The sequence below is a fragment of the Adiantum capillus-veneris genome, chromosome 21, assembly GCF_014529385.1.
Source record: "Adiantum capillus-veneris isolate H3 chromosome 21, ASM1452938v2, whole genome shotgun sequence".
NCBI lineage: Eukaryota > Viridiplantae > Streptophyta > Polypodiopsida > Polypodiales > Pteridaceae > Adiantum > Adiantum capillus-veneris.
Window position 1 is genome coordinate 148,131,114 of NC_140951.1, and position 72,089 is coordinate 148,203,202.

At 41.7% G+C, this 72,089-nt stretch overlaps 1 protein-coding gene and 3 pseudogenes across 1 annotated transcript; 3 read left to right on the forward strand and 1 right to left on the reverse strand.

Moving 5' to 3' along the window:
* Positions 1-5,991: 5,991 nt before the first annotated feature.
* Positions 5,992-8,585, reverse strand: LOC147431932 (pentatricopeptide repeat-containing protein At2g13600-like; annotated as a pseudogene).
* An 8,518-nt stretch (positions 8,586-17,103) lies between these two features.
* On the forward strand, positions 17,104-19,069 carry LOC147431933 (uncharacterized; annotated as a pseudogene).
* Positions 19,070-19,074: 5 nt separating this feature from the next.
* Positions 19,075-26,390, forward strand: LOC147431934 (uncharacterized; annotated as a pseudogene).
* Positions 26,391-67,101: 40,711 nt separating this feature from the next.
* On the forward strand, positions 67,102-68,060 carry LOC147431935 (small ribosomal subunit protein cS23-like). The gene is made up of 2 exons (XM_086494380.1): positions 67,102-67,340; positions 67,646-68,060. The coding sequence occupies exons 1-2, from the start codon at positions 67,179-67,181 to the stop codon at positions 67,910-67,912; spliced, it is 429 nt and encodes a 142-aa protein (XP_086350506.1). The 5' UTR covers positions 67,102-67,178; the 3' UTR covers positions 67,913-68,060.
* The last annotated feature ends 4,029 nt before the right edge of the window (positions 68,061-72,089 follow it).

The following is a 72,089-nucleotide window of genomic DNA, read 5'->3' on the forward strand; positions in this document are numbered from 1 at the left end:
CTTCAAGTTGGAGATTGTTAGGGTTCAAGCCAGCTAGTTGGACATCCATGTTATTGATTGTACTAACTTTGTCTCTCTTCATTGGTAAAGATCAACAAAAATTAGTGAGGGATTCCAATCCTCACACTGAGCTCCGCCCAAAACTCTATGCATTCTCCTTCCTCTCACAACACGTTAGGCATGCACACATCTGCACATGCACTCTTCACAATGGAATGTATGTAGAAGAGACGTATAGTCTTCTAGCAGGTTAGTCCATGATCTTCCTAATCTGTGTGAAAGCCTCAGTGCCACATGAGATTAGAAAAGTTGAGATGAGTGGCTCTTGCTAGATCAGTGTCTTTCATTCATAGCATATGAGAGCTACCACACAATAGATATGTACAACTAGCACTTGAGTCATTGAAACAACTATCATTGAGGGTGATACATCATGTTGGTTTGCAAGAATATCGTCTTGGTTTGAGCTACATGAATTTAGTATGGACAAGTTGCCCCCTTTTCAGTATTCCATGCGTCAAGTGCAACGGAATCGAAATGGAGACAGGATCTAGACTTTACACTTCCACAAATCTTTACTTATTTCCTTGCTTAAATGTGTGCTACTTAGCACAAATGATGGTTTCTTTTATTTCCTTGTAGAGAGAGAATGAGATAGATAGAGATGTGTAGAGAGAGAGAGAAGGAGAATGACACCCGATGACCCTCTCAAGGCCCCCCACATTGTTGCCAACATGGTATTTGCTTTTGATTGTACAAATGGAATGTACACACATGCAATAACTCAATGCAGACTCAACTAACTCAATGGGGAATGTCGCTACTGTAACTCTTCAAAATGAAGTACGTCCGGAGCTTATTTGATGCATCTTTGGATCCGTCTAGATGAGGGGCTGCTCATGGCCACCAAGGGGTAGATTTGGGGCTGATTTGTGCTCCCAATGTGAGAGGAATCAAAGGCTAAAATCTGACTGCAAAAACACAGGTCTGGCATGCAAAATGTAGCATATCCGCCATGAAAAGCAAGGCTGAAAACGTAGATGATGATGATGATGTTGTTTATGGACAACGGGAGCACTCAATGCAGCAAGGGAATGGCCGAGAAGAGGCTCAATGGGCTGGCAAAGTACCGAGCTGTAGCGTGGGGATTAGCGTTAGTGTGGATTCACTACACTTTTGGTGAGGAAATGGGCTGAATTCTAAAAACACTGGGCTAATTGGATGCTCCAGGGTGATGGCTTACAAAGGAAGCAAAAATGGCAGGTCACTGGTTTGCAAAAATGCTAGGCTGATCTTTGGCGCTGGCTCATGTGATCCAAAATGAGGGCTCCCTTGCTCTCTTTTTAGGCTAGGATACTGGTAAAGAAATTTTTAAGGCTTATGTAGGGAAAATTTGGAAGAAAAAGTTAGAAAAATAAATCATTAAAATGATTAATCAATAAAATTGACTTCAACAAAAATTTTGGGTGAAATTGTCGCACGTTGGCTCATTGGAGAATCCGATTGACACAGGGAATGGCTCGTTGGATTCCTCTAACCTAAAACTACATGCATGTCATGCCAAATACCCACTGTAGTGTAACAACATCTATCAAAACGTTTGTACAATCCATTTATACAAGAGGATTCCAAAATTGGAAAACCTAATTTAATGAACTTGTCCATACATATAGGTCCTATGAATAGGCTCACAAAATTTCCTCCTAGGATTCTAGACACTCCTATCTAGGGACAGGTGCAAAATTGGCTCTAGAAGTTGATGAAGCATGTCCACATGGCATACAAATCCATGTACATGTGACACCCTAGATGCACAATCTCTCACCCTCACACATTCAGAGAATAGCAACATTATCATACATGAGCTCATTCAGCTGGATACTAGGAGGACTTGCCTGTCTTCGTCACATGAGTTGGGGACAAAGATGTCTTTTTATCAAGACCATCTTCTCAGCTAGATACTAGAAGGACTTGGCTATCTCCATCACATGATTTGGGTATGAAGATGGATTTTTATCGAGACAATCTTCTTCGGACGACAAATGATGGGTTTATCTCATACCCCAAGTATGGACACCCACCTACCTCTTGGCATTAGACCATCTTCTCTGGACGAGAAATTATGGGTTTATCTCATGCCCCAAGTATATGGACACCTACCTCATGGCATTAGACCATCTTCTCCGGACGAGAGATTATGGGTTTATCTCATGCCCCAAGTATATGGACACCCACCTATCTCATGGCATTAAATGTGTTATTGGTCATCTACGCACCTCATCTTACCAGTTGGGGATAGAGACTGGTCGATATAGAGGTACACCCCCAAAGGAGAGATTACGCAAGGTTTTCCAAAGAGAGCCAGAGACAGAGAAGCACTATATCTGCCAATGCACAACATACTATGATATCCACGGGCATTTTCATTGCTTTTCAAAGAGGTCTACATCGGAGACTACAGAGCATCATTGCGACATCAAGCATGCCCCCCCCCCCGGAGAGCTAACCACCATAAGGGACATTGAGGCCATACTGCAGAGACCAATGAGAGAGCTCATGGGATGATCACCATTGTCCACTTTCCCCATTGTGCACCTCATTAGCCCTCATGTGATTGTACCCCTCCCCATATGTTTTGAGTTGATCTATTATGTGATGAGGATGTTGATGATGATGAGGATCTAGGTCAGGCCTACATACCTACCCACTCTAGGTACCCTCATTTATTTTGATCTTTACGTTCCCCTCACATTGTACTATAGTCACACATGGATGTAAGCTTTTGGTCTCATAGGTCATTTTGGCCTTTTGAAGACGTTAATATAACATTTCATTTCATTTTCTCTCTCTCTCTCTCTCTCTCTCTCTCTCTCTCTCTCTCTCTCTCTCTCTCTCTCTCTCTCTCTCTCTCTCTATGTGTGTGTGTGTGTGTGTGTGTGTGTGTGTGTGTGTGTGCGCGCGCGCATGCATGCGCCTTCACTATTGATATCTCTTTCATAGGTGGCAATATGATGCCTTTGTGTGTGCTATGAGGATTGATTATACTTTATGCCTTTCAGATCATGCTTCCATATATCTAACTTTACGTTTTGGCCCGTCACTAGATGTGCTTCTTTGCCCAAGAAACCGCTTTTGCATGTCAATAATGATGAAGTTTTCCGTGATATGATTATAGATATAATCCCGTCCTTGATCTCCAAGATGCATATTGATATGGATGTTGTGTGGTTATGCTTTGTTATGTGTGTTCAATGTGTTGTTAGTGATTATGGCATGTACTATATGTCTCAGCTGTGGGACAATGTTTAGCAAGTAAAGAATACATGTCAATGATTACTGCATATTGCTAATTCTTTCTCACTTTCAGAGGCTAAACTTAATGCATTACTTTTATCTCGCACTATTCTATGACATACAACATGCCTTTGCTGATTAAAGTTGTGCCTCCAAACAGTTCTTTAAGCATTTGCATCATTCTCGTCAATCGCAAGGCATAAAAAGAGTTGAATTTCCCTCCATGGGAGTGGACATCTTCGATACATGAGTTAACAGAGGCTTTAGTTGCTCACTATGGGAAGATCTTCGAAGCCTCGCCCCCTCTTACGCACAAAACCAGACACACATACAATCATTTTAAATCGCATGTTGCTCCAATGATTTTCGTACAGAAGGGACAAAATTTGGAAGTTTCTTTCATTGAGGTAGAGTTGCATGCAAGTTTGCTAGACTTGGGCAGATGGAAATCTCCTGGTTGGGATGGGCTTAATTTCAAATTCTTCTTGTCTTTTTGGGAACACCTTAAGCAACCATTACTAGTAATGATGAATACAGCCTAGGAGAAGCAAGATGTCCCCCTTTCTTTTAGAAGGAAGGGTTGCTCAAGCTATTGCCAAAGTAAGCTTTCTTTGAGCAGTTTTCTCATTGGCAACCCTTCACTCTTATGCCCGTGGTCTACAAATTGATGGCCAAAATGATAGTCTATCATATCAAAGATTACCTGCATCAGGGACTTCATCAATCCCAGTATGGTTTCATACCTCATTGGCAAATCATTGACAACCTGGGGAATGTTATCATTGGCATGGAATATGCAAAATACACTCAACAATATGTATTGGTCATGAAAGTTGACATTGAGAAGGTCTTTGATGATGTGTCTTGGGATTACATTGTAGAAACAAAGCAAAGGCTAGGAGCACCTCTCCATGCTTGTTGGGTGGGTCTCTCACAAGCCCTTGGGCTCTAGGATGTTCAATCAGACAAGGGTGTTCCCTTAGTGATTTACTTTACACAATTGCTTCTCTCCCCCTTGATGTTGCATCTTGAGGCCCTCACTTTCGTTGGCCGTTTGTATGGTCTAGCTCTCCCTTTTGGGAAACAATTCATCGGACAAGCCTATGCTAATGACTGTCTATTCATGCCCAAGAATTGTAAGAAAGATGTACATCAGATTATGCATGTTCTGCATTTATTTGGTTTGGCAGCTAGACTATAGGTCAACTTTCGCAAATCCAAGTTACTATCTCTGATTAAATTTGATTGGCACAAGCTTCTATGGCCAAGGGAGAGTGTTTCTCTTCAGCTCATAATGCATCATCTAGGATATCTGATCGGCTAGAATGTGTCCACGGCATAGAAACTTCTCTGAAGGTTGCAATTAAAGCTAAGCTATTGGAAATTCTCAACCTAGCCATCGCATGCACGACTTAGAATTGTCCAACACATTATGTTGGCTTATGTACAATTTTATTTACCGCTTCTATTGTGGCCTCAACGGTGCCTGGGGTCGGTGCCTGGGGTCTCTTATTTCTTGTATACTAGAGTATTTTTGGCGCACCTCTTCTCAGCAAGAAGGAGCTAAGGTTTTTAGCCATGGATAAGTTATGCACACCCAAGAGATTGGGAGGGATTAATATTTTGGATTTGCATTGCCATATTATGGCCAAGAAAGCCATGCTCCTGCCTATTTTGGTGGAACAACAATTGCCCTAGACACTCACGGTTTCAATTTATGTGGTGGTATTGTCACACCTTTTGGTCATTGGTGCCCCTCATATTGGGATGTCATCTTTGGGCAGCTTGATGGCCATATTCCAGGCTGTCCCTTCGTTTTGTCCCTTGTCGCTCATTGGAAGGCCGTTACCTCGCATTTGTCTTGTCCCTTGTTGTTGATTGGAAGGTTATTACCTCGCATTTGTATTGGCATGGTCACCACTCCTCTCAACGTAACTCCCTCCTGTTGGAGAGCATTCACTGGAGTAAAGCATTTTCTCACGTTGGTTCAACGCTCTCCTTGACAATTATACTTTCTTTCACAAAAAGGGGTATGCCAGGTTGATCAATGGTGGATGAATCAAGGCAGGTTCTCTCCTTTCTTACCATCGCTCTTCGTTATGAGTTGGGCCTCATTATTGACATTTGTGGCAGCAAATTCAGTATTTGCTTGCTGGTGCTTCCTAGTGCCTCCATTACTCTTGTGAATTCATGGCTTTAGGTTGGACTGCATATCAACTAGGTCAATTTATGCTTCCCTACAATCTGATGCATGGACTGTGTCTCACGGAAATCAATTGTGGTCACTCTCCAAGTCATAGTTGTGGTGGCTAAGAACGTTGTCTCGCATTTGGAAAAATCATCTACCTCTCAAAGAGTGCATTTTCTTATTGCAATGTATGGTGGGTGTTTTACCAATTTGGTACTTTGCTGCATGTGCTACGCATCGCCTCCACTCGAGGTGTCTGATGTCATGGGACTAACGTGACTGTGACACGTTTGCTTTGGGATTGCCGCTACTCCAGGTCCTCCATTAGGCAAGCTCCTCTGCTTTGCGCCTTTGTTACCCCTCTCGAATCTTTCACAAACAATTCTGGATTTTTGGAGTCCTCTAGCCGCCGCAGTCTTCATTTGAGGTCTTTTTCAAACGGTCAGGTTTTGGATTATGTGGATCATATTGCAACAATGTCACTCTCAAATGTTTCATGCCATAGAAATTGACCCTTTCCCTTACTTCAAATTTTCACTTGGACAAGCGCTACACTTTTCTCATGATGTGGGAGATATCTTTTAGGGTTTACTTAGATTGTTTCTAGTTTTTGGAGCCTTATGGTGCTTCATCTTTTGTACCTCTTATTTATTGTGGGTTTTCCTCGGTTTGAGGTTTCCCACTTGTAAATTCAATCAAGATTTACAAAAAAAAAATGTGTGTGTGTGTGTGTGTGTGTGTGTGTGTGTGTGTGTGAAATCTAACCATTAATACCGTGATATGCTTCCATTTGGTGACAGTTTTGACATTACCCTCCTTGCCTTCCTTCTGAAGCTGCCTTACAAACTGAATGGATGCCACTTTCATAAACACGTTTACAGAAGTTGAAAGGGCTTACTGCTGAAAAGGCTTACTGCAAGTTATATTTTCCTCCTCTTCAGATAGTTGGCGCCAATTATATGTGTTGGCAGGCCAGCCAGATTAGGTTCCTTTCTAGAAACCTTAGAAAGAGATAAGAGTGTATCGCTTACTTGCAACGATTGTCCAAACACATGTTTACCAAGCTCTGGGATCACCCCAATTCTGACATGCACCTAGCATTGTATGCCACATCACGGTACAAGTATGGAAAGGTGATTTGTTTGCCACTGCTGCAGCTTCTTCGTGTTGTCCAGTCTGCCCATGGAGATCTAGCATACATGAATGGTGCCACAGGGTCGGAGCGATGCCATAGACTTCGCTCATAGCCTCAAAATAAGTCTGGCCCTTCTCCACTAAGCCAGAATGACTGCATGCATTGAGCACCGTGATAAATGTAACAGGATCTGGCTGAGTACCTTCGCTTCTCATTCTCTCAAATAAACAAATCACATCATCCACCTTTCCTAGCTGGGCGTAGCCTGCAATTAATGTGGTCCAAGACACCACATCGCGAGTTGGAATGCTGTTGAATGCCTCTTTGGCTTTTGAAAGCAACCCACACTTAGCATACATGCCAACTAGCGCATTGCCAATGGCAGCATCTCTTTTTGACAGCCCCTTTGCTGCAATCTTTGCATGTATTTCTTTGCCTATATCGGATGTGCCCATGCTACTGCATGCCTTTAAGCTACAAATTAGGGTGACCGAGTCTGGGAAGAAACCTTCGACCTGCATTTGATTGAAACACTTGAGAGCCTCTTCAGAAGATGTGGACCCCTCATATCCAACAATCAAGGCAGTCCAAATAACAACATCTCGAATTGGAAGCCTGTCAAACACTTCCCGTGCCTTCTCTGGCATACCACATTTGGCATACATGTTCACCAATGCAGTGCCAAGGACAAGGTCACTCTCCAGAAAACCATTCTTCTCTATCTCAGCATGGAACTCTCTACCCTCGATGATGGCGTTGATCCTACTGCAAGCACTCAGTATGCAAGTAAATGAGATTGCATTGGGATAAAAGCCCTCTGATTGCATTTGTTTGAAGCAACTCAATGCTTCCTCACCTTGCCCTTCCACGATATAACTTGCCACTAAAGAAGTCCATGTTACAACATCACGAATTGGATTATTCTTGAAAACATCATGTGCTTTGACTCGCATGCCGCACTTAACATACATATCCAGTAGCGCATTGCAGATGTAAGGGTTTGATCTTATGCAGTCCATTTCCTCAATAGCACTATGTAACCTGATTCCTGCATTAATTTCTTTGGTACTAGCACAAGCTTTGAGAGCACAAGAAAAAGTGTACGCATTAGGGCATACCCCATCCAATAGCATTTTTTCGTAGCATGCAAGTGCTTCCTCTCCACACCCATGTTGTACATAGCCCGCAATCAATGCAGTCCAGGTGACCACATCTCTGATGCAAAGCATGTCAAAAACCTCCTGTGCTTTTGCCAAGGCACCACATTTTGCATATATATCGACAAGCACATTGCCAACATACACATTACTTTTCAAGAGCCCTGTTTGAGCAGCCTGAGCATGTAGAAGTTGAACTTTCCCAGTGTCTTTCAGCTTTGCGCAAGCCTTGATCTGAGCCACAATAGTAGACAGAGTTGGATGCATCAATTCTGTTTGGAGTCTCTCAAACAACAAGAGAACATGGCTAAATGGTCGAGGTTCATTTTCTTAAGGTTGCAGAGCCCTTCTAGAGCCTTCTCGACCTTCAAAAAAAGGCAGGCAAAAAGCTCGGGCATGCCCCATCGATGCTAATGGTAGGTGTAACATACTTTTATCAACGGCTCTGCATTTTGTCTCTGTGTTCTATCCTTGTGATGGGCGGGGTGTGTAAAGCAGGGCATGGCCCAGGACAACCGGTTTAAGGACGGTAGTGGGTGGTAATTCTTGCGGCATGAGTGGTGGTTGATGCCCACGATGAGCATCACCTGAAGGTTCGCACACTGCATGTAGGTTGTTGCAAAGCTACCTTCATTTTAGCAGAAGAGGATAGCGGGCAAGGGGAGGGGTATGGTTCCGTTAAGGGCGATACTTTGCAGTGGGGTGACACTCCAGTGGCCAGCGGCTGCTGCAGCCCAGACTCAAAAGTACATGTGAAGGTCGTGTCTGTGCTAAAATTTCAAGGTGCTACCTTCTTACCTTGGTTGTTCGAGAGCGATCTGACCAAGGTTAGCCATGCCACTTGGCAAAGTGTCATTAACTTGTAGCATGTGAGCCGACACCCTTCCAAGCGGGTATGGCATTTCGTAGGGGAAAAATGTCGAGTTACAAGTGCAGTTTAGTGAGGTGAGCGATAAGTTACCTGGAGGAGGCAACTCCAAAGGGAAGACCGAAGCAAGTCCCTCAGTACCTGAGCCTCTGAACAGAGGTACTTGGTCGATGTCACGCCCATAACAAGTTAGCGAAATGGGTCTCTCAAGGGCATGGCTCTAAGAGTGTAGATAAGTCTGGCCTCTCGCAGTCCAGAGGAAACTAGTGACAAAAGCGTCTGCCCTAGGATTCTGGGTGCATAGTCCTGGTCGTTCTTCTTGTGCACTTTTTTGGTGTATGAGGAGAGCGGTGGGGAGTGCCCTATCCGACTCCTAAAACAAAACAAAACAAAAATTTAACTTGTAGCAGCATCACTGAAAAAGCTGATAGAATGGGGGGAGCGACCCAGAGTGACTCTGTGTGTGCATGAGGGGTGAACATGTTGGAGGCTTTAGGACGTTATGTGGGGGTGGCTATCGAAGGTGTTGTGGGTGGAGGAGATAGGGTAGCGGTTGGCTGCTACATAGGAGAGGGTACTTGCGAGGTTGTAGCCATGAGTATCAAGGCAACAAGGTTGCTAGATGATGTTCCAAGCGAATGCTTCCATACCTCATTCTGCCCGTTGTTTTTCATAGCGTAGGAATGAAGATGAAGAAGATGGCAAGCATTGCTTTGAAGCATGACTCTTGGTTGGATTTGCATTCCATAGCCAAGAGGTGTTTGGTGTAGGCTCTCTACTTCTCAAGCTTGGAGAAGGAGATCAAGTTCTTGCTCATCACACAATGAAAGTGTATGTGAGAGAGTCTATGCCTCAAGCAAGCCCCTTCCTAGCTTTGGGCGACCCCTCTTCCTAGCTCGCTTGAACTTCATTGGCTCTTCCCAAGCCCAGCCAATCACAAGCTTAGGTCTTAACTAGCAATAGAGGTAGCATTTAGACAAGTGTCCTCGTTTCCTCTTTGAGAGAGAGGGCTTGAATAATGCTTGAATAATTAATTAATCAAACTTAATTCTAATTGGACCTTTTTCAAGGCCATCCAATAGGCTTTAGGCACACTATGAGGGCAACCTTGCTAAAAGCTTGACATGTGTCCTATATGCCTCTTGTGGAAAGGGCTTTTCTTGTGTGTGTGTGTGTGTGTGTGTGTGTGTGTGTGTGTGTGTGTGTTTTCTCTCTCATGCCCCTACCTTTAGGGATCGCCCCCTCCTTTGTAGGGATCATGGTTGACTTGCACACCACAAGAATATTGGCCTTCAAGCATGACAAGCACCTCAAGCACCTTAGTCAACTCAAGCACCTCAAGCACATGCCTAGCTTACCCTAAGGTCTAAGGACTTTTAACACTAACCTTTGGAGGACTTTAATGAAGCTAACCCTAAGGTCTTTTAAGCTCCATTATTTGCACGTTGTTCTTCAGTAGACCATCTCCTTTTGAGCCCCTGTCGAGATGTAACCATCTCCTTTTTGGCCCCATCCTGAGTTACGTCCAACAACACATATCCATGTTCTAGATCTTGTTCCCCTTTTGCCTTTCCATATTAAATGATCAGTTTAATATGAGAAAATCATTTGGGTAAAGCTAGATATTAGAATTATGACAGACTATGACACCACACATACACACACACACACACACACAAAGCATAGACTTGATAGTGAAAAATTGTAAGGGGAAGATGATGTAGACAAGATTAGAGAGTACGCATCGTAGCATAACATAGCATAGGGGGGGGAGAGAGAGAGAGAGGGAGGAATCTTGCAAATCAATGGCTTAAAGATTGTAGTCCCAAACTCCACAACACCTCTTTTGGAGTTTGGTCTTTAATATTTGATATTGCTTATTGGTGCCAAAAATTAGAGACCCCTCTTTTACATTTAGTTTTACTTTAGTTTATAAGTGGAGCATATGACTTATTGCATGACCCTCTTAGGGTGAGTTCTCACTAACTATTTACAAGCGAGCCATAGTAGATTATTGAAAAAATAAACTTTAACACTATGCAATTTTTTTTTATCAAAAACTATTTATTACGGACATCTTCTCTTCAACTCCCAAAATTCCTACACAGCATCAACTCACCATTAGTCAAAATAGAAAGACAAAACAGTAATTAATCATTACATGTCAGTTATCCCAATTGAAGATAACCACATATAATAGGAGGGTGCCCAACCGTGTAACATCTCTCCCTCCAGGGACAGCAACTGTCCTCAGTTACTCAATAGAGAATCAATTGGACCGTGAATGATGAAATGTGTGGAGAAGATTTGGGAAGTTTAGAAAAAAAAATCAAGCATCCACTTAACATCTTCTCTAGGGTAGCTTTTAAAAGTCAAAAGATAACGATTATAAACTATGTCAGTGCATGTAGTGGTGGTTTCATGATCAATTATTTGGTCAGGGATGAGTTGCTCTTCTTGATCTACAAGTGTAGGTGGTTCCTCATATATATGATGTGTAGGTAGGGGCCCTTGAAGGGATTGTATTAAACTAATGTGAAATGCATTGTGAATGTGCCAATGTAAAGGTAATTCTAAGCGAAATGAAACATCATTTATTAGAAATTTTGAATGGGCCATAAAAATGGAGAAATCCCAAAATACGAGAAAATATCTGCGAGCAATCTATTTTTCGAGCAAGCTCAACCAAAAATCATTTCTAAACAATTTGACATATTAAATGAGCTAACTTAGGCAATGGTGAATGGTGAGCAATTTCACTTCTTTGATCACCCGAAAACATAAAAAACAAGGAATTGCTCGAAACCAACAATAATTTGAGCTTCCCCAGACAAAAATATTGATGGATAATTTTCACTATGTTCTGTTGATATAATATGAAATAAGTTGACTAAGGCAACTCTGAGCACATTGACATATAAAGGTGCCCCTAAACACCAAAAGTATGGAAGCAACACCCTCAGATAAATTTATTTACAATGAATTTAACTACATTCTGTTATTATTGTACTAAATGTCTTGAGCCAGGCAATGTTGAGCACATTTACATATATGATCACCCCAAAATGTTGAAAGAGAGAAACCACCTCAAATCAGCAATAATTTGGTCCATCTTACAAGAAAATATTAATGAAAATTTGATAGAGTTGACTCAAAACATTGAAAAGAAGATATAACACAAAACCAACCATTCGGTACATAGTATTACCTCGTGATCCCTTGACAAAAATAACAACTATTAAAAGTATCATAAAATAGCTTGCACTAACAAACATCAAAATTGCAGCACCCTTTTTATTCCTTAGTCTTGGATATTTACTCGTGTACCCCTCAAAGCGTAAAAGAGTTCCATTTTGGTCAAAGCTTCCTGATGGATAAACTCATGGGCCATTGCATCTAACCACAACACCTGAAGAAACACATAATATATATGCTTGCATGATATATATCCAAGCTTCTTACTGTCTCGCTTATGAAAATCCTCACATGTGCATAGTGGGAAATCAGACACATGATAGAATAAGACACCCCTTTAGCCAATGACCCATCCGTATTGATGTAGAATACGTGTGACTCATTACAAACAATTATTGCTTCTCTGACTAGTTCTGCTGACATGGTCCTTCTGAGGTCAATCCTGCATTGGAACTCTTTAGTCAACTTGGACCTCCACTTAACAACCTTGCCCTCTCTGTATTTTGGGTGAAAAGCACTTGGTATGTGCCCTAGAGCTCGAGCGCACTTGTCATCTTTTACGCCCTCTGTAGTGTCATGAAGCACAAATCCACAGGCCATACTCCGGGAGCTCCAAGAGGTCCCACAACCATCTCATGAACATTCCATGTGTGCACATTACTGGTATTGCAAAAAACCAAATATATCCTTCTCTAATTCCACCTGCATTTGAGTTGGAGCCGGGGTATTGTCGTTGTCCCCAAAAGCAAGGGTTTGGTGTTCCATTTTTAATATTAAAAGAATCCTTGTTTATGAATCAACCGCATCGATAACTTTGTCCACCAACCACTCCAAAGCATGTGACCTTGGACCTTTGCTCTGTTCGTCTGATTGCCCACGTACTCTTGGCAATTGTCATCTCAGGCCAAGTGGTCACATCACGAGCTCCATCTCTTTTTTGACGAGAACCACCAATGTCAATGGTTTCTGTGACAAATTCTGGCATGTGGCTATCCTCATCAAGTTGCAACTCTGCATCAACAAAGATAGGTCTTTTTTTTCTAATGCTCTTTTCTCTTGTGGGAATTCTATTCATTTCAGGACTATTGAAACCCATTTCCTCCATAACCATTAGCATGCATAATCAGCTAGTTTTTTTGTGGTTGATACACCAGAAGTACGATGCATGAAGCACTCCGCCAAGTTTTCCAAGCCTAAACCCACAAAGGTACGAACACCTTTAAGATATGCATTATACTTTACACTTTGTAGCACTGCCATGGCCATGTCCGCACCAGCTGCCTCATACAAGTTTAGATTTTCCTTCTATCCTCGCATGCTTGAATGCTATGTCTCTGAAAGATTTGAATTAGGCACAAACATATCGGAATCATCTTGGGACACAAATCTGCCACTCCAATGAAAAACTCTAACATCCCACCAAGCCAGCCATGTTTCTAAACAAGGAATCTCATCATGAATCGCATGACCAGCGGTCCAAAATCAACGTAGTTCCCCTTTACAAACGTCAGCTTGATTCTTTGAAGGGGCATTTCTCCACTTGCGGCATAATATTTTGTGCTCTTCTTGAGAAGAAGGACGTATACACTTGGTTGTGTGTCGTATCATGGACTGCTCCCAGTGAAAAGCATAAGATTTTTCTTTACCGGTGTGACTTTTTTTGCACCTCCAAAATACACTGTACGAACTGCAATCCAGTTAGCATTTGCTTCATCAGCCATAAAGCCTCTAAACTCTGGCTTGTCAACGCCTCCATCCTCAACAACCTTATTAAGCATTTTTTAGAATTCAATTTGAGAAAACTTATTCTCTACAATAAATTCATAAGTAGAAATGGTCATTAATTCACAAACAAATGGGTCGTACACATGTGCAGACATTGTTGGCCATCCATTTACATGATGAACGTGATCAAAATGGACCCACATATTGTCAAGGTTTCCACCTGGTCTCATTCGATTAACCAAGTCCACCCTACTTCCAGGACCTTTCATTAACATCTTGAAAACATGTGGCTGTTGATCTTTCTCAAGTTGTCCTGGAAATAGTACACTTTGAATGTAAGGATACCTACTTTTACTCTTAAGCTCAAAGAATAGCCTCCAAACCTTTTGCAGTAATGTTCTTTGAATTTTTTGCAATCTCCAATGTTCTTTCAGTCCTTCGTTTATTGGATAATGGAGTAATTGTATCCAAGAAGGAAGCAAACTCATCATCACCCATGGCATCTGAGACAAGGTCACCTCCACAACTAATTTATTCATAATAATGTCATGTTGTCATGCACTCTAATTGCTTTGCAATTGTGAATGGTTCAATAGTAGCACATTTCTTCATTAGTGCATTAATTTCAATCATTGAAGCTCTACATTTCCCTTCTCTACAAGGATGTTTGTGTTACCCTAAATGAAGAACACACCTTGTGGAATTTAATCTATCTCTTGGCAAGCAGTATAGTAGATCACGGCAGGACAAATAGCAACAGACTCTGGTACCTGAGAGCAATGCATACAACTCAAAGTGCCATATTCTTGGGATACTAGTCCACATGGTGGAGATTTTAATAATCGGCCTTTCCAATGAACTTCATTACTTATCTTGAATCATGTATAGTACGGGTAGTCCACATTAACACATCTGAGATGTCCAGAACATCTGCTGAATCGCACAACACCCATAAATGAATCGAACTACAAGTGACGAACTCTGTCCACATATGACTATCGTGTCATTGTTCCATCCCTGTCATTCCAGAAGAGTCACCTATAGCTGGAAGCTCAAATGCCACATATCCATCATAATAAGTAGGCAACTCATTTACTTTGACAATGTCTCTGATCTGATCAAGGGAATGAAACAATTGACTCTATATAGGTAGTGCTCGGATAATTTCTATTACACTTGTGATAGGTTTTGAGGGTTCATCTAGATCTGAATCTAAGGGGATAGGAGCCTCAGAGCTACCGGCACCAAGAACTTTGTAGAACTGACAGTATTCATGATCAAGCAAATACCCTTCTTCGCCAGTGCTGGTTGCAATCACCTCTAACTTCACCTGCTCACCAGATAGGGTCAATGAATGAAGGCTAAACATTAATGTATCCAATGCAAAATGACTTCTAATATTAGCAGTGGAAAGTTCAATATGTCTTTTATGAGATATAATGGCAAGCTTCTGTGATTTAGAAGGGCCAAAAACAGTAATATGCCTAGACATTGTGAAGAATACTCTTAAAAAAACAGTCCTTAGGACAATGCTTCACTAAACAAAATCATACTATTTCAAAAACCTTTATCCTTTTTGGCTCATTAATGCATCGCATTGAAGAGTCGAATTTCTCGAAATGATGAGTAAAGAAAGTTTTTTCAATTTTGAGAGCAGAATATCTTCTGAAGAGGATTCTCTTATTATTGAGGTTTTATTATATTATCTTTTTTGATTGCCGAAATAAGATCTTCTAGTATAGCTTGAGATTTTAAAAATTCTAATATACACTTCTATGCAGCTTAGGAAACATTTTTTGTGGACCCGACTTTGGAACCTTTTTACACGCATATGAGCTGGCTAACTCTAAATTTGAGAGGGATAATCACACTAGGAATTTCATATTATAACTAAAAATTCCATAATTTGAACCGGCTTGAGAACCTTCTTGGCCAAATTTGAGCCGGCCATTTTTAGGAAACATCTGCAAGAAATACCGAAAGAAAATGAAATTAAAGTTGGAGCCTAGCAATAAGCTAGGTCCAAGTAAGTTTTGATTTTGAGTTTTGCCACTCAAAATGAATAACAAGTTAGTTTTGATTTTGAGTGTTGCCACTGATCGGTGGAGTAGAGCTGGTGCCAACGACTGTGGAAAGATCAAGGTTCCCATCGAGGGTAGCATCAAAGGCACAACCCAAAGAGGTGATGCTCACCATCCTCTTTGAGGAGCCAGGGCCTGCGCAAGCTGGAATCTTGCGCCAACATTTGTTTTGTAATCATAGAGATACGTGGAAGTCCCCACCAGCAGAAGTACCTAACTTATATTTTGCTAATGCAAAAAGTCCTCCTGCATCGCCAGGTGTTGGTGTCAAAAGTGGCCCCCTCTAGGGTAAAGGGGCCATTAAAAAACCGGGGCCCAATAATGGGACATTTTTTTGAGACTCATAAGGGCCAATAATAAATCTCTTTTAAACCAAGAGTGGATGACTTTTACAACGTGGGCAGTGGAAAGGAGGAAAGTACATATTGTCTCATTATAGAAGCCTTTCCAGAACATTAAAAGTGAAAAATAATTCTCTAGCTGACACACGATGGCACTCGAATCTGGCCGGCCCATGGAAATGACTAGCGCCAACTCTTTTCCTTATATGTCTTGGATCTGCATCATCATAATCGCACACCTGCACATTAAAGACCTTCATCAGCAATTATGATTTCGTAAGAAACAACGAGGAAGAAAAGAGAGCCAGAGCCAAAGACGTTCCAAGCTCTTCAAGACCCATCAGTAGCCAACACTTCTTCCCCAATACTCACAATAAGCAACACAATCTTCCCCACAATTTATAGCCAGTTACACTTCTTTCCCACAACCCACAACACGCAGAGCAGCAACTACAATCACCATATCTTCCCCACAACCCTCACAGGCTGTTAGCAACAACAACAACCCGCATTTCTTCCTCCAAAGGCTTTACTAAAGAAATGCAAACCAGAACAAAATGGCCTCAACTGCTCCATGCGAATGCAAGGCATGTTTGATTGACAGATATCCACAACTTGAAGGTCTTTTATGTACTTCTCTTTTGTTGCACAAGAACGGGGGGAGAGTTTGCTGGTGCGGAAGAGTACACGTTCTGCCAGTTTTTATGTGCAGACTCCCTCGGAAAAGGGCTCCTTTCATATCCCCCAAACTTTCAGCAACATCTCCTAAACGAGAGGAGAAACACAGTCCCAAAACGACTCCCCCTAAACCCCCTCCCAAAAGAAAATTTTCCATTAAGGAGTATTCTTACCTTTTAGAAAACATATCGGATTGATCTGCTTCGAATCTCTCAAGTAAGTACTTAGTTTTGTCATTACGAGATTACATGACTGGTTTATAGTCACAACATGGTTATGCTTAAGTTAATTATTGTTTGTTTAGCATCTGCCATTCTATAAAATGATCACTTCTTTTCATTGGCTGAATATGATCAGAATTTTGCAATACACAAGAATGTTATTATTCAGTTTCAATCATGCTAGTGAGTTATCTCTTCTGTTGTCATTTCATTGATAGGTATGGCGAAAAGAAAAGAATGTGTTGAGGCTACACCAACAGCAAAAAAAGGCATAGATCCACATATGACACGTCTCAAACAAATATCAGTAGCTGCATCTCCTCAAAGGTGTAAAAAGAGAGTGCGATTTACACCAACACAACGAAGTAATGTCAATGTTCAATCTTCATTAAGGGATGGAAGGAATCCAAGGAAGGGTCAAGTCAACGTTCAACCGCCCTCAAAGGAGCATGGAAAAAGCAACCACAATAAGAGGCTTTTCTCAACAGCCAAACATTCCACAAGGCAAACACTACCTTCACGCAAACGACCACCACTAATAAAACAAGCAAAGCCCAAGTTTCCAATACAGGTATCTACCTCCACTCCAACCAAAGCTTCTTTAGAAACCTCAAGTCAATTGCCCCTAGAAGATGAAGAAGGCACACCAATGCCTATTCGAAAGAACAAAAGACGAGCAGTTCTCACATGGACAGAACATGATATGGAAAAAGCGCTTCAAGCACGAGAAGAGGGCCTTTCATTGCGCAAATGCTCTCTACAGTTTGGTATAAGCATATCAGCTATTACAAATTGGGAAGAAGGCAGGACCCAAAAGAAGAAGAAAGGTCCACCAACACAACTCAGCGATGTAGAGGAAGAAGCCCTCTTACAATGGATATTTTTTAAGTGCGAGGCTGGTCATGGTGTATCATTTCTTGATGTCAAACTAAAGGTTGCTGAAATATGTCAAACAAGGCATACTATATTCTAAAATGGAATCCCTGGGAAAAGCTGGTGGGAGGGTTTTCGGAGAAGACATCCTAACTTAGTTTTTCGAGTGTCTGAAGGCTTAGACCAGTCAAGAGCTAGCAGGTTCCGACCAGAGATAGTGAAGACACTTCACGAAAACCTTCAAAAGTTATATGCAAAGCATCACTATCCACCTACTAACATATGGAATGCCGATGAAACCGGCTTTCAAGGGTCTAGGGACAAGGGTATGAAAGTATTGGCGAAGAAAGGAGCAAAGGCGGTGTACGAGATCACATGCGATTCACGCGAGTGGATGACCGTGCTGTGTTGTGTTAATGCTGTAGGCCAAGCTATACCCTCCTATTACATTTTCAAGGGCAGCCGCATCACCATGAATTACATTTAGCATTGCAAACCAGGAGCAGCCATGGCTATGCAAAAAAAGGCTTGGATGACAGGAGAGCTTTTCCAAGCATGGTTGGAGCATTTTGACAATGCCATAACTCAAACAATGGGCAAAGGCAAAAGACATCTTCTCATTCTCGATGGGCATGGTAGTCATGTTTCACTAGATGTGGTTGCAAAAGCTCATAATGCAGGAATAGACATAATCACTTTACCTGCCCACACTTCACATAAGCTTCAGCCTTTGGATGTGAGTGTTTTTAAATCATTGAAAGTTCAGTTTCGGAAAGAAAGAGATATTTGGCAGCAACAATCAGCTTCTAGGCAAGCTACAAAGACAGAACTTGCATCACTAGTCGCCAAGGCTATTCAGTCTAGTTTCATAGAATCTAACATCAAAGCCGGCTTTCGTGCAACAGGAATATGGCCATTGAATGCAATGGCTGTTCGCTTTGAAGGCATGCCTAGCAATTATATCATCTTGATTGAGGATACAACAACAGCAGTGGGATCAGATGATGAAGATGTAACAACCCGGTTAAGGTCAGAGGTTCTACCTTCAAACTGTGACGAGAATGTTTCCCAAGTGCCAAGCACACCAATGTATACAAACAGAGAAGATGAGGCAATTTTCGCCTTACATAATATGGCTGCCCAAGTAGAGGAGGACATTTTAAAAGAACATGTTCAACCAGAGCAAGTCATAACCTTTACACAGCTTATGGAAGGGGAAGATGTTTCCAAATTCCAAGATGGGCCACATGATCTACAAGTGCCAAGCACACCAATGTATGCAAACAGTGAAGATGAGGCAATTTTCGCCTTAAATAATATGGCTGCCCAAGTAGAGGAGGACATCTTAAAAGAACATGTGCAAACAGAGCAAGTAATAACCTTTACACAGCTTATGGAAGGGGAAGATGTTTCCAGATTCCAAGATGGGCCACATAAGATCATCTATACCCCCTCTAATGCACACACAGTCAATGAGGATCAGCCCATTCTTACTTCATTGGTTACTCTAGCAGGCAACAATGTTTCAGGGTCAGATTTTAGAAGGCAGTCCATGCACAAAGATAGTATGGATCAGTCAAGTATTCCTTCAATAGTTACTCTATCAGGCAACAATGATTCAAGGTCAGTTTCTAGAAGCCAACCCATGCACACATTGAATGTGAATAAATCAAATATTCCTTTGTTAGGTTCTCAAGCAACCTGGAATGGTCCAAGGTCAGATTCCAGGAGCCATCCCATACACACAATGAATGTGAATCAAACAAATATTCCTTCATTAGGTGCTTATGCAACCCACAATGGTCCAAGTTCAGATTTCAGGAGCCAGTCCGCGACACAAATTGGAGATGAAAATGCCAACCCTGCTCTCCCAAATCAAGAAAAGCCACTGAATCAAAATAGACACATCATTAATCTCTTGCGCATACCATCAACAGACATTTGTGTGAGACAAGTAAATCGAGAAGCCTTTGTTGACTACACCAACAGCTTAATTCTCACTTCTACTCAATACATGGAAAGTATGAGGGCTAAGACAACGAAAAAGGAAGAGATTGCCATGGTGAAGGAAACAAAGCGCTTGGAGAGGGAGAAGAAAAAAGCACAAGCAATAGCAGATAAAGAGACAGCAAGGCAAAGACGACTACAAGCACAAGCTGCCAAACAGTCACACAAGAATTGGGAGGAGCAACAACAAGCTTTCGAGACACGTCTACACTCTGTTTTATGGGAAGGTGGATCTTCACAAGGTTTATTCCTAAGGCCACTTCATGTAGATCAGTTCTATCATGCATTGGCGCGTAGACAAAGAATGGAAAAATTACGTCACGCACGACAACGTCAGCTATCTTCTGTTTGAGCCCACACATTTCCACCTTTTTGCTCGATAGTTAATTTCACTTATTTTCGGATTGATATGTTATAGCCAGATTTACTTTTTTGCTACAAAGATAATCCTCACTAGCTACTTTTTGGACTCTTTATGAATACTTTCCCAACATATGCTCCTGATATATGCATCACTTACCCAAATATCCAATCATCATCTTCCCAAACAATTCCCAGTGTAAAGATTTCATCTTTTTTGGGTTTGACGTATGCTTTTGGGAATGTCATGCTTTATCATTGTAAGTCCTACTCTTACCAAAAATTTAAACGGTCAACTTCCCCTAAAATACCCATTGTTTCATTGGTTCTTTTTTACATAACTTCACAATTGCTGAGTGGGACACTTACACACTCTGACAATGGTCTCTGAAGAATGCAAAGGTTTCTATAAACACATAGAAAATATAAAGACATTCAGCTACCTTAAAAAATACCCCAATACTTCATAGTCATAGGAAAAGCAGCAGAAAACCATATAATCAGTTCACATTTAGGAGACATTAGATTCACAATTGCTGAGTGAGTGGATACTCACAAACTCTGACTTCACATTTTTAACATAGCAAGTTCTCATACACCCCGTTTTGATTTGTGTAGCGTGGCTCGTAAATTCTTATTTGCTGTCGCATGTTTCCTTGCTCAAAGGGATGCGCGTGCACACACTAACAACCAATTTCAAGTCATTTCCCTGCAAAAATAAAAAGCCAGATATGTTGACAGTTTGCAGCAAAATAAAAAGCATGCATGCAAACACACCAGGAATCAAACACAGATAATATGAAGAAGCCATTGGTGGAAAGAAAAACAGAAAAAAAGTACCGTCGAGGATAATAGAAGGCGCAGGAGTGAAGGAGCCGTTGCCAAGAGAGAAATACCAGAGTGCTGTCGGGGGTACTCGCCTCGGCCAGGGGACGGGATTTGTTGAGAGAGAACCTCCAAGAACGGAAGAAATGGAGAGCTGCACAGATAATGGAGAGTCTTTGATAATGCAAAAAGACTCAATGTCGCAAACATTGACTAACATGCTAATGCCAACATAACACAAATAATGGAGAATACGTTGAGGTCTAGAACCGGATGTGGGGACTGCCAAGCTGGTGGGCGATAAAGGAGTGGGAGACTCTTGGGCGCAACATTTCTGAGGAGACGAGCTAATCTGGCACAGCTTATAAGGCTTGGCGGAGATGGCTATGCACAGAGATAGCGAAGTTACGGAGGCAGCGCATGCAAGTAGAAGCACTGCGAAGCTAGGGAGGCGATGAAGTTCAAAGCCTTTGCAAGCCCTGCACGCGAGGGTCTGACTCTGGCTTGTGAGTGAAGTGGCTATGGAGTCCTCACGCGTTGCATGTGATCCTGTTTAATCGGAGCCACACCGGCTGAGAGGTAGATTGCTTTCGGACAGGTGTTCGCAACTGAGTGGCTCATTAAGCAAGCGTGATAGGGCACATGCATGGTCATTGGCCGTCCTTTTCACGGGTGGCTAGCACACCAAGGTTGCACTGACCAAGCACATCTACAAGGGGAGCCAAGCCTTCCCTTTCACTCCCATTTTTATTACAAAGAGATTTTAGTTTTCAATTTTCACCTCATCTTCCTTATCTGCCAACACTTGGACCCTATCCCCTCCTGTGAAATGATACTTGGAGCAACTCATCAAAATTTTAAATTTTCAAAAATGCTAATTTTTTGATGCTTAAACCACCCCAAGCCCTTAGGTGGCCTAAACCTGGCCCCTTTACCCTACTTGCATCCACTCGTAGGTGTCAAATTCAAGCCAAAAAACGTGGACGTATAATGTGGTGGTGGCCCTGGCAGTTACTGTGACTGTGGCTATGGCAGTGTGAGAGAGAGTGAGAGAGTGTTGCAGAAGTGGAGAATCTATGGCAGATCGCTCCCAAGCTCCTCTTGGTCCTCACCCCGTCTTCCAGCCTCGTCCCGTCGTCCACCTCCTCACATGGCAGGTACACCGCTCACAACCATGCCTTTCTCATGGCGCTCTTATGCAGTGTGCACACAGTCCAAGGGATCTGCGTCGACGCGGATCCCTTCGGATTGCTTCTGTGTAAGGCTTAATATTCTTCTTCCGGTTGCTTTAATGTTAAGCCTTAATGAACAACTTGCTATGTCGACTTCAATGCCATTTCATGGGGTTCTTATTGAGTTGGCGCACGAGAGAAAGAACCGACACAGCTCCGGTGGGGGGCACGAGAGAAAGAACGCTCGACGCTGTGACAGCTCCCATTGCGACCGGTTTCTCTTCTTGAGTTCCAACTGCACTCACGAGTCCCCCCTTTCCCCTTGACCCCAATTATCATGGACTGCATGATGACGTCAACAAGGAGACTGCGTCAAGAGATCTGCAATAGTCCAAGGGAACGCAGATCCCCTCACACTGCATTAATGATTGTCACGTTTTAAACCGGATTAGTGTAGGGGTCCAAAAAAATCAATGGAACACACACTTTCGACTTCTCATTTTCCTCTCCCCTCCCTCTCTCTCTTACGCACACAGTCAAACACGCATCCAATCTCTACCTTGTTTGCATCTAGAGCTGAAATATTTAAGAAGAGTGTCACCACAGCAGCTTGCACCTCTTGCGTGCATACTCTGCAACAACACAACCATCCTCTGCAAAACCTTTTCCTTCACAATTGCTGCCTTATATTTGAAGCACCCACACCACATATGAGCTCCGATTCAAACTCCATCGGGCAATAGATTAAATGTAACAATTGCCCCCCAATACATTTGAAATATCTTATTGATGGTGCCCAAGGATCTGTGTCAACGCAGATCCCTTCGGATTGCATCATACAATTGGGGACATGCAGAGGAAATGCTTTCTAGTTGCAAGTCATCTACTAGGTAGGATAGTTTTTGGACACAATGATAGACTTGTGCTGACTGGGGCCACGTGGTTATTTGTTGCCATTTGCCACACTTGTGAAAATTGCATTGTGAGGATGCACTTACTTAAGGATTTAGATTCGCCATGAAGCTTTGTTATAAAGTAGCTCAAGTGATCTGCGTCAACACAGACCCCTTATTTCATTGTGTATTTCATGGTGAGTTTGATTGTGCAGGTACAATTTTTGGAAGTAGCAAGCATTGAATGGCTTTCTGTTTGCAGTGTTATTTTAATTTCTTTTCTAAATGTTTTAAATCCTTAAGTGAGGTGAATCCTAACGATCCTTATGTACTATTGGAAATTTTGTCCAATATACAAAGGAGACCATGTCCAAATTTTTTATTATTTTAGCTCACTAGAAGTTATGTCAATGTTGGTTTTCTAAACTCTTTTGTGTCCTTATGCATTGTTGCAATCCAAGATCTAGAGGTCGTTCTAGCAAGAGGGTACTTGTACCTTGCCAATTGGAGCATATGATTCTACAAACCAAATCAGCTCTGTGTCGAGCACGGAAATGGGAACCAGTTAGGGTTTGCTTGAGGACAATGTGATGTCATCGGAGATGGGACAAGGTTCATTACATGAGGTAGATCCCATCTTAGCGGTTGAAGAAAGTAATTTTCAGATAGTTCCTTGGGAGATAAGAGATGAGGTTACTGCAGCTAGTGAGCCAAAAGATGAATCCAATGCATTTACGCATAAAGGTGCATATATTTTGGCTTCCACTAAACTCTTTAGCTGCTTTGAGTCCCCCACTATCCATATGCAAGAGTTTGAGGTTTAAGAGACGATTTGAGTGGTTTGAAGTCAACTTTTGCTAAAGAAGGCTACATGCAAGAAAAGGGGTTCTTCATTGTTTCCTTGTGGACATGTCAAAAAGAAGAAAAAAAGGTCACAGGTGAGAATTATTTTTCAGTTTTACTTTGCAATCTACTTGGAATTTTTTTTTGCTATACATTTGAACAATAAATCTTATGTAGATGAGGTTATGAAGAAGTGGGATCCACTGTGGAATGAGGTCAATGAGGAGTTCAAAATGGAGTTGCAAAATAACCAAAGTTGTCAGATTTTATCGGTCACATGTTTTTTGTTTGGGAGGGAAATCATCGAGGAACAGTGGCATGGACTCAAGCCATTAAAGAAAAATTTTCCACGTCAAAAGATAAGCATTGCAGAGTTCTTTGTACTATCATCGATCCTACCAGAGTGCCAAAGATTGCCTTGCTCAGCAGTCTACAAAGAATGAACTTGTAAGTTCTCTTTGTTGTTTTTGTGAGAACTTGAGTTTTAACCTTGTCTTTTAAATAAATATGAAATTTTGAATGATTTTTTTTGTGTGTGAATAGCATGAATTCCCATTCTCTTGTCACTACTCATCTTCGGGATGAGATTGTGAATTTGACTCACATTTGTGCTGCCAATCTTAATGTATACTTAAAAGCCTTGCCAGAGAAAGATAAAAAATTGATAGCAGATGTCAGAAAATATTACTATAAGGGTGAGGAACCTTGGTATCCATTGACACGAAAATATCTTGCACGTCTTGTGTATGATGTGAGTGATTTTTTTTCTGTCTTTTATATTCAATACATACAATTTTGCAATGATTGTTAATTCCTTAAGCTTTCGATAGGTGAAAATGACCAAGGAATATAACATAAGGGTTGATCAACTCTCTCGTGAAAGCTTGGCTATAGAAGATTTAAAGAAAGAGGAGGAGAAAATTTTTCATGACCTCACTACAAAGTATAGTGACAAGATTGGAAAGGTATTCTTTTATGTTTGTAAGTTTTGTTGTGTTCATAGTATGGTTTTTAATTACACACATCTGATGAACATATTTTTTTGTTTCGTAAGCTTCTTAACATTGTGGATCCACACTTGGGTTTGGATTGGCTTGGCAAAGTCTTATCATTGCGGTGGGGTCTTGGAAGTTGGGCAACATGAGAGAAGATTAACTTAATTGCTATTTTGGATGCTCCAATACAAAACACGTTGTTATGGTTATCTCTTTTAGAGGCGGACAATCTCACTAGGATAACATATGGCATCAAAAAAGGAGATGTTGCTTATATAACGTGGGACTTTTCCTTTCACTAGCTCTTAATGCTTTGAATCAAGTATTAAATTGTTCTTCAATTTGTTTTTATGTCTACTCAAGCTGGCTTTGTAGGGAGGGTCTCTTGGCTAGGGTCTATGAGACAGAGCCTCACAGTTGGTGACATATATGTTGGGTACATGTGGAGATATTGTATTGTCAATTGATTGTACCCTTATGTTCTATTTTGAGGAGATAAAGCTTGAGGCTAGGCCACATCTCTTCCCTTTGGAAGTATCTTTGGAAATGAGAACAAAAGATGCTGATAAACAAGCCCTCAAAAAGCTTGACACTTTGTGTATGGCTGCACAAAGATTGGCATACATATTTTTTTTTTCAAGGCATTATGTAATTAAATAAATTTTATTTATAGAAGTGTAAGAATAATGTATCCATTGTTGTTTTTGTCAAGATTCTTGAACTTTTTGGTGTCGTGAAAGATTCTTCCTTTGATTCCACTACTTGCTATAAACTGGATAGAATTGAAGATGCCCGATTCATGTATGTATTCAGAGAAGTTACATAAGCTTTCCTCATGGGAGATTGAAGCTTGCCATTGGTGGATTGACATGGAGAAAGGCCATGTTCTAGCTTGTGAGAGAGATCTCAGAGTTGCGATTGGAGGTAGTTATGTCCTAGGTTTATCGAGAGCCGCGGATGCAGGGCTTCCTCCTAGACCAGCTACACAAGTACGAGTAACATCTTCAGGTAGAGATACAAAACCTTATCCACATCTTTTGCCTTGAAATGTATACACTTGTTTATTCTCAAGTATTTTCATTGAGAAGGGATTTCTCAAAAAGGAAAGGAAGTTATAGCAGACACTGTTGCAGATGAGTTGGTCGAGGAGGCTATGCCATCCTCACATGGTAGTACTTCTCGTACTTAATAACATCATTACACTTTATAGTCAATTATTATGTTTCTTTTTTTAGTTTTGTGCCGTTTCTTTCTCAGATATTGGTGGATCTTGTCAATTGCGTCGTGTCTTTTCATTTGATTATTCAGATAATGTCTCAATGCATGGTCATAGTAGACATGATTTTGATCAATGTATTGATGTCATTGGGGACTACATTGCCATTCCTGGAGATTTTCAATTGGGAGTTAGGTCTCCATCTTGGGCTATGATTCATATGCTCGTGGCCCGGCCAAGTGATCTTGTTTATAGGCGAAATAGCAAGTCAGTTGTTTGGGCTGCAGATTTTATTTTCCTCGACCTTCCATATGGAGGATTGATGAGTGGCTATGGTGTCCCGCCCATGTGGGATAGGATCATGGAGGATCATGTTCGTGCGGGAATTCATCTCGCATGGAACACTTTATTGGACTTGGGTTGGTTGTTAATCATGGCCTCTTTTGCAGGTTTGTAGTCTCTAACCACTTTGAAGTTTGTATTTGAGGTTCACATTTGAAGTATACAAATCACTCATGTGATGTTTTGCAATTAAGGTGATACACCTTGATGGGTAGAAAGCTTCTGTGTTGCTTCTGACATGCATATTTATCGACGGATAGTAGTGCTTCATCACACTCCCTACGGCTTCATGGAAGCAAGAGGAGACAGAGTTCAAGTAGCTTGTATTTCTCTTTTGTAGTTTATGTAAGGTGTGTTCCTTTTTTCCAAAAATAACTTCTTTTGTATTATATGTGTGTAGTTTGACACCTCAATGTTTTACTTGGTGCATCGACGGGGCTCCACACTGCTTATTTACATAGCAGAGAGTAAGTCTTATTTTTGAGCATTTGGCATGAGGCGTACAAATTCTATCATGTAGCACTATATTCCTGATACCTCGATATCCGTTTGCAGATTTTGCAATGTACTCTTTTGACAATAAAGAATGAATTGGGTCCATAAAATTCTTGCATGGTTCAAGGTTGCAAGATTAATGAAACTGTCTTTTTTGCATTATATCTGTCTATTTTATATCACTTTGTTGTGCTACAAAGTTAGAACTAGGAGTTTCAGTTTGTAGACTTTGCAATGTACTCTTTTGATAATAGAGAATGTTTTGGGTCTATAAAATTCTGACATGGTTCAAGCTTGCAAGATTAATGGTCTCATCTTTTTTTTGCATTATATTAGTCTATTTTTTTATCAATTTGTCGTGTTACAAAGTTAGAACTAGGCCATGGATTTAAAAGAGATACTCTATGCTTTTGAATTCGCTCGATTTTTTTCATCGCTCGAAATATTTCGCTCGCCTTCTCGCGACACTCCTCCTCATGAGGAGCAAGCTTGATAAAAACATTTCTATCAACACTTTTAATTCTTATCTTTTCAATTCAAAGCATAACATAATCTCCTTCTTTAAATTCATATGCTTTGTGATGCTTATTATCATGCTTAGTGTACAGTTCTTGTGAATCCTTAAAGCAGAGTGTACACTTTTATAAAATTTCATGAAAATTTATAGTGAAAGTATCAACAGTAGACATAATGTTAGAAACTCTTGAAGTAGGAGTATGAAGAGAATGAACATACACAATCTCAAGTGGATACTTACTTGTAGCAGAGTGAGTGATATTGTTATAAGCAAATTGTAAAATATGCAAGTAATCATCCCACTTCTTGGACTGAGAAGATACATATTTTTTTAATAAATCAACAATAGTGCAATTAGTGAATTATGTTCGACCATTAGACTCAGGATGGAATGCAAAAGTAAACTCAAGTGTAGTGCCAAGATTTTCAAAACCTGTAGTCCAAAAAGCACTACAAAATTTGAAATCTCTATCAAATATGATTACTTTTAGCAAACCACGATGAGGAAAAACAACTTTTAAAAAGAGAAGTGCAGCTTGACGCGCAGTGAAAGTTTTCTTGCAAGGAATGAAAATATGCTTGCTTAGAAAAACGATCAATAACAGACCAAATCATGTCATGTTTGTGAACAATGAGTGGAAAACCAGTAACACAAAGTCCATAGAAATGTGTTCCCAAGGTCTTTCGAGAATAGGTAGAGGATGTAACAAACCTAATTTCTTACATGTTGTTGCTTTAATATTTTAGAAAATTAAACAAGATGAAACATACTCTTTAACATCACTTTTTATAGAGTTGACCAATAAAAATCACGACATAAATTTTGAGAAGTAGCAACAAACCCTCTATGTCTAGCATATGGTGGATTATGTAATTCTTCAATGAGTAAGACACGAAATGGTTTTGTGACACACAATTTCTGTTTGAAATAAAGGAAATTTTCTTGCATGGTGTATTCAAGAAATGTATGTACTTAATTTTCAAGCATATGCAAACAAGTGATGTTGACTTTGCCTTTATCTTTGTTTTTATCTTTGTACATACACCAATTAGACCCACGATTATTTTTACCACAATGCACACAAGGGTTGATTTTGTAACATTTATCGGATGTGTGGTTGGTGCGATTGCAGTGTTTTCATCTTTGCTTTGTTTGGTTCCTTTATGATGTAGCAATAAAAGCTCTGCCAGAAGTCTTTGTATCTCGAATCTTCTTCTCATGCTCTTAGAGTGAATTAATGGCATACTCTGGGTTTGATACATGATACTTTTCTTTGAGCACTCTCACAATCTGACCATAATCTGCATATGGTATTGCTTTGAGTTGAATAGCTACTTGGTCTTTGTTCTCCACCGGGCATTTTATGTATGCCAATGGGGTGCATATGCTCTTCATTTGATTGACAAGAAAAGCAAGATCTTCTCCTAGTTCCATGGTAAGACCATAGAGCTGCATTTTGAGAGAGATTTTGGAGTGTTTGGCTATGGCTTCAAAGTGTCTCTCAAGTGTGACCCATGCATCATATGAGTAGTGCATTTGTCTAGGTAGTGGATGTAATTATCCCCTACAGCGGTGAGAAGGATCCCCAATGCTTACTCATCCCATGTTGTGAATTGTGCGTGAGACCCTCTAGTCTTGATTCTCTCTCCCTCTCCCAATGGCTTGACCGTGGACCATAGCTGCTTCTTCATTAAATACCCCTTGGTTTTTATCTGCCAAGTATGGAATCCTTGGCCGTCAAAAACCGTGAGATTATCCTTGCCCATGGTGTATCCCCAAGAATGGTGTGCTCCTAGAAGTGTGTGAGAGGAAGGTCTTACTCGACTAAGTGCAATGTCTAGTCCTCGTGTGATTTGTGCACTAACGTGACAAGAGAGTTTCCAAAAAAAATGATAGTTTTGTGAAGCCACTCTCCACCTTGTTTTTTTTTGGGAGCACCTCTACACAAAACCCGTGATAATACTTTTAGGCAAAAACAGTCTTTGGAAATTACAAGGCTTTGGGATGTGTGTGCACAAAAGAGTAGGAGGGGCTATACAAAAGATTGGCTTGATGGGAATATTCAAATAGGATTTTGAAAGACCGGCTCTGTATCCATGGGAGTAGCCTCTTATCAAGGCCCTTTGAGATATGCTTCTTTGTGCGGGAACAACTTCTAGAGTTGGCTAGTAGGCACATGTGAATGCGAGCAAGTGGGTAGCCAAGATTTAAAAAAATGAACGCTCGTGTGAATGATCGCTGTCGAATGCAACTTTTAGGCTAATTGGCCTCCTTCCTTCAACACGCGTGATTGCCCTCCTATGGACCCACCATCTCCAATAGTGAGATAATGAATCGTTTGAAGTCCACTCAATGTCCCCAAAAGAGATTATTGCAACTTGAACCAAGGGCCCCACAAGACCGAATAATATAGGTCGTTCATCCTACGTCACTCCACCTTCCACGCTTCCTTGTTGGATAGGTAAGCTCAACAAAATATCTTCTTACTACAACTGAGAGCCCGTGAGTAGAATGCTCAAATGAACTCCAAATTAAGCATTCTTGGGCTCATTTGAAATCTATTAACAAGCTCTTTGCACACATAGATGTTTTCTAGAGAGATGAGGCCATGATGAGTTCAAAGACGAGAAGTAAAAAAGAAATATCGAATACAACGCTCACTTACTTACACACAAATCAACCCAATCCTACTATGCAAAAACCTAAATGCTATGCAAGCGAAGTATGAACAGTGACCATTGCAAGCATGAGAGAGAGGATGAGCTTGATGGCCTAGCTTGGAGGAGAATGTTAAACCTAATCAAATCCACGAAAACCTAGGCTAATAGAGGTAGCTTAGCTTTACGCTTTGATACCATTTGTTAAGTTCATAGATTAGGGTAGTGTTCATGATGATGGTGAGCGCATCATGTGCAGCCACACTAAGCACAATTAGGAGACTCAATGCAAAAACATAATATGCACAAATTGGATTAATTATTGAACTAGAGTGCAAATACATAGAGAGCCATTATATAAACTTTTGTGGAAAGCTTTGAATGGCATCACCAATGATTGTAGGCATCAACATCATCAACCCAAATATCTCCTAGGTCATGCATGCCTCTCCATGAGTGTGTGTGTGTGGGTGTGTGTACCATATGGAGTCAATGGAAGCATCAAATAAAAGTGGTAGGCAAGTCTAGTAGGCAAATACATTGAATCTAGACAAGGTAGAGTAAGGAGAGATCCATGGTGTGGGCTTAGGCACAAATTCCTAACAATCCTCCCCTATTTGTGTTCGAACACATCAAATGTCAAGGTACCTTCTAGTGGGGTCTATGTCTCCCATCTAGATCGGTGTACAAAAGAGTGCCTCCCCTAGAGAGTAGTGGCAGTAGGGTGTTGGCAAAAATCCCTCCCCTTGAGAAATGGTAGTCAACAAGGGTGTAGGGCACAAGTTCCTCCCCTAGAGAAGTGTAAGAAACTAGGGTGTAAGAAAAGAACAAATTGAGTGCATCAGAGTACATCTATGTAGCAAACTTCTTCGTTGTCTTCTTCACTAGATTCTTTAGTAATGTTGACTTTGCCTTTATCTTTGTACAGACACCAATTAGACCCACGATTATTTTTACCACAATGCACACAAGGGTTGATTTTGTAACATTTATCGGATGTAATGTTGGTGCGATTGCAGTGTTTGCATCTTTGTTTTGTTTGGTTCCTTGATGATGTAGCAATAAAAGCTCCGCCAGAAGTCTTTGTATCTTGGATCTTCTTCTCGTGCTCTTGGAGCAAGTTAATGACATCCTCTAGGTTTGGTATAGGCTCATTTTCTTTGAGCACTATCACAATCTGACCATAATATGCATCTGGTACTGCTTTGAGTAGAATAGCTACTTGGTCTTTATTCTCCACCAAGCAATTGGGTGCATATGCTCTTCATTTAATTGAAAAGTGAAGCAAGATCTTCTCATAGTTCCATGGTAAGACCATAGAGCTGCATTTTTAGAGAGATTTTGGAGTGTTTGGCTATGGCTCCAAAGTGTCGCTCAAGCGTGACCCATGCATCATATGAAGTAGTGCATTTGTCTAGGTAGTGGATGTAATTATCCCCTATAGTGGTGAGAAGGATCCCCAATGCTTGCTCATCCCATGCTGTCAATTGTGCATGAGACCCCTAGTCCCGATTCTCTCTCCCTCTCCCAATGGCTTGACCGTGGACCATAGCTGCTTCTTCATTAAATACACCTTGGTTTTTATCTGCCAAGTATGGAATCCTTGGCCGTCAAAACCCATGAGATTATCCTTGCCCATGGTGTATCCCCAAGAATGGTGTGCTCCTAGAAGTGTGTGAGAGAAAGGTCTTACCTGACTAAGTGCAATGTCTAGTCCTTGTGTGATTTGTGCACTAATCTGACAAGAGATTTTTTTTTAAAACACTGATAGTTTTGTGAAGCCACTCTCCACCCTTTTTTTTTTTGGAGCACCTCTACACAAAACCCGTGATAATACTTTTAGGCAAAAACGGTCTTTGGAAATTACAAGGCTTTGGGATGTGTGTGCACAAAACAGTAGGAGGGGCTATACAAAAGATTGGCTTGATGGAAATATTCAAATAGGAGTTTGAAAGGCCAGCTATGTAGATCCGTGGGAGTAGCCCAATATCAAGGCCCTTTGGAATATGCTTCTTTGTGCAGGAACAACTTCTAGAGTTTGCCAATAGGCACGTGTGAATGCGAGCCAATGGGTCGCCAAGATTAAAAACAACGAAGGCCCATGTGAATGATCACTGTTGAATGCAACTTTTAGGCTAATTGGCCCTTTCGTGCAGCACGCGTGATTGCCCTCCTACGGACCCGCCATCTCCAATAGTGAGATTATGAATTGCTTGAAGTCTACCCAATGTCCCCAAAAGAGATTGTCGCGACTTGAACAAGGGCCCACAAGACCAAATAGTATAGGTCATTCACCCTACGTCACTCCACCTTCCATGCTTCCTTGTTGGATAGGTAAGCTCAACAAAATATCTTCTTACTGCAACAGAGAGCTCGTGAGTAGAATGCTCAAATGAGCTCCAAAATAAGCATGCTTGGGCTCATCTGAAATCAATTGACAAGCTATATGCACACATAGATGTTTTCTAAAGAGGTGAGACCATGATGAGTTCAAAGACAAGAAGTGAAAAAAAAATCGAATACAATGCTCACTTACACACACACACACACACACACACAAATCAACCCAATCCTACTATGCAAAACCTAAATGCTATGCAAGAGAAGTATGAATGAATACCATTGCAAGCATGAGAGGGAGGGTGAGCTTAATGGCCTAGCTTGGAGGAGAATGTTGAACCTAATCAAATCCACAAAAACCTAGGCTAATAGAGGTAGCTTAGCTTTTGTCATAATAACTGATATCTAATTATCCTAAATGATTTTCTCATGTTAAACTGATAATTTAATATGGGGAAGTACTAGGGGAGAAAAAAGCTAGAATATTGGTTAAGCTGGCAAACCGGTCACAGTAGGGATCCAAAGGAGGGAAAATAGGGATCCAAAGGGGGGGCCATCTGCAAAAGAGCAATGTACAACAATGGGCTTCAAAGACCCTAAGGTTCAACCCATTAAGACTTCCAAAATGCTAAGGTTCCAAAATTCAAAGGTTATGTTCAATGGTCAAACTCTAGGTAAATTGGATGCTTGTGGGAAGACTCAAAAGTCTTCCCACATCCCTATCCTTGAGGATGCGAGCCCTTTTAGTAGGGGATGAGAGAGAAACACACACACACACACACACACACACACACACACACACACACACACACACACACACACACACACACACACACACACACACACACTAGCATGCTCCCTAAAGGGAATAGGGGACACATGTGAGCTCCCTAGCCCAGTTGCCCCCAAGGTGCATTCAAATCCTATTGGATGGCTATAGAGGTGGACCAATGAGAATTACCCTAGAGTACATTTAGTTTAATTCATTTAAAAACACTTGATAAAAGAACCAATAGAAATTAAGCTCTCTAGAAGACTATTGGACAGTCTCCCAACGGATCCAATGAGTTCCAATGCATGCTCATCTCCTCCACCATGCTAATTACTAAGCTTTGCTAAGCTTTTATGAGTGATTACGTGAGGAGACATACTTCTTTTTCTTAATAATACTCCTTCTTCCTCTCGATCTACTCCCGTACCCCGCTAGCTCTCACCATCTTCAAAGATGTGTGAGGTCTTGGGTCTGAGACCATGAGGGAATTGATGTTGTGTTTTATAAGTGCGAGCTTGGTGCTTGAAGCTTCCATCTTCATTGCACCAGCAAGTTATTGAAGGAACACAAAGTATTCTATTGTAAAATGTCTCCCTTGATGGGGGAAACCTATAATACAAAGCCTTTTGGAGGGGGGACCGGCTCCATGTAAATCCGGTCCTCAACTGTTATCAATAGCTTAATTTCTCTCTCTTTTTGAAGTATGTTCATGCCTAACTAACTAGGTGTTATGCTTTTGTTTCTCTCTCTATCTAAACACTCTTGCTATGCTCATTAGGAATATATTCTAATGAAATGCTCACTATGTCTATGTTATTTTCTGCTACACACAAGTTACTAGACCATTAAATGCTACATTGGTATCAGAGCACAAGGTTTCTCTTTTCTTGCTCAAGAAGAGAGGTCCTCAAGCTAACTATAAATGGTTGGTATTAATTGCAATTGAGTAAGTAGAATAGGGATTTTTCAGCCTTGCAATGTGCCTGCTTCGTGCAGATAATGGGGCATCACCGTCGAGAGCTATGGTCTTAATAATGGAGTCCTACGGGGCTTGCCTACAGCTTAACCACTATTCAACTATTAGAATCTTGACAGGAGGTGGTGCTGTTTTGGTGTTGAAAGACCCTCTCTTCTATTCCTTGCAATCAATGATATTTGAGCCATGGGTATAGGAGCTTGAGTGCTTTTCTAAAGGGGTTAAGCGGAGTAGCAACTAGGGCTTGAAGTGCCAAAGCACACCTAAAAAAAAATTACACCTAAAGGTTGTTAGAATGGCTGACAATAGTGAAGAGAGTGAAAGTAATGTTGATAGCTTTGATTTTGCTAATGAGCAGGCTACTAATGATGCCCCTATGCTTGTCTACTACCTTGTTTCTAGGCTTCAACAAGCCATGGGCAATCCATCCCTCCAAAGTGAAGTGCAACGACAGCTAGGTGCTCATGGGATTCTCCAAACTCCCCACTAAGAAGAGAGAGTACCTAGGAAGCCTCCTTGTGAGACTTCCAAAAGAGGCCTCTCTCCGATAAGGGAAGAAGAAGAGGATCCGTACGAAGGGCTCAAAAATATACTACTTGACGACGCATCTCCTTCCCAAAGGAGATTTCAAGTTTCAAAGGTAGAGCCCCCACTGAAAGAACAAGAAAGCAGTGAGTCTCCTGCCACCTCGGCAGAGATGGCTCCACGAAGACAGCAGGCAAAACGCTCTCCAGCACCCCCTAAACGAAGAAGACCATCACACACTTCTCCACACCATAATTCAAAGAGGGATGACAAAAAACAAGAGACGAAAAAGGCAAGAAAGAGGTCAACCTCTTCTCCATCTTCTTCATCCTCTTCCTCTTATGAAGAAAGAGATGGTGTGGACAAGGAGGAACAAGGGAAGAAAAAGGCAACAAAGAGGTCACCGTCTTCTCCATCCTCCTTGAATTCTTCCTCTTCTGAAGAAAGTGATGGTGCAGCTTTCGAACCACCAAAAAGAAGAGGCCATAGAAAATCCTATGCCGCATGGAAGAGGTCTTCCAAGCTCAAAAAGGTCAAAGAGGGAGAAAGAACAACTCTTTCCTTACCTACGATGGCACCTTTGGTGCTACAGACAAAGTCTTGGCCTTCATCCAACAATTCGATGCGGCATTTGGAGATGAGGCCTTCACGGATTCCTCTAAGCTACGCCATGTAGCTATGAATTTTCAAAAGTCCCCCAGGCAATAGTGGTCTAGCCTACGGGCAAACGGTGAAGCTCCACAAACATGGAAAGCTTTAAGAGCTTCCATCATGAAGCAGATTTTGGCTACTGATGCCAAAGGCAAAGTACTCATTGAATGGCGAAGCTTGAAGCTCTCTCCCTACGAATCTATTCACAATTATGTAGGCAAGTTTTGGGACTTACATCTCAAAGCCACTGTCTTCAAAAAGATGGATTTTCGAGAGCAAAAACAACAATTTTGTGCGGGTCTAACTGAAGATATGGCGGAGTATGTTAACTCCCAAATGCTACGCACCATATCTGTGGTCATACACCATACCATGGTGGCTTCACGAATCAATTTCCAACAAGGGGCTAAGAGAAATCTTAAGTCCACGGAGAACAAGGACCGAAATAATGAGCCTAAGGGGAAGGACATTGTCCAAAAGTCTCCTAAAGGCAACGCCAACAACAATAAAGCTAAGGAGAAGGGAGTTTATAAAGGCAAAAATCAACTCTCTAGTCCTGAAGAGCTTGAGCTTTATCGTAAAGATAACCACTGTTTCAAGTGCAGGGAACAAGGGCATGCCTATCGTGCTTGCCCCCACAAAATCATGGAATGAGCCTCCTAGAGCTACCTTGATTGAAATCCAAGAAGAGGATGCTCACCACAAAGGATCTCGTCTATGCCATGCTTGGGGAAAGGTAAGAGAACATGAGGCTTTTATTCTCTTTGACCCTGGTTCTACTCACAATTTCATATCCACAGATTTGGCCACCAAGCTAGGCATCCAAGCCTATGAGATGGGAGATGTTCTACCCGTCGATGGTGCTTTCAAGGGGCAAGAAGCTTCAGTCACTCCCTTAATTAGGAAGTTTAGGCTCCATGTACAAAGCTATGTGGACAAGGAGGACTTCTTTATCTCTCCTCTCAAGCACGACGATGTTATCCTAGGGGCACCATGGTTTGATCGCATGGCTGCCAATGTTAATTTCCCTGACATGCAAATCTACTTTAAGTTCAAGGAAAAAGATATGTACATAGATGGTAAGGAGTTGGGTAACACCATACCCATTGTACATATGCAAGCTTTCAATAAGTCAATAAAGAGCTCTATTTCCGTGTACATGATTTTTGTTAAAGATTCTCAAAATGAACCTAATGCTTTAGCAAAAGAAAATATAAACAGTCACAAGGAATTAGAGTTATCCAATTTTCTCAAGGGATATGAAGATGTTTTTATTGACGACATCCCTTGTGAACTACCTCCTAAACGAGGCAATGATGACCATGCAATTGAACTTCTTCCAGGGAGTTCACCACCTAATAAACCTCCTTATAGAGTTTATCAAGCTCAACAAGAAGAGATTATGCGGCAAGTGCATGAGTTAGTTGAGAAGGGCATGGTTAGGCCTAGCTCATCTCCATTTTGCTCACCCGTTTATTAGTGCAAAAGAAAGACAACACATATCGTATGTGTGTCGACTATAGAGCACTAAATAGGATCACTATCAAGAATAGGTTTCTCGTTCCACGAGTAGAAGACCTATTTGATAAGCTACAAGGGTCGACCTACTTTAGTATGATTGACCTAAAAAGTTGCTACCATCAAATAAGGATAGTTGATCAAGACATTGTAAAGACCGCATTTCTCACTACGTTTGGTCTTTACGAATACATTTTCATGCCTTTTGGCTTGACCAATGCACCATCCACATTTAACCGCTTGATGGAGAGGCTATTCAGGCCTCACCAGAACCTTTAGTGGAGCGTTCTTTGATGATATAATCATCTACTCTAATTCACTAGACGAACACAAGCAACATCTCGAGGTAATATTTCAAGTTAATGAAAAGAAAAGTGAATTTTTCTTACAAGAGATTCGATATTTAGGTCACATTATCTCTGAGTTAGGTCTTCGAGTGAGCTCAACGGAGCGAGATTTTTTTTTTTAGGACCGTTGTCTCTTCCTCCCCTTCCTCCTCTCGCCGCCCATGTGAGTCCTCCTCTTCCATTGCTACTCCTCCTCAACTCTCCTCCTCCAACATCCTCCACCTCCTCTCTCCATCTACTTCTATAACTGCCTTCCCTTCCTCCATCTTGTCCTCCAGCAACCTTCCTCCCTTCCACAAGGTCCTCCACTCCCTTCTTCCTCTCTCTCCCCCCCCCCCCCCCCCCCCCCCCCCCCCCTTTGACATGGATAGATTACCCCCTTTCCAATTATACAGTAGATGCACCCTCCTTGTCTCTTACACAAACCGAGATCATGCAGCTCATTAGACACGACTTGATTCAGTTAGACACTAGGAGGACATGGATACAACCTATGTGTGTGCTTGGCACAATGATGGCTTTCTACAAAGAGCATCTCCTTGAGCTTACAGAGGATGGTTTTTTGATCAGACCTGCCTACATGAACACTCATCTATCCCATGGATTACGATGTGTTATTCAAAAGATGCGCACATCATCACATCAATTAGAGATTGCGGCTAGAAGATTTAGAGAGTACCATCAGAGGTTAGGGTTGAGAGAGAGAGAGAGAGAGAGAGAGAGAGAGAGAGAGAGAGAGAGATGGGGGGGGATTAGACCTGCCTACATGAACACTCATCTATCCCATGGATTACGATGTGTTATTGGACAGATGCGCACATCATCGCATCAATAGAGATTGAAGCTAGCAGATTTAGAGGAGTACCAACAGAGGCTAGGGTTGAGAGAGAGCGAGGTGTGGCAAGAGAGAGAGAGAGATACAGAGAGAGAGAGAGAGATGGGATTTTTTCCTAAAGCACCCCCTTCCCTCCCACTCTTCCCCTCTTTAAAAAAAAAGAAGAAGGTATCCCCCCCCCTGCAATCTCTCTCTCTCTCTCTCTCTCTCTCTCTCTCTCTCTCTCTCTCTCTCTCTCTCTCTCTCTCTCTCTCTCTCTCTCTCTCTCTCTCTCCGCCACACCTCGCTCTCTCTCAACCCTAGCCTCTGATGGTACTCCTCTAGTTTTGTCAGCCTCAATCTCTAACTGATGTGATGATGTGCACATCTGTCCAATAACACATCGTAATCCATGGGATAGATGAGTGTTCAATCAGGCGGGTCTGGTCACAAAACCATCCTCTGTAAGCTCAAGGAGATGCTCTCTGTAGAAAGCCCTCTTTGTGCCATGCACAACCATAGGCTGTATCCACGTCCTCCTCGTGTCTAATTGAATAAAGTCCTCTCTGATGAGCTGATTGATCTCGGTCCGTGTGAGAGACAAGGAGGGTGCGTCCAGTCACATGGAAAGGAAGTAATCTATCCATGTCAAAGAGGGGAGAGAGAGAGAGAGAGAGAGAGAGAGAGAGAGAGAGAGAGAGAGAGAGAGAGAGAGAGAGAGAGAGAGAGAAGAGAGGAGGCAAAGAGAGAGAGAGAGAGAGAGGGGGAAGATATGGAGGGAGGGAAAGAAGTAGAAGAAGAAGAAGAGGATTTAAACATCATAGGAAACTATCCCAAGAGACCTCAACGACGGGAGTTGAACTCAAGACTTGTTATTCAAGAGGGAAATGGCATAACCAATCTACCACACTTGGCTGATAGAAAGGTTATACCATTTTCCTCTTTTTATTAACACACACACACCCGAGAAGAAGAGGATTTTAACATCGTAGGAAACTATCTCAAGAGACCTCAAAGATACGAGAGTTAAACTTAAGACCTGTTATTCAAGAGGGAAATGGGATAACCAATCTACCACACTTGGGTGATAGAAAGGTTATGCCATTTTCCTCTTTCTATCTCAGCGCGTGCGCGTGCACACGAGAGAGAGAGAGAGAGAGAGAGAGAGAGAGAGAGAGAGAGAGAGAGAGAAGAGGGGACAATAGAGGGGATGGGTTAGAGGGATCATGAGAGGAAGAGAGGGGGAGGGGGGAGAGAGAGAAGGGAAGGGGCCAACAGAGAGAGAGAGAGAGAGAGAGAGAGAGAGAGAGAGAGAGAGAGAGAGAGAGAGGTGGGGAACGGGAGGGAGTGATAGAGAGAGAAGGGGTGAGGGGAGAGAGAGAGAGAGAGAGAGAGAGAGAGAGAGAGAGAGAGAGAATGGGGGGGGAAAGAGGGTAGGGGCTCACACACACACACACACACACACACACACACACACACAGAAGGAGGAGGAGGTTCTTGGCTACTCCACTAGAGGGAGGGGCGGAAATGGGCTATGGTTGTAGGATTAGGGGTGGCACATATGGTGGTAGTAAGTTAGCACCACTAACCACCAGTGGTGGGCTAAGTTGGTGGTGGCAATCGGTACTAAGGGGCGGCAATGGGAGGTAGTGGTGGTGTGATGAAAAAAAAAAACTCTCTCCATAACCGTCCCCATTATCTCTCAAGATGGCATCCAAATAGATCCATCAAAGCTAGAGGTAATAAAAGGATGGCCTAATCCAAGGAATCTACATGACCTAAGAAGCTTTATAGGTATGTGTGCATACTATAGATGCTTCATAAAAAAATTCTCACAGATCACGGGACCATACATGACCTAACAAAGAAAAGCGTTAAGTATACATGGTCTCCCAAGGAGAACAATGCTTTTGAGAAGCTTAAAGAAGCGCTTATCTCTTAACCTGTGCGTACACTGTCGGATCTCTCAAAGCCATTTGAGGTCCAATGTGACACTTGTGGTGATTGCCTTGGAGCTGTTTTGCTCCAAGAAGGGCACGCCATAGCCTATGAAAGTTGAAGGCTCAACCCTGTTGAGCAAGCTCTAGGCATATATGAAAAAGAACTCCTCGTAGTTCTACATGCCTTAGACTTGTGGAAGCACTATTTATTGGGAACTCCTTTTATTCTATGGACGGATCACTAGAGCCTTAAGTACCTTATGATGCAAACCAAGCTCTTCGATAAACAAATGAGGTGGGAAAATTTCCTTTCACAATTTCATTTTCATAATGCTCACATTACTGGCAAGCATAATCAAGTAGCCGATGCACTCTCAAGACGGCCGAGAGTGAATGCGGTTTTCATAGCAACTCACAATGATCTATCTTCTATGATAGATGAGTACGCTATTGATCTCAATTTTAGAGATGTGATTTCAGCCCTTGCACTAGGGAAGAAAGAGGAACCATTTACTTTACAAGATGGTTATCTTCTCTATGGCAATAGACTATGCGTTACTAACTCACTATGTGATAAGGTAATGTATGAATCTCATGCTCCTCCTTATGCGGGGCATAGAAGAATTCAGTCTACCCTAAAAGGGATTGAAACATATTTCTATTGGCCTGCCATGAAAGCAAACATACAAGAGTATGTTTCTAAATGTGGTATGCCAAAAGACGAAGTTTGATAGAGGGAAGCAACCTGGATTGCTTCAACCTTTGCCAATCCTTAATTCACCATGGGAGAGCATATCCATGGATTTTGTCTTTGGATTGCCTAAGTCTATCCATGGGAATACGAGAATATGGACGATAGTAGACAGGTTCAGCAAACAAGCTCATTTTATATCTATCAAAAAGACTATCAAAGCCCATCAAATGGCAACCCTCTTCATATCACAAATCTTCAAGTACCATGGCTTGCCAATGTCCATAGTGTCAGATAGAGATCCTAGAATGACCAGTAATTTTTGGAAGGGTCTCTTTTAGAATTTAAAGACAAGGCTAAACTTCTCTTCGGCCTATCACCCGCAAACGGATGGCCAAAGTGAAATAGCTAACATAACAATTCTTGATCTATTAAAAGCCTAGGTAATGGAAGTAATCAAAGGTTCCAATGGGAAAAATACTTACCCTTAGTGGAGTATGCCTACAATAATACTATACATACCTCCATGGGAAAAGCACCTTTCGAGGTAATTGAGGGAAGATCAAAAAGTCCCCTACTACCTAAGGCACACGGGAAGATCTTCGATGCAGATGAGTATAGCCGAGACCTATAAGAATCTTTCCAAAAGATTAAGGATGATATCTCTATCTCATAGCAAAGGCAAAAGGTTGATGCTAATAAGCACAAAAGAGCCCAAGCCTTTAAAGAAAATGATTGGGTCTTGCTTAAATTTCCCAAGGCTTGCCAAGAATCCTACGGGACACCAAAAGTACTATGCTAAGTTAGCAAAAAGGTACAATGGTCCCTTCCAGATTCTTAGACTAATCAATGAGATGGCCTATCAACTCAGGTTGCCGAGTCATTGGCTCATACACAATGCTTTCCATGTGAGTCTACTAAAGCCTTACAAAGTAGAGCCACCTCAAGAACCAACTATTAAAGGCCCATCGGATATTGAGGACCAAGAAGAGGTGTTGCAGCCCGAGTCCATTCTCCGACATGAAGACAAGGTTTTGCGAGGCGGTAAGATTATCCGACGGTATCTTATTAAGTTTAAGAACTATCCTTTTGAAGATGCTATATGGATGCAAGGCATACAACTAAAGGATAACCTAAACCTTGTCAATGCTTACAACACTTCCCTAGAGTAAGCAAATGTAAAAATGTCTAAAATGAACAAAGTTTTTTGTCTTATTAGACTCTCTTTTTCTTTATTGTGCACAAATGCTAAGAAGTATGCATGCTTAGGATCAAGTTTGCGGAGACGATGTCTTCCAAACACCAAGTAGAGTTTGTCACTCTACTATGGAAGATTGATAGGACTAATGCGCAGACATGCTTGCGGCAGCTTAGGCTCTCAAGCACCAAATGGATTAGCCATCCATTCTAGAACGATGTTGTAGGGTAAAATAGGGATCCTCTACCAGCTAGAAAAATGACTAATGACTAGGTTGTATTGTCTCTACCCCATAGTCGAGGATGACTATGATTTCAAGAGAGAGTTAATGTCATAATAACTAATATCTAATTCTCCTAAATGATTTTCTCATGTTAAACTGATCATTTAATATGGGGAAGTACCAGGGGAGAAAAAAGATAGAATATTGGTTAAGCTTGCAGACCGATCACAGTAGGGATCCAAAGGAGGGAAAATAGGGATCCAAGGGGGGGGGGGGGGGGGGGGGCATTTGCAAAAGAGAAATGTGAAACAATGGGCTTCAAAAACCCTAAGGTTCAACCCATTAAGACTTCCAAAATTCAAAGGCTATGTTCAATGGTCAAACTCTAGGTAAATTGGATGCTTGTGAGAAGACTCAAAAGTCTTCCCACATTCCTATCCTTGAGGGAGCGAGCCCTTTTAGTAGGGGATGAGAGAGAAACACACACACACTCTAGCAAGCTCCCTTTACACAAAGGGAATAGGGGACACATGTTAGCTCCCTAGCCCAATTGCCCCCAAGGTGCATTCAAATCCTATTGGATGGCCATAGAGGTGGACCAATGAGAATTAGGCTAGAGTACATTTAGTTTAATTCATTTAAAAACACTTGATAAAAGAACCAATAGTAATTAAGCCCTCTAGAAGACTATTGGACAGTCTCCCAAGGGATCCAATGAGCATTCAGCAGCCCAATGGCTTGCCTGATTTCTATTGGCCAGAAGACTAAGGGGTCCAATGAGAGATTAATTGAATTATTTTAATATCTAAAGCTCTCACAAAAGGAGAAAGGGGGACATATGTCACAAGGCTATCACTTATGCTTCTTAATTGTCATTGGCTAAGCTTTGCAAGGTCCAATAGGATGCCAGCATGTGCAAGTAGCAAGAGGGGTCGACCAAGAGAGAGAGGGGGCTGATTTTTGCAAGGCATTATCACTTACACACTCACACAAGCTCATGTGTGAAGAAAAGAAGACTATCTCTCCTTCTCAAGATTAAATGGAAATCTCATCATCTACTCCAAGCTTGTGAGAAGGGAGGCCTACACCAACAATTCTTGGCTTTGTGATGCAAATCCAACCAAGAGCCAAGCTCCAATGCGTGCTCATCTCCTCTACCATGCTAATTACTAAGCTATGCTAAGCTTTTATGAGTGATCATGTGAGGAGACATACTTCTTTATCGTAAGAATACTTTTTCCTCTCGATCTACTCTCATACCCCGCTAGCTCTCACCATCTTCGAAGGTGTGTGAGGTCTTGGGTCTGAGACCTTGAGGGAATTGATGTTGTGTTTTATAAGTGTGAGCTTGGTGCTTGAAGCTTCCATCTTCATTGCGCCAACAAGTTATTGAAGGAACACAAAGTATTGTATTGTAAATTGTCTCCCTTGATGGGGGAAACCTATAATACAAAGCCTTTTGGAGGGAGGACTGGCTCCATGTAAATCGGGTCCTCAACTATTGTCAATAGCTTAATTTCTCTCTCTTTTTGAAGTATTGTTCATGCCTATCTAACTAGATGTTGTGCTTTTGTTGCTCTCTCCATCCAAGCACTCTTGCTATGCTCATTAGGAATATATTCTAATGAAATGCTCACTATGTCTATGTTATTTTCCGCTACACACAAGTTACTAGATGATTAAATGTTACAGCTTTACACTTTGATACCACTTGTTAAGTACATAGATTAGGGTAGCGTCATGATGGTGGTGAGAGCATCATGTGCAACCACACTAAGCACAATTAGGAGACTCAATGCACAAAGAGAATATGCACAAACTGAATTGATTATTGAACTAGAGTGCAAATACATAGAGAGCCATTATATAACTTTTGGGAAAATCTTTGAATGGAATCACCAATGATTGTAAGCATCAAAATCAGCCCAAATATCTTCTAGGTCGTGCATGCCTCTCCATGAGTGTGTGTGTGTGTACCATATGGAGTTAATGGAAGCATCAAATAAAAGTGGTAGGCAAGTCTATTAGGAAAATACATTAAGAATCTAGACAAGGTAAGTAAGGAAGGAGCTCCATGGTGTGGGCTTAAGCACAGTTTCTAACACTAAACACAAAAATATCATCAAAAAATATAACAATTAGGTCTTGAGGGTCAATGAAAATTCGGTTCATCATACTAGTGAAGGTAGCTGGGTGCATTTGTCAGACCAAATGGCATGACAAGGAATTTATAGTTACCTGTTTGTGTTATGAATGAAGTTTTGTAGACATATTTTTCAAACATTTTTACTTGGTGATACCCTAATTTAAGGTCTATTTTGCTAAAGATGTTTTCCCTTTTGAGTTTGCCAAGAATATCATCCACTCTGGGAAGAGGAAGTCTATTCTTAATGGTGATCTTGTTTAGAGCATTGTAGTCAATACACATATGAAAGGTTCCATGTTTTTTCTTAACAAGAAGTATTGGAGATCCATGGTGAATTACCAGGTGTATTAGGCCCAAATCCACTAAGTCTGTAATTTGATTTTGTATTTCTTTGTGTGCGGTTGGGTTTACATGGTATGGTGCTCTGCAGGGAGGTTCACTACCCGAGATAATATCAATATTATGGTCTTCAGGATGTGGTGGTGGTATTCCAAGAGGAAAATCATGCATGAAATAATGTTTCAATTGTGAGAGGAATTCATCGTGTGAAGAGTCTTGAGAAGTTTTAGTTTGAGCAGAAAGCTGGTTTGCAAATACTAGATATGTTTTTCCTTGCTTTCGAATTGCTCGTTTGGCTTAAGTGTGAGAGAGTAGCAACACCCACTGACTTGAGTTTTACAATTATAACGTTGATTATTAAAAACAGTTTTCACTTGGTGAGGTGAAGAGAGTTGTGAAAGAGAAAATTGTTGTGAAAATTGTATAGAGATAAAATTATGGCTACTAGCATCATCTAAAAGAATTGTGATATATTCACCTCTAACTATGCCTTTCACTTTGAGAAGAGTGTGTGGAGATATAGGAATACATTGAGAAGGATCGTCATTGACATCATACTCGGGATCATATCCCTCACCATAATTGACCTCAACTTCATTGTCGGTGGGATTAGCATCTTCAATGAGGTTAATTTGTGCATCACTTGGGCGGTTGTTGTTGAACGGTCTGTGGTTGTGATTGTATGTGACTCCATTAGATTGGCCATTGTAATGATCATTGCTCTTAGTAGGGTTGTTTGGACACTTATTTGCATAGTGACCAAACTGAAATCATTTGTAACATTTCACCTTTTTATTACGCGGCTCCATTAGATTGGCTATTGGAATGACCATTGCTCTTAACAAGGTTGTTTGGATACTTATCTGCATAATGACCAAACTGAAAGCATTTATAACATTTCACCTTTTTATTATCATTGGAAGATTGATTAGGACATTGATTATTGGAAGGATTTTGGTTACCCCTGTGCTGCATGGGATTGTCATTGTTTTCATGAGGTTGAGAAGAGGTAGCAAAGTTGTCAAATATGCATCTCTTGAAGAAGGTACGACTCTGGTTTTTGTTCATGTCAAAGTTAATAGAGGAAGGAATTTTCTTGTTACGGTTAGTATTAATAGATTAATCAATGTGAATTTGGTATCCGCCTTTCTTTTTGTCCTCATTGAGTGCCAAATTGATGGCCTTTGACAGTGAATCTGGCTCAAACATGTCCACTTCAACACCAATTTGCAGTGCTAACCCAGACATATCCTTACACTTTAGTTTCCTGCAACTAACATGTTCAATAGCTTGAAGTTGAATGAGACAATTCCAAAAATGGTCAGTGTAAGCTTGTTACACATCTTCATTTCTACCTTGGCGAATTAACTACCATTGGTGACGTGCTTTAGCTTTGTACTGTGTGGGTAGGAAATGGGGTAAAAAAAACTTTTTGAATGCATGCCAGGTGCGAGGCCTTCTACCGTGTTGTTTGGTGGCATTCTGCCATAGTGCAACACTATCCGGTAAGGTGATTTGATGCACATTTAACCATGTCACACTCAGGAGAATCTTCATCATAAAAATAGTCATCTAGTTGATTAACCCATGATAGTACCGTGCTGGCATCTTTAGTGCCATCAAAATATTTAAATGTGAAAGCTTTTCTGCTAACTTTATTTTTCTTTGGAACAGGTGCAAATTCGGTGTGGGAATGCAGCAACTTAGCTTCTGATTCTTGCCTTCACATGCATTCATATGCAAGTGATTGGTGCAAGTTTACAAGCTGTTCAACAACAGTGGGTGGTTGTGGAAGATGGGCCATGATTGGATGCTTTTTTTTAAAAAAAATGGTGTTAGAAATATATATGATCGGACTGCAAAATTAATGAGAAAATAAAGGAAATAACAACATAATTTGTACTTAGCTCGACAATCGGTGATGTCATCCAGTCCAAATGTGGAGTATTAGGGTCAAGGTCGAAAGCAGGGATCGGTTAAACAAGTCAAATGCAAGTAAAGTGAATCTTTCAGTGTCCGATCTCTCATGTTCCAATGTCAATGGCAATCAAGAATATGGTAAAACTTTTGGATATGGTAACCTGGTAGATTGTGGTGATGGCTAGCTCAACGCAATAATATACTACTGCCTTTGGGTTTTTTTTTTTGTAAACCACGGGGAATACGAGCTCTATAATATGTTTCCGATATGAGCCACAAAAATTTGAATTTTTCAAAACTTGTGAAGTGAGCGACCGAGTTTCCCTTTGAGCGGCTAAGGGCTTTGATGTTGTGCGGCCAAGGAGGTCCTTGGTTCACTTTCTTTATTGCTTGTGTTCGCGGCCGACCAAGGAGTTGAGAGGGGGGGGGAAATTGGTTTTAAAATAGGTGGCTTTAGTGCTCAGTGGGTGGTCGACCATAACTTCAATAAGATTTTTTTTGTTAAGTTAAGTTAGGTGTGAAATGCATGGAAAAGTGACTGACAGCAAGCAAGCGAGATATCGAGACAACGCGAGGGAAAGTAGGGACGAGGGTGACCCACATGATGTTTGAGAGAGAGAGAGAGAGAGAGAGAGAGAGAGAGAGAGAGAGAGAGAGAGAGAGAGAGAGAGAGAGAGAGAGAGAGAGAGAGAGAGAGAGAGAGAGAGAGAGAGAGAGAGAGAGGTTGCTTGTAATGCATGGGCACCCTTGTTCTTGTAGGTCGATAGCGAGGGGTCTGTGGTTGCAAGGGTTCACTCCCACAGTGTTGGCCAAGGATGTTTTCACTATTTGTTGAATTAGACCTTCTTGAAATGAAATCTTGACCCAAGGTGCAAACTCGAAGGGATGCTTTCCAACCTTGAAATTTTGAGCTTCTTATCCGCTTCTTTCGCCTCTCCTCGATTCTCCACCTCTTCTTCTTATTGTAGACCCCCACTAATGATCTTCTTGAACAAATTCGAAGGCAATGCAAAGCTGACCAAATTTTAAAATCTCAAAACTTCTTCTTGATTGGCCTCTTATCTCACCCAATCCAAATTTGTCTCTTCTAATCTCTTTTAATGGAATCGGATATCGAGTGCAAATCACCAATTACTTAAAATTCTTCAGAATCGTCTTCTTCTTGATTCCTCACCCGTACATCTTCATAGATCCACAAATTTAGCAATTGCCTGAACTAAATGCTGCACATACTCAAGTTGCGACTATTGATAGACAAGTTGAACAATATTGCCAATTAAGCTTCCCTTGCAAACCCCCGATGTTGACAATTTGAGAATTCTTCTTCAATTTTGAAAATCAATTGCGGATTAACTCGAAGCAAATGCTTTGATACCACTCTTGGGAATAGAGGGGGAGAGACAGTTGCTTCATAATTCCAATTTGCTCACATACTTACCTATCAACCTCTCACCATCTCTCTCAAATCCCAAGTACACACACCTAGACTATGACACCACTCACACATGCAAACCCCAAAATGGTGAAGATCAACAAGCATATGAAGCCAAAGATCAAAGAAAAATAAAAAGCATTATTTGAGAAGTACAAAAATGTCTTTGCATGGGAGCACACTGATTTGAAAGGAGTTGATCTAGAAGTGTGTTGGCACAGGATACTGCTAAAACCAGATGCCAGACCAGTAAGAGTACAAAGGTATAGAATGAATCCCAATTATGCTAAGAAAATCTAAGAGGAAAACAAAAACCTTCTAAAAGCAAGGTTTATTATTGAAGTGGCAAGCAGTGAGACTGGTTGTTTCTCATCTTAGTGCTTGCAAAGCAGAATGAAAGTTGTGGGTATGTGTGGATTACCGAAAGCTCAATGCTCAAACAATCAAAGATCCATTCCCACTTCCATTCAGTGATATGCTGCTAGATGAGATTGTTGGCCACAAAATGTACAGCTTTATGGGTGGTTATATTGGCTACAATCAATTGAATATTTCACCCAAAGATCAAGCAAAAACAACATTAATCACTGAATGGGGAGCATTTATGTATCTGGTAATGCCATTTGGGTTATATAATGCTCCAACAACCTTTCAAAGATGCATGATGGAGATCTTCCATGAGTTCTTGCATAATTTATGGCTATTTCTATGGATAACTTCACGATCTTCTCAATTGAGGAAATGCATCTATCATTTCGAGAAATGGTTTTTGAAAGATGTAAAGAGAACAGAATCTGATTGAACCCCTTTAAGTCAATATTTATGGTATGGAGAGGCCAACTTCTAGGACACATTGTCTCTAGAAATGACATTGAAATGGCATAGCATAAGGTGAAGTGTGTTTAGCAGGCTAGAGCACCTACGAATGTATCTGAATTGAGATCATTCTTGGGGTATGCCAATTTCTATAGAAGATTTATTTATATGTTTGTAGCAAAGGCACTTCCTCTATATGAATTGACTCGGAAGGTGAAGAAGTTTATCTAGACCCTGGAATGTGAAGTCAGTTTCCAGTGTTTGAAGGAGACGATCAGCAGGAAGCCAATACTTTGTCAACCAGACGGGAATATTATTTTCCATGTTCATGTGGATGATGCGCATCTACAATGGAAATGGGAGCAATATTGCCCTAGCCTAATGGGAAGATAGACTACTCAGTCTACTTCTCCAGTTCGACGATTTAGTATGGCTGAACAAGGTTATTCCTCAATAGAGCGTGAGGCACGGAGAATGGTCTTTAGCGCTATAAAGTTCAGACATTATCTGTTGGGCAAGTTGTTTCACTTTTATGTAGATCATCAAGCTCTTTAGTTTTTGATCAACAAAATCATTATCCAAGGGAGATTGATCAGATGGCTGATGTTCCTGATGGAGTTTGAATTAAGGATATTCCATAAGCTAAGGCTCACTATGGTGCTGACTTTTTATCAAGAAGCACTGAAGGGTATTCAAAAATTTTGTCGAGAGATGATCCAATAAACGTTGAAGTATTTCAAAATTCAGCAGAGGAAGTACCATATCCAGAATGGCAAGATGTGTATGATTTCCTTCAGTATGGAGGATTTCCACAAGATTGGTCCCAAGCGAATAAGAAGGCATTGATTTTGAAAATAGGAGGAGCCTTGTATAGAGTAGGCATTGGTGGGGTTCTTTGAAGGTGCGTGCATGTGCGGGGTAGGATGCATGTCATTACATAAGCTCACAATGGGAATTTTGGAGGACACTTCTCCACTGATATCACTTACAAGAAGATCCTACAAGCAAGCCTATGGTGGAAGACAATGATGGTTGATCTACAAGATTTTGAAAATTTTGTGATATTTGTCAGAGGATGGAAAGACCAACAACAATAGATATGATTCATCTGACCTCATTCACCAATTGGGAGTATTCATGAAATGGAGGAGGCTAGACTTTATGTTTCCATTTAAGAAGGTCACCTCTAGGAAGAACAAGTATATTGTGATGGCCACCTACGATGTTAGCAAATGGGTAGAGGCTAAGGAGTTACCAAATAATGTTGCAAAATCTACAACATGGTTTCCGTATGAACATGTCATTTGTAGATTTGGCTGCCCAATAGAGATTGCATCAGATCAGGGAGCCCATTTCATTAATGAAACCGTCTAGATATTGACTAACATTTTCTCGATCAAGCACAAGAAATCAACTCCATATTATATTGATGCAATGGAAAAGTTGAAAGCATACTGACAAAGATCATTCAGAAGGAGCCTCATTACTGGGATGAAAAACTGCACAATGCATCATAAACGTATAGGACGACAAACAAGGTTACCACTAGAATGACACATTTCAAAATGGTTTATGGCAAAGAGGCAGTGGTGCCTATGGAATTCGTCATTATCAATCTGAGATTAGCAATTGAGCATGGTATGGATTCAATGAAAATCTAAAGGAAAGACTGGATGAGTTACTGAGGTTGGATGAGATCAGCCAAAGAGATATGCTCGGGCAAGACGTGGTTCAACAATAGAGAAAACATTGGCACAATAGTAAGATCAAAGTCAGAGAATTCAAGAAGGGGGACTTAGTGTTGCTATATCAGTCCAAGTTAGGCACGAAGAGACCTAATGTGAAAGTTTCTTGGTCAGGTCCCTATGAAGTGGATTGGGTTTTCTCAAATTGCACAATTAAGTTAAAATATTTATCAGGTCTACTGTTGCCAGGGGTCTACAATGGAGCCAAGATTATTCTATCCTATACCAGAGCAGATGAAGCTCCAACAACACAATTCAAGAAGCTGGTTCAACCTTTGAACCTAGACCAATTGAGGCAGAAGAGGAGGATTTTCAAGAACCATAGACTTTTCGGATATGGTCTTAATTTAGCTTCACACTCTAGAACAACTAGCTGAGTCTCAAAAGCATAACGATCACTAGCAAAGTATGAATGACCAAATCATTAGTAGAATATTGCAAGTAATGATTACAAGGACCAACCACAATGCAAAGAGTGCATGATCCATCACTTTACCCCCAATGACTTGCGCATCTTGCTCCCTAGCCTGCATAGATCCCTTAGCCCCATCCATCGACTATGGTGTCGCCTTCTGCATAACAACCTTCTTCATCGATCATGCCCTCCCCCTCAACTATGTGTGTTGCTCCACCAAAAACCCCAAAGTGCTCCTTCTTTGACTCACCAGCTTTAACAAGTGAGTATTCTCTCTCTACTCAAGATTGTTTGTAGGACTCGGGTATGGACAAGTAGAAACAATCTATGTCCAAAAAGATGCAGGCAACTTTAGATGAGAAAACCTTAGAAAATTAAGCACTTTTTAGCCCAATGGCAGAAACATCGTATTTGATGCCACATCATAAGATAGGCAAATATGTTTTTTAGCAGTAGGAAAAAGAGCTTTTCAGGCTCTAGAGCATGGAAGTTGTGCTCATATCCACAAGGGTGAGTTTTGATGCAGAGATAATTTAGCAAGTGGTGGATATGTTCAATCCAAACACAGGTATTGTTGAGATCCATGATAGACCAGTGCAGGCTACGAAGGTAGTGCTTTCCCATGTACTACATCTTCCATTTTCCAATCAGGCCACACCTTGCACTGTTGATGAAGTTGGACAATTTTTGAATATAAGATGCTTAAGGCAAGAGAGGTGGAAAACCGGTGGGCAAGGAATCCCAATGGCAGTTGTAACATTTAATGGTCTAGTAACTTGTATGTAGCAGAAAATAGCATAGACATAGTGAGCATTTCATTAGAATAGATTCCTAATGAGCATAGCAAGAGTGCTTGGATGGAGAGAGCAACAAAAAGCATAACACCTAGTTAGATAAACATGAACAATACTTCAAAAAAGAGAGAGAAATTAAGCTATTGACAACAGTTGAGGACCAGATTTACATGGAGCCGGCGGTCCCCCCCCAAAAGGCTTTGTATTATAGGTTTCCCCATCAAGGGAGACATTTTACAATACAATACTTTGTGTTCCTTCAATAACTTGTTGGTGCAATGAAGATGGAAGCTTCAAGCACCAAGCTCACACTTGTAAAACACAACATCAATACCCTCACGGTCTCAGACCCAAGACCTCCCACACCTTCGAAGATGGTGAGAGCTAGCACAGTATGAGAGTAGATCGAGAGGAAGGAGTATTCTTACGAGAAAGAAGTATGTCTCCTCACATAATCACTCATAATAGCTTAGCATAGCTTAGTAATTAGCATGGTAGAGGAGATGAGCATGCATTGGAGCTTGGATCTTGGTTGGATTTGCATCACAAAGCCAAGAGTTGTTGGTGTAGGCCTCCCTTCTCACAAGCTTGGAGTAGATGATGAGCTTTCCATTAAAGCTTGAGAAGGAGATAGTATTATTTACTCCAGACACGAGATTGTGTGAGTGTGTGTGTGACAATGCCTTGCCAAAATAAGCCCCCTCCCTCTCTTGTTCGACCCCTCTTTCTTTTTACTCATGTTGGTATCCGATTGGACCCTGCAAAGCTTAGCCAATGATAATTAAGAAGCATAAGTGATATCCTTGTGACATGTGTCCGCCTCTCCCCTTTTGTGAGAGCTTTAGGTATTTAATAATGAAATTAAACTCTCATTGGACCCCTTAGTCTTCTGGCCAATAGGAATCAGGCAAGCCATTGGGCTGCTGAATGCTCATTGGACCCCTTGGGAGACTTTCCAATAGTCTTCTAGAGAGCTTAATTTTTATTGGTTCTTTTATCAAGTGTTTTTAAATGAATTAAACTAAATGTACTCTAGCCTAATTCTCATTGGTCCACCTCTATGGCCATCCGATAGGATTTGAATGTACCTTGGGGGGCAACTCGGCTAGGGAGCTGACATGTGTCCCCTATTCCCTTTGTGTAAAGGGAGCTTGCTAGAGTGTGTATGTGTTTCTCTCTCATCCCCTACTAAAAGGGCTTGCCCCCTTTTGAGTCTTCCCACAAGCATCCAATATACCTAGAGTTTGACCATTGAACATAACCTTTGAATTTTGGAACCTTAGCATTTTGGAAGTCTTAATGGGCTTAACCTTAGGGTCTTTGAAGCCCATTGTTGCACATTTCTCTTTTGCAGATGGCCCCCCCTTTAGTTCCCTATTTTCCCTCCTTTGGATCCCTACTATGACCGGTCTGCTAGCTTAACCAATATTCTAGCTTTTTCTCCCCTGGTACTTCCCCATATTAAATGATCAGTTTAACATGAGAAAATCATTTAGGAGGATTATATATTAGTTATTATGACACTACCTCTCTCTTGAAATCATAGTCGTCCTCAACTATGTGGGGTAGAGAAGATAAAGCCTATTCATTAGTCCTTTTTCTAGCGGGTAGAGGATCCCTATCTTACCCTAGGACATCGTTCTAAAATGGATGACTAATCCATTTGGTGCTTGAGAGCCTAAGCTGTCGCAAGCATTTCTGTGCATTAGTCCTATCAATCGGTCGTAGTAAAGTGATAATCTCTACTTGGTGTTTAGAAGACGTCGTCTATGCAAACTTGATCCTAAGCATGCATACTTCTTAACATTTGTGCACAATAAAGAAAAAGAGAGTCTTATAAGACAGAAAATTTGTTCATTTTAAACATTTTTACGTTTGCTTACTCTAGGGAAGCATTGTAAGTATTGACAAGGTTTAGGTTATCCTTTAATTGTATGCCTTGCATCCATCTAGCATCTTCAAAAGGATAGTCCTTAAACTTACTAAGATACCGTCGGATAACCTTCCCGCCTCTCAATACCTTGTCTTCATGTCGGAGAATGGACTCGAGCTGCAGCACCTCTTCTTGGTCCTCAATTTCCTGTGGGCCTTCAATAGTTGGTTCTTGAGGTGGACCTCCTTTGTAAGGCTTTAGTAGGCTCACATGGAAAGCATTGTGTATGAGCCAATGACTGGGCAACTTGAGTTGATAGGCCATCTCATTGATTGGTCTAAGATTCTAAAAGGGACCATGGTACCTTTTCGCTAACTTAGCATAATACTTTTGGTGTCCCATAGGATTCTTGCCCGTCGTGTTCCTTAAATCGAGCCTTGGGAAATTTAAGCAAAACCCAATCATTTTCTTTAAAGGCTTGAGCTCTTTTGTGCTTATCAGCAACAGCCTTTTGCCTTTGTTGTGAGATAGAGATAACATCCTTAATCTTTTGGAAATATTCTTGTAGGTCTCGGCTATACTCATCTGAAGCAAAGATCTTCTCGTGTACCTAAGTAGCAGGGGACTTTTGGATCTTCCCTCAATTACCTCAAAAGGTTCTTTTCCTGTGGAGGTATGTACATTATTATTGTGAGCATACTCCACTAAGGGTAAGTACTTCTCTCATCTACTTCCATTACGTAGGCTTTTAGTAGATGAAGAATTGTTAGGTTAGCTATTTCACTTTGGCCATCCGTTTACGCGTGATAGGCCGAAGAGAAGTTTAGCCTTGTCCCTAAATTCTCAAAGAGACCCTTCCAAAAACTACTGGTCATTCTAGGATCTCTATTTGACACTATGGACATCAGCAAGCCATGGTACTTGAAGATTTGTGATATGAAGAGGGTTGCCATTTGATGGGCTTTGATAGTCTTTTTGACAGGTATATATATTGAGCTTGTTTACTGAACCTGTCTACTATCGTCCATATTCCCGTATTCCCATGGATAGACTTGGACAATCCAAAGATAAAATCCATGGATATGCTCTCCCATGGTGAATTAGGGATTGGCAAAGGTTGAAGCAATCCAAGTTGCTTCCCTCTATCAAACTTCGTCTTTTGGCATACCACACATTTAGAAACATACTCTTGTATGTTTGCTTTCATGGCAGGCTAATAGAAATATGTTTCTATCCCTTTTAGGGTAGACTGAATCCCTCTATGCTCCGCATAAGTAGGAGCATGGGATTCATACATTACTTTCTCAAGTAGTGAGCTAGTAACACATAATCTATTTCCATAGATGAGATAACCATCTTGTAAGGTAAATGGTTCCTCTTTCTTCCCTAGCGGCAGGGCAGAAATCACATCTCTAAAATCGGAATCAATAGCGTAATCATCTATCATAGTAGATAGATCATTGTGAGTTGCTATGGAAACCGCATTCACTCTCGGCCGTCTTGAGAGTGCATCGGCTACTTGATTATGCTTGCTAGCAATGTGAGCAATATGAAAATGAAATTGTGAAAGGAAATTTTCCCACCTCATTTGTTTGTCGGAGAGCTTGGTCTGCGTCATGAAGTACTAAGGCTTTGGTGATCCGTTCGTTCGCAGAATGAAAGGAGTCCCCAATAAATAGTGCTTCCACGAGTCTAAGGCATGTAGAACTACGAGGAGTTCCTTTTCATATATGCCTAGAGATTGCTCAACAGGGTTGAACTTTCGACTTTCATAGGCTATGGCGTGCCCTTATTGGAGCAAAACAGCTCCAAGGCAATCACCACAAGCGTCACATTGGACCTCAAATGGCTTTGAGAGATCCGGCAGTGTAAGCACAAGTTGAGAGATTAGCTTTTCTTTAAGCTTTTTGAAAGCATAGTTCTCCTTGGTAGACCATGTATACTTAACGTTTTTCTTTGTTAGGTCATGTAATGGTCCTGCGATCTATGAGAACTTTTCTATGAATGGTCTATAGTATGCACACATACCTATAAAGCTTCTTAGTTCATGTATATTCCTTGGATTAGGCCATCCTTTTATTACCTCTAACTTTGATGGATCCATTTGGATGCCATCTTGAGAGATAATGTGATCGAGATACCGAATCTCTTGTAAGAAAAACTCACTTTTCTTTTAATTAATATAAAGTTTATTCTCTTGTAAGACTTGAAATATTACCTAGAGGTGTTGCTTGTGTTCGTCTAGTAAATTAGAGTAGATGATTATATCATCAAAGAGCACTCTAGTAAAGGTTCAGTGAAGCCTGAATAGCTTCTCCATCAAGCGGTTGAAGGTGGCTAGTGCATTGGTCAAGCCAAAAGGCATGACAATGTATTCATAAAGACCAAACGTAGTGCGAAATGCGGTCTTTACAATGTCTTGATCAACTATCCCTATTTGATGGTAGCCACTTTTTAGGTCAATCCTACTGAAGTAGGTCGACCCTTGCAACTTATCAAATAGGTCTTCTACCCGTGGAATGGGAAACGTATTCTTGATAGTGATCCTATTTAGTGCTCTATAGTCGACACACATACGATATGTGCCGTCTTTATTTTGCACTAATAACACGGGTGAACAAAATGGAGATGAGCTAGGCCTAACCATGTCCTTCTCAACTAACTCATGCACTTGCCTAATAATCTCCTCTTGTTGAGCTTGAGAAACTCTATAAGGAGGTTTATTAGGCGGTGAACTTCTTGGAAGAAGTTCAATTGCATGGTCATAATTGCCTCGTTTGGGAGGTAGTTCACAAGGGATGTCGTCAATAAAAACATCTTGAAATCCCTTGAGAAAATTGGATAGCTCTAATTCCTTGTGATTATTTATATTTTCTTTTGCTAAAGCATTAGGTTCATTTGGAGAATCTTTAACAAAAATCATGTACATGGAAATAGAGCTCTTTACTGACTTATTGAAAGCTTGCGTATGTACAATGGGTATGGTGTTACCCAACTCCTTAGCATCTATGTACATATCTTTTTTACTGAACCTAAAGTAGATTTGCCTTTTAGGGAATTTAACATTGGCAGCCATGCGATCAAACCATGGTGCCCCTAGGATTACATCCTCATGCTTGAGAGGAGAGATAAAGAAGTCCTCTTTGTCCACATAGCTTTGGACATGGAGCCTCAATTTCCCAATTAAGGGAGTGCCTGAAGCTTCTTGCCCCTTGAAAGCACCATCGGTGGGTAGGACATCTCCCATCTCATAGGCTTGGATGCCTAGCTTGGTGGCCAACTCTGTGGATATGAAATTGTGAGTAGAACCAGGGTCAAAGAGAATAAAAGCATCATGTTCTCTTACCTTTCCCCAAGCATGGCATAGACGAGATCCTTTGTGGTGAGAATCCTCTTCTTGGATTTCGACCAAGGTAGCTCTAGGAGGCTCATTTCGTGTATTTTTGTGGGGACAAGCACGATAGGCATGCCCTTGCTTCCCACACTTGAAACAACGGTTATCTTTACGGTAACGCTCAAGCTCTTCAGGAGAGAGTTTATTTTTGCCTTTATAAAATCCCTTCTCCTTAGCTTTGTTGTTGTTGGCGTTGCCTTTCTGAGACTTTTGGACTGTGTCCTTCCCTTTAGGCTCATTATTACGGTCCTTGTTCTCCGTGGGCTTAAGATTTCTCTTAGCCCCTTGTTGGAAATTGATTCGTGAAGCCACCATGGTAAGGTGTACATGACCGTAGATATGGTGTGTGGCCTTTGGGAGTTAACATACTCCACCATATCTTCAGTTAGACCCGCAAATTTTTTTTGTTTTTGCTCTCCAAAATCCATCTTTTTGAAGACAGTGGCTTTGAGATGTAAGTCCAAAAACTTGTCTACATATTTGTGAATAGATTCGTAGAGAGAGAGAGCTTCAAGCTTCGCCATTCGGTGAGTACTTTGTCTTTGGCATCGGTAGCCAAAAACTGCTTCATGATGGAAGCTCTTATAGCTTTCCATGTTCGTGGAGCTTCATCGTTTGCCCGTAGGCTAGACCACTATTGCCTGGCGGACTTTTGAAAATGCATAGCTACATGGCGTAGCTTAGAGGACTCCATGAAGCCCTCATCTCCAAATGCCGCATCGAATTGTTGTATGAAGGCCAAGACTTTGTCTGTAGCACCAAAGGTGCCATTGTAGGTAAGGAAAGAGATGTTCTTTCCTCCCTCTTTGAACTTTTTGAGCTTGGACGACCTCTTCCATATGGCATAGGATTTCCTATGGCCTCTTCTTTTTGGTGGTTCGAAAGCTGCACCATCACTTTCTTCAGAAGAGGAAGAATTCGAGGAGGATGGAGAAGATGGTGACCTCTTTGTCGCCTTTTTCTTCCCTTGTTCCTCCTTGTCTGCACCATCACTTTCTTCATAAGAGGAAGAGGATGAAGAAGATGGAGAAGAGGGTGACCTCTTTCTCACCTTTTTCTTCTCTTGTTTTCTCTTGTCCCTCTTTGAATTAGGGTGTGGAGAAGTGTGCGATGGTCTTCTCCGTTTAGGGGGTGATGGAGAGCGTTTTTCCCGCCGTCTTCGCGGAGCCATCTCCGCCGAGGTGACAAGAGTCTCACTTCTTTCTTGTTCTTTTGGTGGGGGATCTACCATTGAAACTTGAGTTATTCTTTGGGAAGGAGATGCGTCGTCAAGCAGTAGATTTTTGAGCCCTTCATACTGATCCTCTTCTTCTTCCCTTATCGGAGAGAGGCCTCTTTTGGAAGTCTCACAAGGAGGCTTCTTAGGTACTCTCTCTTCTTGGTGGGGAGTTTGGAGAATCCCATGAGCATGTAGCTGCCATTGCACTTCACTTTGGAGGGATGGATTTCCCATGGCTTGTTGAAGCCTAGAAACAAGGTAGTTAACAAGCATAGGGGCATCATTAGTAGCCTGCTCATTAGCAAAATCAAAGTTATCAACGTTAATTTCACTCTCATTGCTATTGTCAGCCATTCTAACAACTTTTAGGTGTAAAATTTTTAAGGTGTACTTTGGCACTTCAAGCCCTAGTTGCTACTCCTCTTAGCCCCTTTAGAAAAGCACTCAAGCTTCTGTATTCGTGGCTCGAATATCATTAATTGAAAGGAATAGAAGAGAGGGTCTTTCAACACCAAAACAATACCGGCTCCTGTCAAGCTTCTAATAGCTCAATAGTGGTTAAGCCCCATAGGACTCCACTATTAAGACCATAGCTCTTGACGGTGATGCCTCGTTATCTGCACGAAGCAGGCGCACTGCAAGGCTGAAAATTCCTTATTCTACTTACTCAATTGCAATTAATAATACCAACCATTTATAGTTAGCTTGAGGACCTCGCTTCTTGAGCAAGAAAAGAGAAACTTTGTGCTCTGATACCAATGTAACATTTAATGGTCTAGTAACTTGTGTGTAGCGGAAAATAGCATAGAGATAGTGATAATTTCATTAGAATAGATTCCTAGTGAGCATAGCAAGAGTGCTTGGATGGAGAGAGAAACAAAAAGCATAACACCTAGTTAGATAGGCATGAACAATACTTCAAAAAAGAGAAAGAAATTAATCTATTGACAACAGTTGAGGACCGGATTTATATGGAGCCAGTCCCCCCTCCAAAAGGCTTTGTATTATAGGTTTCCCCCATCAAGGGAGACATTTTACAATACAATACTTTGTGTTCCTTCAATAACTTGCTGGTGCAATGAAGAAGGAAGCTTCAAGCACCAAGCTCACATTTGTAAAACACAACATCAATTCCCTCACGGTCTTAGACCAAAGACCTCACACACCTTCGAAGATGGTGAGAGCTAGCGGAGTATGAGAGTAGATCGAGAGGAAGAAGGAGTATTCTTACGAGAAAGAAGTATGTCTCCTCACATAATCACTCATAATAGCTTAGCATAGCTTAGTAATTAGCATGGTAGAGGAGATGAGCATGCATTGGAGCTTGGCTCTTGGTTGGATTTGCATCACAAAGCCAAGAGTTGTTGGTGTAGACCTCCCTTCTCACAAGCTTGGAGTAGATGATGAGCTTTTCATTAAAGCTTGAGAAGGATATAGTCTTCTTTACTTCACACATGAGATTGTGTGAGTGTGTGTGTGTGTGAATGCCTTGCCAAAATAAGCCCCCTCCGTCTCTTGGTTGACCCCTCTTGCTTTTTACTCATGTTGGCATCCCATTGGACCCTGCAAAGCTTAGCTAATGATAATTAAGAAGCATAAGTGATAGCCTTGTGACATGTGTCCCCCTTTCCCCTTTTGTGAGAGCTTTAGGTATTTAATTAATGCAATTAAACTCTCATTGGACCCCTTAGTCTTCTGGCCAATAGGAATCAGGCAAGCCATTGGGCTGCTAAATGCTCATTGGACCCCTTGGGAGACTGTCCAATAGTCTTCTAGAGAGCTTAATTTCTATTGGTTCTTTTGTTAAGTGTTTTTAAATGAATTAAACTAAATGTACTCTAGCCTAATTGTCATTCGTCCACCTCTATGGCCATCCGATAGGATTTGAATGCACCTTGGGGGGCAACTCGGCTAGGGAGCTGACATGTGTTCCCTATTCCCTTTGTGTAAAGGGAGCTTGTATAGAGTGTGTATGTGTTTCTCTCTCATCCCCGACTAAAAGGGATCCCCCCCTCCAAGATAGGGATGTGGGAAGACTTTTGAGTCTTCCCAAAAGCATCCAATATACCTAGAGTTTGACCATTGAACATAACCTTTGAATTTTGGAACCTTAGCATTTTGAAAGTCTTAATGGGCTTAACCTTAGGGTCTTTGAAGCCCATTGTTGCACATTTCTCTTTTGCAGATGGCCCCCCTTTGGATCCCTATTTTCCCTCCTTCGGATCCCTACTATGACCGGTCTACCAGCTTAACCAATATTTTAGCTTTTTCTCCCGTGGTACTTCCCCATATTAAATGATTAGTTTAACATGAGAAAATCATTTAGGAGGATTAGATATTAGTTATTATGACAACAACACTGGAATACTGTTACCATATACATGTGGTAGTGATGTGTGTGAACACACTAGGACCGCCGGGGCATTTTTTCCCTCTTTAGAAGGTTTTTCCCCCCGTGCATTATATATACGCCCATCACTCTAGGGCTATCTATCTTTCCATTGCACATTAAGTAACACACTCTCTATTGTGTGCCTTGAGCTTCCTTCATCTTCTCCAAGCTGTGTGTGTTTCTCTGCAACCCTAATTCCAACAATTGGTATCAGAGTAGGTCACGTCCTCCCACGCTTAGTCGCCAGCTGCTCCAGCACACGCCTGCTCACTTTCTCCGATTTTAGTGAGCTTTGGCGAGCGTCCGCAAGTCGACAAAAATTTTGGGTAAGCTCAAAGAGCTTTGTCTGCTCAGAATTTTGATTTGGGCTCATTTCGGCCTCCGTTTCCACTACAGGCAGTACTGCACAGGCTATTTCGTCATTTTGTGCAAATTTTTTGTCAGTGCCGTTTTCTGCATAACAGGTGCCTTATAGTCTTCTACGGTTTGTGCTATATAGCACATGTTGTTCCCACTCCGTTCCTCCTATTTTCGGGCAGTTTTCACATCAGCTGCATCATTTACCATGGCTGACAACAACAACACAGATGTGTTCAAGATGTTTGCTGCTGAGGACAGGTTGGATGGGGACAACTACCCTATGTGGGCTTATATGATGCAACATGTTCTTGTGTCAAAGGGTGTCTGGAACATTGTGCAGGGCGTTGATGTACGTCCTGGTTCTGAGGATGTAGGCGATATTGAGGATGTTGCAGGTATTGCTGCAAGGATTGCAGCTGTTAGAGTTGTTTTGCCTACGGCAGAACAAGCTCGTTGGGATGTTAAGGATGCGCAGGCTCATGCATTGATTGTGTTGTCTGTGAAGCGCACCATTGTTCCTCACATCCGTTCAACAAAATCTGCAAAACAGGCTTGGGATATTTTAGCAGGTCTTTATGCAAGCCGCAATGAGGCTAAAATTGCTTTGTTGCATAAAGAGCTCGAGTCGAAGATTATGCATGAGGAAGATGATATGGACACTTTCCTTGCTAGTGTCAAGGATATCAATGAGCAGCTTATTTCTGCAGGTGAAGTCATTTCAGACAGTTCCCTTGTGCAGAATGTTCTTGATGCATTATGCACATTGCTGTTGCAAGAGTCACTTTCCAAAAAAAACAGGACTAGGCAGCGTGCAGTTGAACAGGCTTTTATTGCTTCTCAAAGAAAGGGTGGTAACAGTAATGCAACCACTTCTTATGGTTCTGCTGCGAGTGGCAAAATTTCTGTTCCTAATGCTTCTGCTGGCAGCACTTCATCTGGCAATTCTGGTGATAAGGGCAAAAAGAAGATGCGTTGCCATTATTGTAAAGCCAATGATCACTTGATCAAGTCGTGTCCTAAGTTGAAGGCCAAAGAGGCTAAGAAGAAAGAGGGTGGTTCCACTGCAAATGCTGGTTCCACTACAAATGCAGCCATTGTTGAGTCTTCTGTGAAAGGAGATTGTAATGCTGATGTTGATGCAGAATGGGCTTTTAGTGCAGAGTGCACTTACAATCCTGCTGTCCATGATGCATGCTTCTCAGTTGCTACAGATTCACATGTGTGGTATTTTGACAGTGGTGCTACAAAGCACATTACCTCACATCGTGAATTGTTTACCTCTCTCGAGTCAGTCCCTCATGGGAATTCAGTCACTTGTGCCAACAACGCCTCTTATCCAGTTCAAGGAGTTGGAAAGATTGTGCTCACTGCTGCTAATGGCAGTTCCTTCACACTTGTTGATGCACTTTATGTACCTGGGATCAAGAAGAATCTCTTGTCTGTATCCGCACTTGCTAGACTTGGACTTGTAGTCAAATTTGTGGATGACAGATGTACAGTTCATGATCTCAGTTTTGGTGATGAAATTGTTGCATCTGGGCTTTTGTGCCGTGGGTTGTATAAGCTCACTTTGTATGACAAGTGTGGACAAAATTTTGCAAATGCTGTTGCAGATTCAAGGGCTATTTCAGATGCAAAACTTTGGCATGCACGTTTTGGTCATCTGAATTTTGCCAGTTTGCTGCGTTTGCAGAAATCTGATATGGTTGCTTCTTTGCCACCTCTTGAAGCACCTGTCAAACATGTTTGTGAAGGCTGTATTTTGGGTAAGATGCAGCGTTCTAAGTTTCCAAAGGATGGTTCAGTTCAGGCCACATGCAGGTTGCAGCTTGTGCATAGTGATGTTTGTGGGTCCATGCAAACTCCGTCCTTGGGAAATTACCTGTACTTCATGACTTTCATTGATGATTACTCCAGGCATGCATGGGTATTTCCGCTTAAAGAGAAGTCCGAAGTTTTTATGTGCTTCAAACAATTTTTGGCTATGGCTGAAAATGGCTCGAAATGTACTATGGGCACCCTCCGTTCCGATCGAGGGGGGGAGTATATGTCTCATGAATTTAATGCATTTCTGGCTACTCGTGGGATAAAACACCAATGTATAGTGCCTTATAAACCTCAACAAAATGGTGTTGCTGAGAGGAAAAACAGGTCACTAACGGAAATGGCACGATGTATGGTCAAAAGTCAAGCTTTGCCGCATTCTTTTTGGCTTGAGGCCATCATGTGTGCCACTTATGTACTTAACAGGTGTCCTATGAAAGCTTTGCAGTCTATTACTTCATATGAAGCATGGCATGATAGAAAGCCTTCTATTGAGCACATGCGTGTTTTTGGCTGTTTGGCATATGCTTTGGTGCCACAAGTGCAGTGCAGAAAATTGGATGATAAGGCTGTCAAATGTATTTTTGTTGGTTATAGTGCTAAAAGCAAAGGTTACAGGTTGTATCATCCGCAAACAAAACGTATTCTGGTTTCACGGGATGTAGTGTTTGTGGAAGATTCTGTTCAGCCCTTGCTGTCATGTACTAGAGACAGTAATGTAAGCTCACAGGACATTTATGGCACTTTGTTGCCTCTTTTCAGTGGTGGAAATACGAATGTAAGTTCCAATGAGGAAAATGTACAGCCTATGGGGGTTTCTGAAAATGTTTTAGATCAACCTATTACTGATGCAGATGTACATGATGTACTTGATGAGATACGGGCTGAAAATGAGCAGGCTAGAGGTATGCCAAAATGGCTGGTGCACACTTTGAGTGACAGTAAATTGGATGCACCTTTGTCTAGTTGTACTCATTCAGGCTCTCGCCATGCATCTTATGCATCAGATTGTTATGCTTTGGCTGTGTCTAGCTTACATGATGTTGAGGAGCCTGTGACTTTTGATGAAGCACAAAATTCAGAAAATTGGATGGCTGCCATGCAATCAGAATATGATGCACTTATAGAAAATGACACATGGACTTTATGTGATTTGCCTCCTGGCAAAAAGGCCATTGGTACGAAGTGGGTTTACAAGTTGAAACGCAAGCCGGATGGTGAGATTGATTGCCATAAGGCTCGACTTGTTGCAAAGGGTTATGCACAGCAAAAAGGCATAGATTATGAAGAGACTTTTGCTCCCACTTGTCGTATGACTACTGTGCGTTTTCTATGTGCATTGGCAGCTCATTTTGGTTGGGATGTACATCAATCAGACATTGTTACTGCTTTCTTGAATGGTGACATATTTGAGGAAGTTTATGTAACGCAGCCTCGCGGTTTTGTCATAAAAGGACAAGAGGGCAAAGTGTGCAAATGTAACAAGGCTTTGTATGGGTTGAAGCAATCTCCTCATGCTTGGTATGAGAAAGCTGACACTCATTTGGTTAAACGAGGCTTTCGTAACAGTCCAACAGAAAGCACATTGTATGTAAAGCGTGAGGATGATGTATTTCTCATTGTGGTTCTTTATGTCGATGATTTGCTGATCATTGGACCAAATGAGAGATATATTGCTGAATTTAAGGCTGATTTGAATGCTACTTTCAAGATGAAAGATTTGGGGCTGTTGCATCATTATTTGGGTATACAGTTTAAGCAGTGTGATGGTGGTATTGCCTTGTGTTAGAAAAGTTACATAGAGACATTGCTATGTAAGTTTGGACTTGAGGATTGCAAACCTATTGCCACTCCCATGGAAACAGGTTTGAAGTTGAGTCTACATGATGCTGGTGATCCTGTTGATGTCACTCTTTACCAAACTGCTGTTGGTTGCCTCATTTATGTATGCAACACGAGGCCGGATATTCAGTTTGCAGTCTCACAGGTCAGCAGATTTATGCATAGCCCAGGGTCTAAGCATTGGCAGGCTGTCAAGAGGATTTTCCGCTGCCTTAGTGGCACTTTACATCTTGGCTTGTTTTATCCCAAGGGGGGATCATTGCCGCCAGACTTACATGCTTTTTCGGACTCAGATTGGGCTGGTTGTTTTGACACGCGAGTGTCCACAAGTGGTTTTTGTTTCATGCTTGGCAGTTCATGTATATCATGGTTGAGCAAGAAGCAACCTACTGTGGCCACTTCTAGTTGTGAGGCTGAGTACAGGGCAGTCTTCACAGCTACTGTTGAGTGTGTATGGCTCAGACGCCTTATGGCTGATTTGGGTGTTGGACAGGACACTGCCAACACTATCTACACTGACAGTCAGAGCGCATTGGCAGTTGCGAGGAACCCAGTTTTTCATGCTCGCACAAAGCACATTGAGGTGCATTACCACTATGTCAGGGAGAGGCTCTCAGCAGGAGAGATCAACTTGGCTTATGTGCCAACATAGGACAACCTTGCAGATCTTTTCACAAAGGCATTGTCTCGTGAGAAGCTTGAAGCTTTCCGCAAAGCTTTGGGCTTACTCCCCTTTGTGGACTGATCCTGTCCTCAGGGCATGGCACTTCCCTTTACTCATGTGCCAGCTCTCATTCACCGCATCACTCCAGGGGGGATTTGTTACCATATACATGTGGTAGTGATGTGTGTGAACACACTAGGAGCGCCGGGGCATTTTTTCCCTCTTTAGGAGGTTTTTCCCCCCGTGCATTATATATACGCCCATCACTCTAGGGCTATCTATCTTTCCATTGCACACTAAGTAACACACTCTCTATTGTGTGCCTTGAGCTTCCTTCGTCTTCTCCAAGCTGTGTGTGTTTCTCTGCAACCCTAATTCCAACAAATACAAGCCAACATACAAATTCGTTGTTGAAGCCATCACTCTCGAGAACAATTCCACGTACATTTCTGAAAAATTGTTCAGTATGTTGCTAGCCAAGATGAAGAACCCTGCAGCAGCAGGTGAGATCAACGTTAGCCAATTTTTGTATAGTAGCCTCATGTAGTAGACTGCCAAAGTAAAGACACATAACCTCTTCAAGGCATGGTATGTCTGACAGTTTCTATTTTGGGCCACCTAGATACCAACACACATCAATGTTGAAACCATATGGAAGGTGTTGGGTGAGGACACTGAAGAGGAGCAGACCAGTCACCAAGAGACTTTCAAAGAGCAAGAAACAGAACAAACTCCATAAGGGAAAGGCAAACCGCTGAGTATCGTAGGCTCAAAAAGATAAGTAATGCAATCAAGGTAGGGCCATCTTGAAAGAAGAGAAAAACGACAGATTTGTTGGCGCAATCCAAGAAAAAATAACAACAACAATAAAAAAGACATCTACTGACATTGACCAAATCAAAGGGATTTCAACAGGTAAGGCAATTGAGTTGCCTAGTTTTCCACCAGAGTCCACGGCGGAAAAAGACAAGAGTAAAGATAGTGTGTCGCCAACCACGTCCCAGACTAAGACAGGTGCAGACAAGTCTACTGAAAAGGATAGTGTGCATGCAAGCACTTCTCAGACCTAGATAACTATGGTCATGCACAAATCGGTTGAGCAATTTCAACTTGATCAATTGCAACACTTACAGAAGAAGCCTTTGCAAGGAGACTTGGTTCTGAAGAAAGCTAACAAATTGGTAATACCCTATTATACTCTTGTGTTGATATATGAAATCGACCAAACTAATAGAGATTCAATAATTGATGGTTGTGTTGCTACCATCTAGGCTGGGTGGAATACAATAGTCAATGCAATGTGATAAATGATGGAGATACAAGGATCTGCTTCCAATTCGGAGATGACAGCAAGGGTTTTGCTGTAAAAAATGATATGAGGGACAACACAGGTTTTTGATGTAGAGAGTCTCTCAAAACGATTTGGATAGACATGATGGTTCTCCTCATTTGAGCCCATATTTCTTGTCAAAAATGATGTAAGAGACAGCAAGAGTTTTTGGCATAGAGAGTCTACCAAAATGGTTTGGATAGGCATTTATGAGTGAATCCAAAAAAGACATTTATGAGGCATTGATGGTTTTTGTGTGGTCTTACAAAGATCTAGAAGGGGTGGATCCCTAAACACCAAATCTCTTAAAGGTAGAGCCGACCCCGCAAACAACGTCCTTGCACTTATAATGACACATGTGGCAAGAAGATTAGAGAAGAAATAGATAAATTACTAGAAGTAGAGTTATTTATGAAAAAGAGCGCATAAAATGGGTATCCCAAGAGAGAAAAAGAACTCCCGATCACTCGATGCGTCTTGAACTCAAGACGTGTTGAAGAGAGACACTAGGATATGACGAATAGGAGCAAGAGGAACAGATAAGAGAGAGAGAGACAGAGAGAGAGAGAGAGAGAAAGGGAGAGAGAAAGTGTGGTGGCAATGGCGTCGACTGTGGCGTACATGCCTTCCTCATCCGCTACCCTCTCCTCAGCTTCTGCTCTACGCGGATCGAGCTTCGGATGTTCCCACTGTTCACAGTCCACTAACCATCGTCGGGGCCGCATCGTCAGTGCGGACGCCGCAACCATCTCCTCCTCGAAGGTGCTCTTCTTCACTCTTCCCAGTTTTGTGTAGTTCAAGCTCGCGCTGATTGTTGTTGCTTGCCATGTCTGTTTAATCCGTTCATGCGTCTGGAAGATACGGAGCGCTTTACGTGAGCACTTTGTGTGTGTGTGTGTGTGTGTGTGAGAGAGAGAGAGAGAGAGAGAGAGAGAGAGAGAGAGAGAGAGAGAGAGAGAGAGAGAGAGAGAGAGAGAGAGAGAGAGCTGAATGCTATCTGTTTTTACTCTTCGCCTTACACACGGGCTGTGCATGTGCATACTCAAGAATGCTGGTATGTTTCTCAGAAAGGCAAAGTTACTGCAAAGAAGCCAAAAGTCATGCTCCGCTTTGTGTGGATGGAGAAGAACATTGGAATCGGACTTGACCAGGTCGTACCTGGTCATGGAACCGTTCCCCTCAGCTCTTATTACTTCTGGCCACGCAAAGATGCTTGGGAGGAAATCAAGACAAAGCTTGAGAGCAAGAAGTGGATATCCAGGAAACAGACAATACTTCTCTTGAACCAAGCAACAGATGTCATCAACCTATGGCAACAAAATGCGACAGGCTAAGATGCGATATATGAATGAACGGGGCAGCAAATTTTCGCTTTGGGTTGCACACAAATTCTCATTGTAACATGGGTCCCCCCCCCGCCCTCTCCCCCCCAAAAAGAACCCTGGTTGAGGTTTAATGCATGCATGTGACCTTCATGGGGAATTTTTGCATCTCTTTGTCACTCATCCATCTGGGCAAAGCCTCATATTTTTTGTCGTGCCCTTTTCTGGCTGGCTGGTATCTTCAGTTCTTACTTCATCAGGTCACGATCTGCTTTTTTACCTTGGCCAATGGGACGTGCTCGTCCATTTCATGGTACTGTGTGCTAAGGTTATTGTTTGGACATTGTTAACCAGTTGTGTTGTTTATGCTGTGACGATAGACTACTTCTCACGTATGTATGGAACAGTGATTGACTTATGTTAGATGACTGGCATTGCATGAATAAATGATGAGGTTGTAAAACTTCATTTGAATGGTCTGTTGTCCATCTAAGGCTGGGTTCAGATGAGGGCAGCAGCAGCCCTCACTGAAAAGGCTACTTCCACCCTCTTGGTTCACATGAGGTGGTAGTCTAAAGAAAATAAACCAACTTTGCCTGCAAAGGCAGCTAATGGGTGATGGCATGGCGGAATGTCTGGTTGAGAGGTCAACTTGCATCTCCGCGTTTCATGCTGACAAGGTAGGCAGAAATGCTTTCTTCTGCGACGGATTTGCTGGAGGGTCTGGAAATCCAATCACTGCCTTTTCTCCAATCCACGAACACCACTTAGGCTGGGTTCAGAAGGAGCGGCGGCAGGGGCGCTCTGCATGCATGTCGTGGCTGCATTGGGCTAACGAAAATGACTTGTTTCTGAACCCACAATGGAATTGCACCCCACCCCCCCCCCCCCCCCCCCCCCCCCCCCCCCCCCCGAAGATGAACTTGGGTGCTCCCATCAGCGTGAACAGCCAGTGGGAACGTCGAACACTGGCCTCTATACAGGAGCTCTAGGCTGATTGGCTTTTGATCTGGCGCAGATTTTCTGTTTTCTGGGATGCTGGGCGGGAGGAACCTTAGAGAGAGGTGGGTTTCCTCCGACCTCGTCCGAGCCCAGCCTTAGCTAGTACACCCCTTTCAACAGGTTTGCTGCGGCCCCGTCTTAACCCAGTCTAAGATGATCTATGTTTGCTGTATTGTTTGAATATCCTTATCTGTTGCAGACTTTGAAGCAGTGTTAATAGGAGGGCTTCCTGAAAATATAACCTTGATCATTTGGAAAGCATACTTTTTTGTGTATGCATGTGTGACTATGTGGGTGCATGTAATAACTCTGGAAGTCGCTTAATGTTTCGGGTGTAAGTTGTTGACAAGCCTGAGTTGATTCATTTATGAGGAGAATGCCTCGGTACTATCTTGTCTGTGTGTGCACTGGGCTGGCCTTTTGGCAATGTGCATTGGCATGTTGTTGAAGTGAAGTGGTGATCATATGTAAGATTCTGTTTGCTCCTCGTTGCTGTCAGTTCTATTCCCTTTGTCTTAATGGAGAAACTGCCACCACACTTCAGTATAGAGTATGCAAGGCTAGCCAAGCACTTCTATAGGCTGCTAGTCTTTCTTTTGAAAGGTAGCAATTACCTTCATGTAGCATATTGAACTACTTCATTCTTTTGAAAGGTAGCATTTACCCTCATGATAAGATAGTATTGTCGGCCATGAGTGTCTGTGTAAGGATGGCTATGGTAGCTTGGCTACAAAATTGGTGTTTTATTGATCGTATTGTTGGTCCGCTCTGTATCATAAATTCTTCTTGTGATTTCTGTTTAGCTTTTCTCTGAGTGTTACTAAATCTCCATTTCAACTCTTCATTTGATTATCATGGCGCTTGGAAGCAATTGCCATTAGGAATTTCGTCTCACAATGAGACGGACAGCCTGAGAGCACATAGCCAAACCCAAGATATGCAATGTCATTCTTCTTTGTACGCCATCAACTATCCATACCTGGTGATGGCCCACTTGGAGGCTCGAGTAACAAGACTTTCAGCCAGCAAAATGGATGCCTCTAGTTTTGAAGAGGTCCAGAAGTTACCAACCTTGGATTTCCCTTCCCGCGATGCAAATGACAAAACCAGTGAGGACTGGAGCTTTGACACGTCAAGTGGAGACACTGCAGCTATGTGAAGACTGGAGGTGTGAGAGGAGAAAAGTGTGCAGAGACTCGACACTGGTGTTGGGGTGGCATACATCAGAAGTGGTGGAGCATGTCTTTGTCACTGATGTTTTAGTTGTTAAGCTTTGTGCTCAACAATGTTGGGCTGAAGAGTGCTTTGTGGTAATTAAAATTTCCAAAACGGTATTTCTTTTTGAGAGTATCACGTAAGTGTCACTTTCCTAGGATAGAAGTACTAGCTTTCGACAGGAGAGAGCACTTTTACCCCCCCTTTTTATTAGAGTCCATTCACCTCTCTTTACACCTGAAGATGTTTCACTATCAAGTTGCTTCCACTTTCACCCCTTTACTTCCATCATTTTTTGTTGCTTCTTTGCTCCTCTCCCAATCCTGCTCTCTCCACTCTTGGGCTCTTTAATACGGAAGTCTCTACCCCATCAAAAAATTTGGTCTATTTATTCTATATATGGTCATTTGTAGGTGGATGTCAACAATCATCACCAACGATTAAGATTTATGTAGCAGAGAGAAGAAAGAAAAAATCCTCAAGTAAACAATCCTTGCCATGGCAGAAAAAACGTGTACAAGATTCTAGGCTTGGTGCAAGTAAGAGGTTAGTTGAGGGAGTTTCTGTATAGGAAATGTGTAAGGAGCTTCATCTTAATCTTACGAGGCCCAGCCTTCTCTACCAAATACCATTGTAAGTGGCTAGCTAGATTATTTTTTTTGCATTTAAGAAAGTGGTGGTTCTCCATAGTTAGCATACTAGTAGTAGGTTTCCCCAATTTCAGAAAAAGATAAAACAGTGAGAAAATATGGAATATTCCGTGACAAAGATGGAATGTGAAAAGTGTGAAAAGGTTTTGAAAGGTCATGTGTAAAGAACTTGGAAGATGAAATTTTTTTTATATTAAAAAGGATTGCTTTCATATTAATGGTGTATTGTTGCTTGCTTCATAACGTTCTCTCTCTCTCTCTCTCTCTCTCTCTCTGTGGATGTCCCAAAGGCGGCACAAGATTGCATGTGTCTTTGCTTCGTGTCGGTTTTGTGTTACTGGAGAGGGTTCATACGATAGGAATAGCGAGAGCAGTGTAGAAAACAAAAACACTGCGAGCTTGGCAACATGAGGTAGTACCAGAGGATTGCCTAGGTTTTTGTTGGTTTGTTGCCATTGCAAGATACTGGCTGAAGCGCAGCCTTTGACTGGCTGAGTCACCTACGGCGATGAGTGGCACTACAGGCTCTGCATCCCTAGCTGATCTCTAGATTTGCAGCGCACATTTTCAAGAGGGCCACAAGAGAAGTATCCTCTTGTGCTCTCTCTTGGGTTGTATTACTGTGAAACACCCTCCTTGCTTGTGCTCTCTATCACAGGCGGAACCACCATCGAATGCCTTATGCAAAAGGTGGGATTATACTAAACCTTGGCAAAGAAAAAGTTTAAAAGCTTTGTACTGTAGCCTTAATCTAAGGTAAAACATGAAGGAGAAGGGGTCTACACGTGGCATAGCTAGGAGGGGGGAGGGGACGGTAGTTGTCAACCAATCGAGAGGCAACGAAGGGCATCGAGGGTAGGCGGCAAGATGACGGGGAGGAGTAAGTGCAAGGTGGTAAGTTGGGGGGGGGGGGAAAGATAGGTGACCGAACAAGTACAAAATAGTTTAAGGAATCTTTGAGTTAGGAACACCTTTTATTTTTTTTGAAGCCATTAGGAACACCTTTTAAGTTATATAATTGCCGCTTTGAGTGTATTTCATGGCTTATAGGCTAGAGGAAGCATGGTCCCTTGTAAAAGATGCAAGAGAAGGCACTATGCATGCTGTACTGAGTTAAATTCCTTTTACTTTCATATATAATATTTTCTATCCCTCTGACATATGGAAGATCCTTTTGTACACATAAGGTCACTCAAAACCATACTCTCTTGCCTACTTATATGTTCCTTGAATATGAACAAAAACTAGTTTTCTTCAATCCCACTCAAGTGAAAATGTTGTTGCAAGTCATTATACGTGACAATTATTGTATGACAATCTTG

What these genes read in the sequence shown, in the direction of transcription:
- LOC147431935 (XM_086494380.1), top strand. Translation starts at nt 67,179, where the DNA reads ATGGCGTCGACTGTGGCGTACATGCCTTCCTCATCCGCTACCCTCTCC. An exon ending in CAACCATCTCCTCCTCGAAG is followed by an intron (nt 67,341 to 67,645) that starts GTGCTCTTCTTC and finishes TATGTTTCTCAG; the next exon opens with AAAGGCAAAGTTACTGCAAA.